General features: G+C 43.9%; 2 protein-coding genes across 4 annotated transcripts; both read right to left on the bottom strand.

Annotated features, from left to right (window-relative positions):
- Window positions 1-6,669: 6,669 nt before the first annotated feature.
- LOC123602738 (membrane-spanning 4-domains subfamily A member 8-like) lies at window positions 6,670-18,004 on the bottom strand. Its single transcript, XM_045487204.1, has 7 exons — window positions 17,914-18,004; window positions 16,491-16,713; window positions 14,453-14,575; window positions 10,697-10,756; window positions 9,107-9,244; window positions 7,310-7,420; window positions 6,670-7,126 (listed from the first exon to the last, which is right to left on the bottom strand). Exons 2-7 carry the CDS (start codon window positions 16,698-16,700, stop codon window positions 7,022-7,024), a joined length of 747 nt encoding a protein of 248 aa, XP_045343160.1. The 5' UTR covers window positions 16,701-16,713; window positions 17,914-18,004; the 3' UTR covers window positions 6,670-7,021.
- Window positions 18,005-34,270: 16,266 nt separating this feature from the next.
- LOC123601764 (B-lymphocyte antigen CD20-like) lies at window positions 34,271-67,485 on the bottom strand. 3 transcript variants are annotated; one of them, XR_006714251.1, is made up of 7 exons: window positions 67,124-67,485; window positions 62,703-62,830; window positions 60,198-60,341; window positions 56,824-56,880; window positions 48,890-49,009; window positions 45,257-45,377; window positions 34,271-34,473 (listed from the first exon to the last, which is right to left on the bottom strand). XR_006714251.1 is itself a non-coding variant. In XM_045485397.1 (7 exons), the coding sequence occupies exons 2-7, from the start codon at window positions 62,778-62,780 to the stop codon at window positions 34,466-34,468; spliced, it is 495 nt and encodes a 164-aa protein (XP_045341353.1). In that variant the 5' UTR covers window positions 62,781-62,830; window positions 67,124-67,484; the 3' UTR covers window positions 34,271-34,465. The 3 variants fall into 3 exon arrangements, 2 of the variants coding, with proteins under 2 accessions (XP_045341353.1, XP_045341352.1); XM_045485397.1 differs by having other exon boundaries at window positions 62,736-62,830; window positions 67,124-67,484; XM_045485396.1 differs by lacking the exon at window positions 45,257-45,377 and having other exon boundaries at window positions 62,736-62,830.
- Window positions 67,486-71,217: the final 3,732 nt, after the last annotated feature.

Here is a 71,217-nt window from a genome sequence, read left to right as displayed (position 1 = left end):
TGATGATGTGGATAAGACTGAAAGGGAAGGTGGAAGCAGGTGCCAGGGTGGGGGGGGGGGCTGGGACATTTTCTCTGTAATAAATGGAGGGAAGGCAGGCCATGGTTTCAGCGAGGGCTTTGGTCAGGGCTTGTAATTCTCTTCCGAAGGCATTCAGTTACTTGGTGGAAACGGGAAGCAAGCTCTTTAGGAGAGAAGTGGGGAGGAGGTCTTGGGGTTTGCAGAGAGAAGGTAAGATACAAGGTTGTCGTCTAGAGGTCGGGAGAGTACAGACCAGGGAAGGAAACAGAATAGCTAGACGGGTTTTCAGGCACCAGGGAGGCAGCCGGTTGGGCTGAACCAGGGTTGGGGTTTTGCAGAGCAAACTGGGGTGGGAGGGGCAAGGGACTTGGGAGCTGTTGTAATGGTTGAGCCATGGGGGAAGTCTGAGCTGAGCCACGGGGAGCACGGAGTGGAGATGGTGAGAGGGTGGGAGCCTGATGGGCTGCAGGCCCCGTGGGAGCAGGAACTACAGGGCTTGGTGGTGAGCTGGAAAGCTAGGAGGTGGAGGTCGGCAGTGACCGGGTTCAGGTGTGACCCTGAGAGTGAGTGACTGAGGCAGTGTGGAAGAAGCCATTACCAAGGGGAAGGAGGACTAGTTTCCATTTCTTTTCTGAGTAGGATTCGCACCCAGTGCGGAGCCCCATGTGGGGCTTGAACTCATGACCCCCAGATCAAGACCCGAGCTGAGATCAAGAGTCGGATGCGTAATGGACTGGGCCTCCCAGACACCCCATAGTTTCCTTGTACTCAGTGGAAAGGGAGGTTGCAGAGAGGCGAGTCTTGCAGACATATTTCTCTTCTCCTCCTCTGCCTTATTGGGTTTGCCCTCATTTGTGTGGGGCTGATGGTTGGTGGAGGAAATCCTCTTTATGGCCATCTGGCTTATTTCCTGCCTGGACGTATTTTGCTGACTAATATTCGCTGAAGCCAATCACACAGTCCCATTAGAGATTGGCGGATGCACCCTGCTGACATTTATTTACTCCACTCTTTTTATTGCCTCCCATCCCCGGGGGGGGGGGGGCCTCTGATTATCAAGGGCACAAGAGGATGGGTGGGTCAGAACTAATTCATTCCCACCGTGAGCGGGTAGCTGGGGACATCATGATTCTAGTACACAAAGGACAGTGACTGTTGTCTTCACCATCACCACATGCTTCTCTTCTGTTCCAGGGCCAGCACTGCGGACATGGCAGGATGAGGTGGCCAAAGACCAACGTCTTTGTAGGCAGGGGACATGGATTCAAATCCACCTCCCCCAGTTACTAGTGGTGTGGGCGTGGGCAAACGACCCTTCCTGAGGTCCAGATTTTCAGATTTCTTGTTCTTAAAACATAGTGCCCCTCTGTATCGTTTGTGAAATGAGATAATGCAGGCGAAAGGGCATGGAGCAGAACAGTTTAGTAGATAGTAAGGACTCGACATCAATTCCTTCTTTTTCAGAAGACTGAGTCTATCCGTAGATATTGTTGGGCACCTACATCCCTGTGCCGTGTTCAGTAGTAGTGGGTGAGGGATACTCTTTGATGGTAAAAGACTTCTGGCAGCCTTTGGACTGGCCCTACGGGGAGTCCTTTATGGAGTTTTATCGGTGTCTTACCTGGGCAAAGTCTAAACTTGTTCCTGCCTTCGTTGCCCTTCCATCTGTCTAGGCTCTCCCTATTGACCCCTGGTTGCTGATTTAGCTTTATGAGACATAAAAAAGGGTACTTGGCAGTGGCCTCACCTGGGCAGGAAGTGGGGAGAAGAGGAGGCCAGAGGGAAGGTGAGGGACTTGGGTGTTCTGGAAGCTTTGGTGGGAAATAGAGGGTCTGGGACTGAGTCTTATCCAGCACTCCGGTTGCTCAACTCCAAAGGGGAGAGTTATCCTTCTATCTTCCAGGTGATAACTCGGGGAGTGTCTTACTTGATTTTAGACATAGTTTATTCTTTGGCAAAGCTTCTCAGTGGAGTTGTCTAAGGATGGTATGGGCTGCCTTCGGAGGCACCAGCATGATATATGCCACCATATAAGGGGCTCAAAATCAGAAGGAGCAGTCATTTGAGAAGATGCTATTGGGCAAAGGGTCTCAAACCTGAGTGAGCGTTGGGATCATCTGGCAGGCTTGCGGAAGCACAGACTGCTGGGCCCCATCCTCAGAATTCCTAAGTAAGCATGTCTGGGGTAGGGCCAACAGGCTCCCAGGTGATGCTGATATTATACATATGGGGACAATGACAGAGGATATTCAAGCATCAAATGGAGATTATCTTTAAGTTCTTGGTCACCTCTGGAATGCTATGTGCCTATGAGCTTTTGAGGGGAATATTACTGAAATTTGGGTTTTTTCCTGAAACTTTTTCCAGCCTTCCCCATTTCAGTAAGTGGCTCTTCACCCAGTTACCTGAGACAGAAACCTTGGCATTGCTCCCAATTTCCCCCTCTGATTCCACTCACCACCCCCCCCCCCAGTCCATGAGCCCTAGAGATCTCCCCTCCAAGCCATGTCCCAAATCTACCTCTTTGTCTCCACTGTCACTACCTAGCTCAGGCATTCAGTGGATTGTTAACGGGCACCTGTGTCCCCAGGCACTTCCCGGAACTGTGGTTGTGTGCCTACAGCTTCCGTCTGAATTGATTTCACCAGAACAGTCTGATTACCAAGGGCAACAGAAGCTGAGTGGGTCACAGCTAATCCTTTCTCACCATGAGAATAGCTTGGAACATAATGATTCTGGTACACAAAGGACGATCCTCCTCCTCCTCCTCCTCCTCCTCCTCCTCCTCCTCCTCATCGTCATTATCTATCTCCAGGGTGGGCACATGTTTCTGCAAAGGGTCCAATAGTAAATATTTTAGGCTTTGCAGGTTGTATGGTCTCTGTTGTAGCACGGAAGCAGCCAGTCAACCAATGGGCCTGGCTGGTGTCCCAATAAAACTTTATTTACAAAAACATTTGGTGGGCCAGATCTGGCCTTCCCACAGGCCTTACTTTGCCAGCCCCTGTACTGGACTATCACTAAATCTCCTCCCAGGTCCACCTGCCTCCTTCCTTCACCTCCTCCTATCCTTTCCCTACAAATCAGGCAGGGTGGTCTTTCAAACTGTAAACCAAATTACATCACTCTCTTGCATAAACCACCCCATGGCTTTTAGCCCTAGAATAAAATCCAAAGCCCTCTGTGGCCCCTGCCAGCATTTCCAGCCCCTTCTCGAGACATTCTCCATCTTCTTCACTAGGTTCCAGCTGCACTGGCTTTCTTTCCAGTCCCCTGGATACTCCAAGCTCTTTTCCGCAGGAGTGGCTTCACACAGCTTCCTCTTCCTGCCTGGAATGGTCTTTACTGCCTTCTCTGTGTGGCTAGTTATTCTTAGCCTTCACGTCTCCTCTTTGGAGAGGCCTTCCATGCAGAAATTCTGCCCTCTTCTCCATTTCCAGTAATGCCTATACAAGCACTCTGTTTCCCCATGACTGTCGGCACTCAACTGATCACGTGACTTGCCAGTCCAGCGCTGGGGGGGGGGGGGGGTGCTCTCCAGGAGGGCGGGAACTATCTCTGCTCCATCCAGCACGCGGCATACAATAGGTACTTTGTGTCACTGAATGACTGAGGGAGTGGGTAGTAAGGGATTCTTTCCTGGAAGCAAGAGGATACTCTTCATTCTAGGGAGTGTCTGGTGATAGCTGCTGTGTCCCATGTCTTATCGTGAGCCTGGCAAGACAGCAGGGAGCTGTCGAAGATGTTGGGTCTGCACCCAGGAAGACATCTATGTGAATGCTATAAACTGTGGGCAGCACGAGTCCTGGGAGGGAAACAAACGTCAGGGAAGTATGGGCTGTCTCACGACACAGGGGCTGGGGTCCTGGGAAACAGGTGCCTTTCCTTGACACCCACACAGATACTGACACTGTAATGCACCTTCCAAAGAGTGAGCCTGCTTTCCCAGTGGAAGGTTGCAAAGTTCTTAGGGAGGTCGAGAGGGGCTATAAATGTCGCAAGTGTGAATTAGCTACTGTGACACATAGCCACAGTCATATTTTTTCAACTGCAACACAAAAATCAGGCTTTTTTTTTTTCCCAGTTAAGATAAAAACAAAACAAAACAAAACAAAACAAACCAACAGCCCTCGAAGTTAAGCCCTGGACGTCATCACTGCCAGGTCACATTGCGCACCTCTCCGCTGCTCCCACTCTAGATGTCTGCTTTTCCTTTGGAGGCTTCAGGCTTTAGGAACCTGACAGCTTCCCTGGGGAAGTAGCACTTGAACTTACCAGTGGAGGAGATGGGGGCAGGCATATCAACTAGGAAACAGAATGATCTCTTCCATAAGAAATCCCACTTTGGGGGATGATGAGCCCTCAATTCAAGACCTGGCTGGAAAGCAGTGTAAACACTTTATAGAGCTTTTGTGCAGTGATGAGCACATTTGAATCCCAGTCTCACTCGAGAGCTGGATCTCAAGTTCCCAGGAGACAGGCTTGAGTACCTGGGCTGGGAAAAGGGGCCAAGGGCAGTGCCTTATTGGAGAGCAATGCTGGAGGCCCAAGAGGAGAGAGAGGAGCTCACGCAGGAGAATGAGGAGGGCATTTGGAGAAGCTGGAGTGGAGCTAGCCTAGTGTTTTAAGGAGTGGGCGGTTTGCTGGGTCAAATCCTACAGAGGTCAAGTAAGATAAGGACAGGAACAAAGCCCCTGGAGGGCATTGGTGACTTTGGGGATAGCAAAATTGTCACTGGATGGGGAGTTGGGGGAGAAAGCCAGTTGGGGGGAGGTGCCAGCTGAGGAGGCAGAGACGGTGTCTCTGACTGTCATCGCTTTGTTTTCCTATGATGTGTCCCTGTTTCAGCAGGGAGCCCTGGACTGGAGTCTGGGTTCCAGTCCTGTCTGGGCTCCTGGCTGCTCTGATGATGCTAGATGGCCAAGGTCTCTTCCATTTTCTATGCTCCGTTGTTCTAGGGAGGCTGGGAGTGAATGGCATTGTGCAGACGGACCACTTATGACGTGGTGCAGAGCAAGGATAAACATTTGTTGCCCACAGGAAGCTGTGAGCTGTCACTTCAGGTGGAAGGCCATCTGGGATGAGGGGTCTAGCTCCCAGCACATTATCAGGGCAGGTGGTGGGATGGGAAAAGGGCTCTGCTCCGACAAGCTCCATAATGGTTTCAGCACGCGGCAGGTGGCAGGTGCTACGTATCCTGAGATGCAGCAGGTGCTCGAGAAGATTCCATCTCCAAGATGACCCCCACTGTAGGAGGTGAGGCTTGTCAGGAGTGTCTAAGTTAACTCACAGGTCGGACAAGTCAGGAAAGAAACTCTGAGGACCGAGTGGGAGATCAAGGTTGAGGGTTTGAGGTCTGTGGAGGGAGCAGGTGTGGGATGAGATAGGGCAGTGAGAGGCAGCAGTAAGGAAGAGGGCAGAAAGAAGGCCAGACTTGCTCTGCTCACCCAGACCTCGAAGAGTAGTCTAACTGGGCCAGTCCCTTTTGGGGAGCCCAGTGTACTAACATTTCAGCTTACAGAACAGATGAGTGAAGGGCTGGTCTAGAAGCAGGATATTACATGCCCCGTATTACATTTTGATTGTCCATGATTTCCTGAGACCTGGTCAGTTCTAGCAAATGACAACCCACCGCAGCCTTGGAACCTGACTAGCCGATGGGCATCCCAAGGATCCCTGTCAGAGAAGATGCAGAAGAATTCTGAACAAGCCACTGAGAAGAAACTTTTTAGATAAAGCCAGAGGCTAAATATATTTACAAGAGGAAAATCATGTTCTAACCTTTTCGAAGCCAACTGCCATCATGTATATTTAAATAAATATTTAAATCACTGTGTGTAAACCTAGAAGTTCTAGACATAGCCAGTTCTCTTTGGATTATTCTCTTTGCCTTTATAAATAAAGGTGTGTGAGCCTCATAATTTTGGAAGATACCTTAGCATTGCCTGAAGACAATGTTTATTCATGAGTACTGTTGCATCCGGGGTAATAGCATATAAAAGGAGTGATCATTTTGTGAGCTTTCTTTCCAAGCTTTTGTGAGTTTTTTTTCCCATGGCTCACTTTCTTCCAAGGTCTTCCCAATGGTGTGGCTCCTTATTGCACTGAAAACCCCTGCTCTCTCCTTTAATGCCCCCCTCAAATTTGCTTCCTCGACCAGGCTTGTTCTTTGCTTTCCCCATCACTGCCAGAATAAATCATATCCCTCTCAGGGTGCCTGGGTGACTCAGTCGGTCTAGTGTCTGACTCTTGGTTTCACTCAGGTCATGATCTCATGGTATGTGAGTTCGAGCCCCACTATCAGTGTGGAGCCTGCCTGGGATTCTCTCTCCCCCCCCCCCCCCGCCCCTCCCCCACTCGGTCTCTCTGTCTCTCTCTCAAAATAAATAAATAAACTTAAAAAAAAGACGCTCTCTCCTTCTCCCTCTGCCCCTCTCCCCCTGTTCATGTGTGCTCTCTCTAAAATAAAATAAAATAAAATAAAATAAAATAAATCATATCCCTCCGTTGTATCTCTGTGTGTCCCCACGTTCTGTCCCGTGTTAGGGAAAATTGCTTGCACGTTGTCCTCTCCGTGAGGCCAGAAGTTCCCTGAGGTCACGGACTTTGCTGTGTTCACCAATGTTAAACTTCCTTGAACATACCAAATGCTCAGGACATATTTAATCACCAAATGAATGATTGAAAGAATGAATATTGTGTTGTCTAGACATTTGCTTTTCCAACCATGAGCTCACACAGGTAAGCACACAAGGCCCCAGGTGTAGACACCCCGGGGAAGGATCTCTTTGTTAAAATCCACTTTCAATTTCTGTCTCCTTTTTAATAGAGTCATTGCACGATTTACCAGGCCGAATGGAACAAAGTCACGATGCACGCCCGTTAGAGAGACATTTCCCTAACATTGTCAGGGAAGGAGGATCCTGGGTTTCAGAAGCCCAGAACGGGGAGGTCTTCTTTTGGTCTCAGCGAAAGATGCTTCTAGAAGCTGTGGCTTTGCTTATCTGGAGCCCTGGGCCTCGTTGGGATAAGTCGGTGGCAAGTTCACCGGTTCTGGGACGACCACTGGGTTTGCCATATAGACATTCGGGAGGACCACGCCCACCTGGAAAACACAGGCGCACAGGAGGGGCGCTGGGAGGGGTGCAAGAGGGACCAGGCAGGTGCGGAGGCCTTGAGGCCCTGGGAGACTTCTCTGCTCCTGGGCCGGAACCGGAAGCATGGTGACCCTGTAGTCTCCGCCCCCTTCCGGGCGTCTTCCCTCCCACCCAGGAACCTCGGGACTCACGTTGTGCTGACAGCAGACCAGTTGGCAGCCCAGGTGGGAAAATGCACAGGCAATGCCGAACTCGAGGAGACAGAAAATGAGCAGCACGCCCGAAATCGCCACTCCGGGGGTCTGGAACCAGAGCGGGTAGAGGTCAGGAGTGTTGGCCGGGGTGTTCCAAATGGGGCTCTGCCGTGGACTGTCCATGTGGCTTGGAGGAAGGCCCCTAACCTCGTCTCAGCCTTATGGGGACAACGTCTCACCAGGCTCGTGTGAGGGTCAAGGGTGTGTGGAGGAGACCTGGTCCTTTGACACTCGCTGCCAAGGCTCCTCTAGAGGGAAGGGTGGTCATCCCTCGGGAAATCACCTGGATCACGTGAGCGGGGAGGGAGAGGAGGGGCGGCTGCGCAGACGCAGAGACAGCGTCTACGCGGACCCCTCTGTAGCTGCAGTCAGTCACCAATCCGGCAGCCACGAGCCCTGTAGCCGCGAGTCCCGTGTGGCTGCTGAGCACTTGGGATGTGGCTGTGCTCTAAGTGCAGAATACACCCAGGATTTCAAAGACCGAGTAGCCCAAATGCAAAATAGCAAATTTATATATATATATATATATATATATATATATATATATATATATTCATTTTGCACGGATTACATGTTGAAATGACATTTGGGATATATTGGGTTAAATAAAACATATTATTAAGATATTTTCACTTGTTTCGTTTTCTTCTTCTTTTTTCTTTTTTGTTTTTTTTTTTTTTAATTTTTTTTAACATTTATTTATTTTTGAGACAGAGAGAGACAGAGCATGAACAGGGAAGGAGCAGAGAGAGAGGGAGACACAGAATCGGAAACAAGCTCCAGGCTCTGAGCTGTCAGCACAGGGGCCCGATGCGGGGCTCGAACTCATGGACCGTGAGATCATGACCTAAGCCGAAGTCGGACGATTAACCGACCGAGCCACCCAGGCACCACCTTCTTCTTTTTTCTTAAGGTGGCAACTAGAAAATTTAAAATCACACACACAGCTCACATTATATTTCTACCGGGCAGCCCTGTTCCATAGCACAGGTTGGTCCATGGGCCAAATTACCATCCATGGGCCAACTCCTGGCAGCTGCCTACTTTTGTAGGTAAAGTTTTATCGGAACACAGCCATGCTCACTGCTTATGGATTTTCTGTGGCTGCTTTCCCACTACAGGGCAGGGCTGAGCAGCTGCCGTGGAAACCAAATGGCTGGGACGCCTGGGTGGCTCAGTCGGTTAAGCATCTGACTGTCGATTTTGGCTCAGGTCATGATCTCATGGTCGTGAGATCGAGCCCCACGTTGGGCCCTGTGCTGACAGCTGGAGCCTGCTTGGGTCTCCCTCTCTCAACAAACAAACAAACATTAAAAAAAAAAAAAAGAAAGAAAGAAACCAGATGGCCTGAAAAGCCTTAAGTATTTATTGTCTGGCCCTTCACAGAAAACCTTTGCTGACCCCTTATCCATTGTCATGGGCAGCAAGGCGAGAACGTGAGCAAGGATTCAGGGAGAGGCACGTGTGTGTTATCGTCACATTTAATTCTCCTCATAATGGCATAAGGTAGATTACTCTGTTGTAAAGGCAGAAACTAAGACTGAGAAAAGTCACGTGCTTAAAGTAACACAGCACTAAAGCGACATGTTGGGGACTTTAAACATTCTTCTGATTCTTGATGGTACTTCTGCTGTAGTGCTGTGTGAAGAAGCTTGGTGTTTGGGCCTTCTAACAATTTTCTAAATGTAGCTGAGTCTGAGCCTGTGGGGGATGTTGGCTCAGAGGGGTACTCACCACACCCCAGGTGTCATAGTAGGGATAAGAGTCAGGGCGGGCATAGATGGGAGGGAGACTCATATCCATGATGAAGAGTGTGATTCCAACCACGGAACAGATTGCGCTGACAACGTTCAAGCCCAAACTGCCATTCCGCTGAAGAAGACACAGAGGGTCAGGGTGGGAGAGGAAAATCATTGTAGCTGGAATGAACAGAGACTCGAGCTTCTTTTTATAAATTTTTTTTTTCAACGTTTATTTATCTTTGGGACAGAGAGAGACAGAGCATGAACGGGGGAGGGGCAGAGAGAGAGGGAGACACAGAATCGGAAACAGGCTCCAGGCTCTGAGCCATCAGCCCAGAGCCCGACGCGGGGCTCGAACCCACGGACCGCGAGATCGTGACCTGGCTGAAGTCGGACGCTTAACCGACTGCGCCACCCAGGCGCCCCTGAGACTCGAGCTTCTTAACGTGAATCCCTGGAACCTCAGTTCTGTAGCAAGTAAAGTGATGTTCTGTGCAAAAAAGTGTGGGCGTAAGTTAGCTTTGAGAAAAGCTGGGCTGAACAAAGTGAAACAGGCCTTTGCTGTAGGACTTCTCAGAGCCTTTAACAAGGATCACGGATCTTGCGGAGAGGGGACTACTCAATCACGGTTTCCCCGAGTTTACCTACCCATCTTCGACTTGCTTATCCCACTGGGGATAGGTAGGAAGCTCCGCCCAGTGTCTTGGGATGCGACAGGCTCTGATGTCCCATGATTCTGGGCCATGTGCAGAAAGACATGCCCAGATCTCATGAGGCACAGGGACCTGGCCATCCTGAGGCCCCTCACCCTAGACAACCTGCCGCGAGGGGAACGAAGGCGCTTTCTCGGCCCGTTGTTAGGGGACCTCAGAGTCTTGTTCATGGGATTGGCAGAGACCGCTTGGCCGGATTCCTGAGGGAAGCAGGTGGTTGGGCCTCCCCTGGCTTCCCTGCAGAGATGGCCGGAGGCCCGCTCTGTGAGCCACGGCCACTGGCAGTGCCCGCTCTGTTGCAGGGGAGCGTGGGCCCCCGGGACTTTTGTGCCCCCTCCGGCACGAGCCTCTGAGGGACGGATGCTGTTCTGTCTCTGCCTCCACACCCTGATGCCTTCACTCAGGGCTGTGTTGTCCTTCCTTCCCTTGAACCCTCTGGACTCCTTCCTGCCATGACTCTGGCCAAGTTCACGTGCTCCTGTGTGTGAGTATGAGTGAACACATGTGACAGCGTCTGTGTCTGGTTAGAAGTAAGCGCAAGGAGGGGCGTCTGGGTGGCTCAGGCGGTTGAGTGTCTGACGTTTGGTTTCGGCTCAGGTCATGACCTCACAGATGGAGCCCCACGTCGGGCTCTGGGCTGGCAGTGTGGAGCCTGCTTGGGATTCTCTCTCTCTCTCCCTCTCTCTCTGCCCCTCCTCCCCGCACACACTCTCTCTCTCAAGCTATGTAAATAAACTTAAAAAAAAAAAAAAAAGCCTTATGAAAGGAAGTAAGTGCAAGGATGAGGGGGGATTGTGCGCTAACCTTTCCCCACCGTGTGTGTCTCCCATAGGTCCCGCTGGGAGAGCCCGGGTCAGAAGGTGACTTACCAGGTAAGAGGATTTTGGCTGATTTTCGGCTGACACTGAGAGGGATCCTGAAACGATGAACTGGCACAGAACAGTGGGGGTTTAGAAAGAGGTCAGAGGTTAGGGCCCCATCTCCAGGTTTCCACGACTCTGGCCACACGTATTCTCTCATGCACACGAGGTTCCTCTGCTGGGACCTCCATGGGGGAGGTCAACATGGGGGAGGTCAACATGACTCAACATGGGGGAAAGGAAGGAAGGATGGAAGGAAGGGCGGAAGGAAGGGAAGAAGGAGGGAAGGAAGGAAAGGAAGTAGAAGGAAGGGAAGAAAGAGGGAGGGAGGGAGGAAGAGGAAGAAAGAAAGAAAGAGAAAGAAAGAAAGAAAGAAAAAAAGGAAACAGAAAAGGAAAGGAAACGAAAGGAAGGGAAGGGAAAGGAAAGAAGAGAAAGAGGGGAGGGAGGGAGAGAGACAGGGAGGGTAAAAGGAAGGAAGAACAAGCCCTCTTGTACCATGTGACAAGGCAGCAAAGTGAGATAAATACAGATTCTAGGACTGAGCTGACCTGGTTTTTCAGTTCTGGCTTGAAACTCATGTGACGTGGGTAAGTGATTAATTTCTTGAGGTCTTTATTTCCTCACACGAACAGCGGGAAAAACTCCCTGTCCTCCTAAGGGTGACCGCCAGGAGCTGATCCATGCCTTGAGTGGGTCATTTGGCGTTCATTATCTTACACGCAGTCGAGCTCGCACATAGGAGATGTGCAGCAAGTATTATTTCTTTCCTTGTCTTTTATTTGCCCACAGGCACATCTTGTTGGTTTGCCATCCTTCCCTTGGGATTCGTTAGGCACGGGGGCTTTGGAGGGAAGGAGGAAGGTCACCAGCATCTTCACTGCTTTGAGCTAGAAGCCCAACGTCACCTGGGTGAGGACTCGAAAGGTAGCGTCGCACCTCTAAGATGCTCCACCCCAAATATGAAGACAGGGAGGTGGATTGTGTGCCTTTATTTCGACACTGGTATTCTGCAGGTGCAGTAGATGGTGGGCTTACTCACTGTCATGAGCCCAGTGTGGTGGCAACGGTGGTCTGAGAGGGCATCGGCTGTGGTCGAACAACAGCTTCGCCGAGCACTCACTGTGTGGGGTGCTTTTCAAACCTTGCCTTATTTAACTGCACGGTGGCCCATCCAGAACTATTATTATTCTCCTTTTTGCAGGCTGAGGCTTGTGGAGTTTAAATAACTGACCCGAGACCATCCAGCAGATGGCTGGTCCAGATAGTTGAATCCAGACCCCATGTTCTTCGCCTTTACCACACAGACCCTCCCACCACTCAGGGTAGATGCGTGTACCTTGGGGTGGAAATGGTTTTACAATGAAAAGTTACTCTAGCTTCCTACGCCTTTTAAACGGAGTGTGATTTTTCCTATACGTGGAAAAATAAATCTCAGTCTTATAACCTTCTGTTATGGAGACTTGATGGGAAGGGAAGAGACCAAGAGGCTGACCTTCTGGGGGCCTTGCTGGTCCTTTTAAGGTGCCAAAGGAAATGGGCCTTTGTTACGGGAGAGGACATTAGTGATCTTTAGGAAATACATAGTCCTGGACAAGGTAACCAAGAACAAAACTGCTTTGCAGATAAACAGAGGGGGGCAGTCAAGAGAGTTTAGCAACCTGGCAGAAGGGGAGATGCCAGGGCAATTGCCAGGCACTTAAGATTATTCAATAGCTTTTTTTTTTCTCCTCCCCTCCCCCATGGTCTTCTGTTAAGTTTCTCAAGATCCACATGAGATTGAAAACATATGGTATCTGTCTTTCTCTGTATGACTTCACTTAGCATAACACTCCAGTTCCATCCACGTTGCTACAAAGGGCCAGATTTCATTCTTTCTCATTGCCAAGTAGTATTCCATTGTGTATATAAACCACAATTTCTTTATCCATTCATCAGTTGATGGACATTTAGGCTCTTTCCACAATTTGGCTACTGTTGAAAGTGCTGCTATAAACATTGGGGTACCAGTGCCCCTATGCATCAGCACTCCTGTATCCCTTGGCTGAAGTTAGAGAGGGAGAGAGCCAAACCATAAGAGAGTCTTAAAAACTGAGAATAAACTGGGGGTTGATGGGGAGTGGGAGGGAGGGGAGGGTGGGTGGTGGGCATTGAGGAGGGCACCTGTTGGGATGAGCACTGGGTGTTGTATGGAAACCAATTTGACAATAAATTTCATATATAAAAAAAAAGATTATTCAATAACATCCAATGCTTAAGAGCAAGCCATTCTTTGTGATGTCAGTCTCTCCATTGCCCCAAACTCCATTAAAATTGGTTGCGCAGACACAGGGCTTAGGGGGGAGGAACAGGGGCTGAGTTCCAAGTCTGGGTCCATGCAAAGCAGCGAGAGGACTTCAGCCTCAAGAAATGAGACCCAGATGGAAATAAAAGAGAGCAGGTGCTCACAGAAAGATGCTCCCGAGGACATAAGCCCTACCATGTTGCAGGTGTTGTAGGGGCATTATGGTGGATGATAACACTAGGCTATTTTATTTAAATCTCATGGGATAAGAAGGACTTTGGTTAATTATCTAAGGTTACTTGGGAATTCTGCTATTTATGAGAAAAGTTGCATCTGAATCATAGATAGGTGTGTGAGTCCAGAGACGGCAGGCTGTGTAACAGCAGAGAGAAAAAGGAGGTGGGAGGGAGGACGGGGAGAAGGGAGGTGTGTGTGTGTGTGTGTGTGTGTGTGTAGCTAAGAGGACACTAGAGAGAATGCAAAAGAATCAAAAAGGCAGTAAAGTGGAGAAGATAAAGGACTTGTAGTTCTTAACTTTTATGGAGTCATAGATCACCCTGAGAATCTGATGAAAGCTATAGACCTTTCCAGGAAAAAAAAAGTACACACTCGCATATCAAATATTTTGCCACCACGGGGACTCTGAAGCCCATCCATGCACCTAGGTTGCGTCCCCATTGCTTAATGACTGTTCTGTGGCTGGGTAGCCACTCTCAAACATGGGTGGAAATGTCTTTTCTCTTGGAGCTCAGGCTGGGGGCCTAAATTGAGCAACACTCGAGGGCTATGACCAATACATTTTTTACACATGGGCATTGTTGTGTGAATTGGAAAAAGGTGCCAGCCCTGGGTTGATGAATAAGAAGAAAATTCGCTGACCCATGGCGTGAGCCAATTAGAAAAGGTGCCCACTCCAGGTGAACAGCGTCCTGTAGGGCTGTCACTTGGTGTTATGGCTGAATCGTGTCCCCTTAAAATTCACCTATTGAAGTCCTAACCCCCCCCCAGTACCGCAGAATGTGACTATCTTTGGAGAGGGGACCTTTAAAGAGGTGACTAAGTTTCAGTGAGATCACTAGGGTGGCCCTAATCCAATGTGACTGGTGTTCTTATGTGAGGAGGGGATTAGGGCACAGACACACTGAGGCTGCGTGAAGACACGGGGAGAAGGCGGCCATCTGCACGCCAAGGAGAGAGGCCTCAGAACAACCCTGCAGACATCTCGATCTTGGCCTTCCAGCCTCCAGAACTGTGAGGTAACGCATTTCTGTTGTGGAAGCCACCTGGTCTGTGCCCATTGGTCACAGCAACCCGACCAACCGACATGCTTGGTAGGCGCGGCCTGAGCCAGATTCGCGCCCTGCTGGCTCCCTTGGCTGGGAAGCTGCTGCAGAGTGTAAGCCACACAGCTTGACAAGGTGGCCCCGGGTGTGCTGGCACTTTCCGGGAGCTCGTTTGTGGGGTGACCTCACGTTACTTACCCAGACGCCTCCCCAGAAGGGAAAGCCTCCGTAGAACGAGATCGCTGTGTAGTGCCCTGAGAGGACGGTGGCCATGATAGAGCCAAGGCCCACGTGGATCAGGCCAATCAGGATCTGGATGGCCTGTCAGGAGAGCCACAAGCTGAAGCCCTGGTTTCTGAGGCTGGATCCTGCCTTCCCTTTGTGCCTCCTTTTTATTTTCATAAATCGTTTGTTTTCCTGGTCTAACAAGTAATATGAAAAGTAGAAAAATGAAATGAAAACTTCCCACAATTACCCTCCGCTCAGGGGAAACACCCCACTTACGTTTTGGTATCTAGCCTCCCGTGATTCTTTTCAAATATATATTCCGAGAACACAAGATGGCTCTGTACATTTAACATCTTATCGTGAACACAGCCCCATGGCAGTAAGTGTTCTTCAAACATATTTTTTAAAAGGCTGCCTGATTCCATCTTGGGATGTTTTGGGGAGTAGTTGGAACAGAGATACTGAACAGGTAAGATTGTTCCTCCTTTTTCCCTGTTATAAATAATACTATTATGAACATTCTTGTAGATAAGTCTTTGTGTTCATCTCTTATTTCTTTAGGATGTTTTTAGGGATTGAATTGTGTCCATCTCTCCCTCACCAAATTAATATATTAGAATTCTAACCCCCAGGACCCGAGAATGTGACCTCATCTGGAATTAGGGTGGTTGTGGATGTAATTAGGTAATCCGATGTATACTGGAGTAGGGTGGGTGCCTGATCCTATGTGACTGGGGTCCTTTTCGAAAGACAGATATGAAGAGACACACAAGCACACAGAATTCCATGTGTGCCAAGATCGGCACCGTGCTTCCACAAGCCAAGGAACCACCAGAAGCTGGGAGAGAGGCTGGGAGAGACCTTCCCCTGGTGCCTTCACAGGGAGCATGGCCCTGGGGACAACTTGATCATGAACTTTTGGCTTCTGCAACCGTGAGACAACTTCTGTTGTTCAAAGCCACCCAGTTTGTGGTACTCTGTTATGGGAGCCCTAGGAAACTAATATAGATATACTCCTGCACAAGTGGTATTTGGACATATACATAGATATATTAGGTATGTATATGTCTCTGTGTATACACTACAAATATGGCGGCACACACAAATATATTATTTCCTCAAATTTGTACAAATGGTAACAGACTATACGCAGACTATTTTTTTCTTTCCTTCAAGGATGTATCCTGGGCTAGGTCCATCTCATTACGCAAAAGCCTTCCTTGTTCTTTTTTATAGCTGAAGTACGTTCCATTCTTTGAATAATACATCGATTTAACCGGTATATATTGATGGATATTTTGGCTGTTCCCATTCTGTTGTCCACACAAACCGTGCTGCAGTTAATAAGCTCATCCACATCGCAATTCTTGTGTGCATGGGCGTATCTGCAGGACAGTCTCAGAAATGGAATTATCGGGTATTTGGTAAATTTGGAGGATACACATTGCCCTCCACACAGGCTGTATCGACTGACCCTCGCATTAGGCCCTGAGCTCAGGCTGCCTGGGTCGGAATCTGTGGTTGTCATCTTTCAGCTGTGCAATGAAATGTGCCCCTGCTGGTCCTGCCCAGGATGGCCTTGCAGGGGGAAAATTGTTGTGAAGTGTTATTTTGTTGGCTGTCTAACCTGATTTTTCCTCCCCCAATGGCCAAAGATTCCATTCGAGAAAGCTGGGTTTAGGCTCCACCTAGTGGCTTGATACACCCACTTTCTTCCAGAGGCCACGTGGATCGACATGTACTCTTGCAACAGGACCAACATTCCAGTTTACCACTTTTTTGTTGCTTTGCTTCCTCTTTCTTAAAGTGCCTAAAACAGAAATTACAAGGCCCCACACTGAGACCCTGGTGATGTTGCACAGCTGAGATTTTTAGTAGATCTGGGTTTGGCAAGGCCGGATCAGCTCCTACCCCTCCTCCTGGATTTGAAGTTTCCGTATTTCCAAGCCTCCCCCTTTGTCCGACTCCAGCCAGGGACCCCCGGCCTGCAGAGTGAAATGTCACTTACCCCTAAGACTTTGCCCTCTCTCAAGGCTCTCTGGGCAGGTTGCTCAGTCACAGATGACTTCAAACCAGGGGGGTTCACAGGAATGAGGTGGACTTGGGGCTGGTTGCTGGGATACAGGGGCACCTGACACATGCCTCCTTGGATCTCAGGATACCCGTTGGGGGGTGCCACCACAAACATGGAATTGGTCATGGGTCCTGCTGAAGCCATCGGGTTCCTGCTGCTAAAGAAATGTGATAAATATAAATGTGATAGGGGCGCCCGGGTGGCTCAGTCGGTTAAGCGTCCGACTTTGGCTCAGGTCATGATCTCGTTTTGAGCTCCACATCTACCCCTGTGTTGGGATTCTCTCTCTCTCCCCCCTCTCTCTGTTCCTCCCCCATTTGTGCATGCGCGTGCTCTCTCTCTCTCAAAATAATAAACTTAAAAAAAAAAGAATACATGTGATGGACTCATCTTTTTAAAAATTAAAAAAGATGTTTATTTATTTTTGAGAGAGAGAGAGAGAGAGACAGAGTGCAAGTGGAGGAGAGGCAGAGAGAGAGGGAGACACACAGAAGCCGAAGCAGGCTCCAGGCTCTGAGCTGTCAGCACAGAGCCTGTTGCAGGGTGTGGGGGCTCAAACCCCGGAACCATGAGATCATGACCTGAGCCGAAGTCGGAGGCTTACCCGACTGGGCCACCCTGGCGCCCCTAGACTCATCTTTCACGTAAGCACTAATGTTTGCATTAAAAAAGGACTTTTGCCTCCAGTAGCTCATTTGAGCATCTTAACCACTGATGAATGTATTAATCCTGCTTTAAAGATAATATCAGGTACCAGTTACGGGGCCAGGCAGTCAGCACTTTCCAAACACATTTCCTTTAATCCTTAAAACACCAGACCAGCTTTATAGGTGAGAAAACTAAGGCTCGAAGGAGCTAAACGCTGCCAGAAGGCGAGAGCTGTGTCTTTCTCGTTTTCGAATCTCCTATAAAGCTTGGCATGGAGTAATACCGTCTGATTACAAAACTTTAGAGGTGGAAAGTCTCTTGGGGAACACTGAGTCCAATTCTCTCAATTTCTGGAAAGGGATACTGAGGCTGGGAGAGTGGACATGAATCCCCCAAGGTCCCAGTCACATAAATATTGGTTAAATGGAGAGCATACTCTTCAGAGGAAGCCCTGTTAGTGTGGTGTCTATTCAATGCATGTCCCACGCTGCTCAGTTTTCTGGGCCACTTACAAGTTCTGGTCTGGTTTTTAAAATTTCTTTAATTTTTTCGGAGCAGACACCCCCCCCCCCCCCCCACCAAATGTTTGTGCAATAAACCCTGCTGCATGCTCTACCCCACACCCAGATTCGTCGTGTCTTGTTTGGCAGAAAGATCTTATCACCATCCCTCCATTAGCCATAAAAACCATTGGACGACACATACTCACTTTGCTCTGCTGGCGGCTAAGTCTCTCTTGCTCCTGTTCCCAACTCTTGGCTGTAGGCAACCTGATTTCCCGAGAGAATGAACACACGAGGCTCGGTTGAGTGATAATGTTTAGAAAGATCTAAAGTCCCTTTCAATTTTCTCCCAGGTGCAGGCCAGGTTACCAGCTGCTTAGAGCTCAGCCCCCTGCCCCCGGTGTTTGCTTCCGGTTTCGGTCAAGGAGCCAATTAAATGCAATTCAACCGGCCAAGTGTTTAAATGGTATCTGTGCGGAGAAGAAAGGGTTGTTTTTGGTGCTCTGGGAAACACAGAGCGAGCTGGGCACTCAGGGATCATGTACATGGCTGTACCACAAGACAGAATGACATAGATGCTACAGTTAATTACAGTTGGAGAAACAAGAGTCCCCAAAGGAGAACAGAGGAGAAACTCATGTACTGGACTTGAAAACAGGGAAGACTCCAAACAGAAGGTGGAATTTTGAAATCGATAAATGGCATGAGAGAAGGGGAGTCACAGCATGTGAAATGAGGATTGCAATGAACTTCAGTCTATTTTCATCTAAGCCAGAGCCTACAGGAAATCAGAAAACACCTGGGGTATATCCATGATGCACATCGTGTGACTTGCATGAAATGTGAATGTACAAGAACTGCTGTACTAGGCAACGAGTATCTTGATGGAATAGTTAGTGCATCGTGTTCACCTTTGTCTTCCTACTGGCGTATAATAGGGACTCAGCAGATGCTTATTGAATGAACAAACGAACAAATGAGGTCGACGAGATGGCTGGAACTTTGTAAAATGGTCAACAGAAAGGCCGCTATTGCAGACAGGGAGCATGGAGGGCAAAGGCATGGAAGAGAGGGGTGGAGGACAGATTCTGGGGGTGGCTGGGAGTGGCAGAAACATTTTGTGGGAGAAAGGACATTGAAAGTCGTGCGGATGAAAAGGTAGACAGAGCGAAACTTCATGTCTTTACCCATTTTTCTATCAGATTTCTGGACCCTTGTCCTTCTGTGTTTAAGAGTCCTTTATAGGGGCACCTGGGTGGCTCAGTCAGTTGAGCATCTGACTTCGGCGTGGGTTGTGATCTCACGGTTCGTGAGCTCGAGCCCCATATTGGGCCTGCGGCTGTCATTGCAGAGCCTGCTTCGGATCCTCTGTCCCCCTCTCATTGCCCCTCCCCTGCTTGAGCTTTGTTCAAAAATAAATAAAACATTAAAAAAAAGAGTCCTTTATATATTTCAGGATATTAACACTTCATCTGGGATATCTTTACTCCAAATTTGACTACTATCTTTTGATTTTTATGGTGGCTTTTAATTATGTACACTTAAAAAATTTCCGTAGCGGCACATGAAAAAATGCTCAACGTCGCTCCTCATCAGGGAAATACAAATCAAAACCACACTGAAATATCACCTCACGCCAGTCAGAGTGGCTAAAATGAACAAATCAGGAGACTCTAGATGCTGGCGAGGATGTGGAGAAACGGGAACCCTCTTGCACTGTTGGTGGGAATGCAAACTGGTGCAGCCGCTCTGGAAAACAGTGTGGAGGTTCCTCAAAAAATTAAGAATAGATCTACCCTATGACCCAGCAATAGCACTGCTAGGAATTTACCCGAGGGATACAGGAGTGCTGATGCATAGGGGCACTTGTACCCCAACGTTTATAGCAGCACTTTCAACAATAGCCAAATTATGGAAAAAGCCCAAATGTCCATCAACTGACGAATGGATAAAGAAATTGTGGTTTATATACACAATGGAATACTACGTGGCAATGAGAAAGAATGAAATCTGGTCCTTTGTAGCAACGTGGATGGAGCAAAGTGTGATGCTAAGTGAAATAAGTCATACTGAGAAAGACAGATACCATATGGTTTCACTCTTATGTGGATCCTGAGAAACTTAACAGAAGACCATGGGAGAGGGGAAGGAAAAGAAAACTTAGAGAGGGAGGGAGCTAAACCATAAGAGACTCTTAAAAACTGAAAATAAACTGAGGGTTGATGGGGAGTGGGAGGGACGGGGTGTGGGTGATGGGTATTGAGGAGGGCACCTGTTGGGATGAGCACTGGGTGTTGTATGGAAATCAATTTGACAATAAATTTCATATTAAATAAAAAAAAATTCTGTAGTGGCACACCTGGGTGGCTCAGTTGGTTAAGCATCCGACTTTGGCTCAGGTCATGATCTCATGGTTCTTGAGTTTGGGCCCCGCATCGGGCTGTGGGTTGAAAGGGCAGAACCTGCTTCAGGTCCTCTGTTTCCCAGTCTCTGCCCCTCCCCAGCTGACACTCTCTCTCCCTCTCTCAAAATAAATAAACATTAAAAACAACTTAAAAAATTTCTGTAGTAAAATTTATCAATCTTTTGCTACTGCTATAGACTGTTTGTATCCCCACTCAGCCCTGCAATTCGTATGTTGAAATATAATTCCTCATGCAATGGTGTTTGGAGAGGGGGCCTTTGAGGATGATTGGGGAGGAGCCCTCATGAATGGGATTAGTACTTCCTGTCCTTGTCATGTATGGGATTAGTACCTTTATAATCTCAGAGAGCTCACTAGCCCTTTCTGCCATGTGAAGACATAGTGAGATGACCATCTGTGAACCAGGAAGTGGGTTCTCCCAAACACGAAATCTACAGATGCCTTAATCTTGGACTTTCCAGGCTCCAGAACCATGAGAAATAAATGTTTACTGTTTAAGCCACCCAGTCTATGGTATTTTTGTTACAGCATCCCAAACAGAACAAGACAACTACCTATGGAGTTTAAGTCTTTGTTAGAAAGCCTTTCTTGGGGCTCCTGGGTGGCTCAGTTGGCTAGGCATCTGACTCTTGGTGTTGGTTCTTGTCACGATCTCACTTTTTGTGGGTTTGAGCCCCATGTTGGGCTCTGTGTTAACAGTGAGGAGACTGCTTGGGATTCTCTCTCTTTCTCTCTCTCTCTCTCTCTCCCTCTGCCCCTCCCCCGCTTGCACTCACACACTCTCTCTCAAAATGGATAAACTTAAAAAAAAAAAAAGAAAGAAAGCCTTCCCAAGACTAAGATTAAATAGGAATGCACTTGTATTTTCTTCTAGAACTGGTATGGTTTAATTGAAAACAACAACAACAACAACAATTCATAAATAATCCAAATAGGCTTTTATTTTCCCCTCAGACAGTTTAGTATTTGGTGTCAATGTGCCTTTTTCCCACCATAGTGCTTCCTTCCCCCAAACTATTAGTTTTTTTTTTTTTATGAATAATGCAGTATGTGATTTAGCTTTTTACATTTTCATTCCTAATACATGTAAAGTTTTGCTTCTGTGTAGTGTGAGGTACGGATGTGATTTTATATTTTCCCAAAAGGCTACCTTGTTGTCCCAATACCATTTATTAGACAGTCTATCTTTACTCTGGGGATGTGAAATGCCATCCTTGTCACATGTTAAATTTCTGTATGTATTTGGACCTAATTCTGGCCTTTCTCTTCTATTCCACTGGTCCGTTTATCTATACATGTGTTAGTTCAAGCATTGTTTTAATTATAAGCTTCATAGTAGGTTTTAATATCTGACCGGGCTAGTTTCCCCCCATAGTATTTTCTTTCTCATTATTTTTCTGGATATTTTCTATGGTTTGTATTTTTTTTTTCATGTGAACTTTAGTACTAATTTGTGTACTTCCATAAAATAGCTTGACAGCTTTTTGTAAAGATGTATGACACGAACCAATCCATATTGAACGAAGTGCTAAGAGGCATCTGAATAGGAACATGTCAGTGACTAAGCCTGTCTTTGGGGACCAGGCTTAACCAGGCACTGGAGAAGACAGAATTGCCCACCTTTTTATTGAGTTTGTAGAAATAGCACCAACTTCCTGGAAGGAACTGGAGACATACAGGAGAGAGGATTGTTGTTCAAACCTATGGCAGCAAATGCTACTGATGTCCCATCCATATCCCATTCTGGATATGGCCCATTCTGGAAGTCATCTTCAGACTGTTCCCATACCAACAGGTAATTCCTGCATCTCTTCCTGAGGATGCTTGAGAGGGAAGGCTGAAGGTGCTGGGACGTTAACGACCCAGGACTTTTTCTTAACAAAGGAAAAGTGGGTATTGATGGATAATTACTCTGGCTTTTTGACCCCCAGAGGGAAAATCCTGAAATGTGTTTCATTTGTCTTTTACAGAGTCCTCAGAAAGACTGATCCCCTACTTCCCTGTACCAGTAACCCACTCTGAATGCATACTTCCCTGACTTCTCTCTCTTCCTATATCATTCTTCCATTATCTCACAGTAAGTCCTGAGATCACCTCCTGAATAAACTGCTAGCATCCAAATCCTTATGTCAGAGTCTGCTTTGGGGGAAACCAAAATAAGACACCCCCTGCTTGATTTTTGAAATAACTGCAAGAATAAGAGAATATGAGACTCTAAAGAGACTAACGTTGATTATGGAGGCTGGATGTCTAGTTTAATCCTCCCCATCCCCCAAATGATGCTCACCTGAAGGCAGTGGGTAAGGAAAGGTAGTGAATGAATCACCTCCCCCTATTGACCTAGAGAGAACAGCATATCCTTAAAAGATTGTCCCTTTAGGCCAGCATTACCCTGACACCAAAACCAGATAAAGATACTACAGAAAATAAGTAAAAAAAAAACAAACAAAAAAACTGATAAACAAAAACAAAACAACAACAACAACAAACAAAACAAGAGAACTTCAGGCCAATATCTCTGATGAATGTAGATTCAAAAATCCTCAACAAAATATTAGCAAACTGGATCCAACAATACATTAAAAAAGTCATTCCCGCCATCAAATGGGATTTATTCCTAGGATGCAAGGGTAGTTCAACATTTGCAAATCAATCAGTGTGACACATCACATCAAAATAAAAGATAAGGTCTGTATGATTATTTCAATGGAGCAGAAAAAGCATTTGACAAAGTACAATGTCCACTCATGATAAAAATCCTCAATGAAGTAGGTTCAGAGGGAATCATAATAAGAGCCATATAGGAAAAACTCACAGCTAACATCATATTCGATGGTGAAAAACTGAGAGATTTCCCCCTAAGGCCAGGAACAAGACAAGGATGTCTATTCTCACCACTTCTATTCAACATAGAGCTGCAAGTCCTAGCCACAGCAATCAGAAAAAAAAAAAAAAAAAAAAAAAAAAAGAATGAAAGACATCTAAATTGGTAAAGAAGAAGTAAAACTGCCACTATTTGCAGAAAACTATATATAGAAAACCCTAGAACTGATTGATGAATTCAGTAAATTCACAGGATACAAAATCAATATACAAAAATCTGTTGTATCTCTATATACTAATAATGACGTAACAGAAAGAGAAATTAAGAAAACAATTCCATTTACAATTGCACCAAAAATAATAACAAATCTAGAAATGAACTTAACCAAGGAGGTGAAAGACCTGTGCTCTGAAAACTATGACCTACTTATGAAAGAAATGGAAGAAAACCCAAACACATGGAAACATATCCCATGTTCATGGATTGGGAAAACAAATATTGTTAAAATGTCTACACTACCCAAAGCGATCTGCAGATTTAATTCAATCCCTGTCAAAAAATCAACAGTATTTTTCATGGAACTAGAACAAATCATCTGAAAACTGGAGGTATCACAATCCAAGATTTCTAGATATACTGCAAAGCTGTAGTAATCAACTCAGTATGGTGCTGGCACAAAAACAGACACATAGATCAATGGAAGAGAATAGACAGCCCAGAAATAAACCCGAGTTTATATAGCTAATAAATCTTCGACAAAGAAGGCAAGAACATGCAATGGGAAAAGGACAGTTTCTTCAACAAATAGCATTGGGAAAACTGGACGGCTACATGCAAAAGAACAAATCTAGACTATCTCTTAACACCATATACAAAAACAAATTTACAATGGATTAGAGACCTAAGTGTGAGAACTGAAACCATAAAAATCCTAGAAGAGAACACAGTAACTTCTCTGACATCGTTTGTAGTGACATCTTTCTAAATATATATCTCTTAAGGCAAGGGAAATAAAAGCAAAGATAAACTATTGGGATGACATCAAAACAAAACCTTCTGCACAACAAAGGAAACTATCAACAAAACTAAAAGACAACCTACTGAATGGGAGAAGATATTTGCAATGACATATCTAATAATGGGTTAGTATCCAAAATATATAAAGAACTTGCACAACTCAACACCCAAACCACAAATAATCCGATTAAAAAACGGGCAGAAGACATAGGCGCTTCTCCAAAGATGACATCCAGATAGCCACCAGACATAGGAAAAGGTGCTCAACATCACTAATCATTAGGGAAAGACAAATCAAAATCACAATGAGGTATCAGCTCACACCTGTCAAAATGACTAAAATAAAAAAACACAAGAAACAGTAAGTGTTGGTGAGGATGTGGACAAAAAGGACCCCTTGTGCACTGTTGGTGGACACGCAAACTGGTGCAGCCACTGGGGGGGGGGGTTCCTCAAAAAATTAAAAATACGATTAGCATATCATGCCGTAATTCCTCTACTGGGTATTTACCTAAAGAATATGAGGGGCGCCTGGGAGGCTCAGTTGGTTAAGCATCCAACTTCGGCTCAGGTCATGATCTCATGGTTGGTGAGTTCGAGCCCTGTGTTGGGCTCTGTGCTGACAATCTGTGCTTCAGATTCTGTCTCTGTCTCTCTGCCTCTCCCCTGCTTGTGCTCTGTCTCTGTCTCAAAAAAAAAAAAAAAAAAAAAAAAAAAAAAAAAAAAGAATATGAAAACACTGGGGAGCCTGGCTGGCTCAGTTAGAAGAGTATACAATTCCTGGTGTCAGGAACGTGAGTTCAAGCCTCAGGTTGAGTGTGGAGATTACTTAAATAAATAAACTTAAAAAAGAATACAAAAATGTTAATTCAAAAAGATATGTGCACCCTATGTATATCGTAGCATTATTAATAATAGCCGAAATATGGAAACAACCCAAGTATCCATCCATAGATGAATGGGTGAAGAAGATACACACACACACACACACACACACACACACACACACACACTGGAATATTACTCAGCCATAGAAAAGAATGGAATCTTGCCATTTGTAACAATATGGATGGAACTAGAGGGTATAATGCTAAGTGAAATCAGTCAGTCAGAGGAAGACAACTACCATATGATTTCACTTATATGTGGAATTTAAGAAACAAAACAAATGAACAAAGAAAAGAGACAAACATACTCTTAAATATAGACAACAAACTTATGGATGCCAGTAGGGAGGTGGCCTGAAGGTGGGGATGGGTGAAATAGGTGAAGGGTAAGTTGGTTAAGCGGCCCATTTCAGCTCAGGTCATGATCTCGCGTTCCGTGTGTTGGAGCCCCGCGTCGGGCTCTGGGCTGACAGCTCAGAGCCTGGAGCCTGCTTGGGATTCTGTATCTCCCTTGCTCTCTGCCCCTCCCGCACTCGTGCTCTGTCTCTCTCGCTCTCAAAAATAATAAATAAACATAAAAAATTAAAAAAAAAATAAGTTTTAGTCTTTTTACACTGATCCCATCCATTCCAGGTATGCTGATGGCTTTTGCATATCTTTGTGCATTTTTCTGTGCATTGTTGTATTATATGGGGTCCCAAAAGAAAACAGAATACAGCTTTTTTTAAGTTTATTTTATTTGAGAGAGACAGTGTGAGCAGAAGAGGGGCAGAGAAAAAGAGAGAGAGAGAGAGAGAAAGAGAGAGAGAGAGAGAGAGAGAGAGAGAGAGAGAGAGAGAGAATCCCCAGCAGTCTCCACACTGTCAGCTGGATGTGGGGCCCGAACTCATGAACCCGTGAGATCATGACCTGAGCCAAAATCAAGAGACGGACGCTCAATCGAATGAGCCACCCAAGGCACCCCAAGAATGCAGTCTTAAGTGTTTCATTGTAGGGGCACCTGGGTGGCTCAGTTGGTTGAGCGTCTGACTCTTGATTTCGGCTCCGATCACGATCTCACAGTTTGTGAGTTCAAGCCCTGCACTGTCAGTGCAGAGCCTTCGTGGGATTCTCTCTCTCCCTCTCTCTCTCTCTCTGCCACTCCTCTGCTCACATTCTGTCTCTGTCTCTCTCTCTCAAACATAAACATTTAAAAAAGTGTTTCATTGTAGATTAATGAAGGAACTATTTACAGAAGTGTGGGCGGGGTCATGAGAACCACGTTGGCACACACTGGGAAGCTGTTACAGGGAAGCTGTTACTTCTCCTAAGCCCTTAAGGGGCAAGAGGCAATAACTGTCACTGTAGTAACAAGAGTTGTAGCCAATTCAGCTGCCTATTCCGCACAACTACTGCCGAAACTGAGCAGAAAAGGGGAGAGTGAACTTGGACTTCTCCTTCCTCCTGACTTCCAATTTCATTGGCTGAACACCACCAGAAGGACAAGAATAGGGGAGTGCAGATGACGCAGTCCACATTGGTCACCTTCCCGGGGTACAGAGCAGGGCAGAGGTCCTGCTGGCTATGTCTCACCTGCCCCTCCAGATCTCCTCTCCACACTTCTCTATTCTCTTGTGTCCCTGGAGACTAGTCTTTTTATGGATTTCATCAACAGGCTCCCTAGCTCTCTGGCTTCTGATGGGTCTCCAACAACAGGACACCCTGTTAGGAAACTGGAGAGGAAAAAAGGGCAAATGATTTATTGCCTCAGTTTCCTCCCTGTGCTTTCGCCAAGGGCCGGTGGGTCCCTTGACCATGGGTCACAACTGTCCAAGTGGCCCTCTCCATGCAACTCTCTTCTTCTGGGTCTGGGGCGCCACTCTTTTCACTTGCCTATGCAGGCTTCTAGGGTTACGATTTAACAGCTTTGGGACATTATTCTGTCACTTGTGGTTTCTCTACACCCTGTCCACATTTTGTAGAAAACCGCTGTATTAAATGTCCCTCAAATCTTACCCCTTGTCTCCTCTTGGAGAAGGCCTGGGTCATGGAAAGCTCAGGGCAACTATGTGAATATGACTTTTAAAGTAATTTAATGGACACATTTTTTCAACCTTCTCTTTGGATAAAAATTCATGCATATGGATTTCTCACTCATCCAAGAATTAAAAATTGTTTTCTCGTCATTTGAGCAAATTCTTTTCCCTCTAGTGAAAGCCCTTATGAATTGAGAGCTGGGAGTAGGGAAATCCAGGAAGATGCTAGAATACCAGTGGGGGCTTCAGTCTTTTTGGTTCAAAGGCATCATATCTGCAGGACCTATGTATTTTCCAAGAAAAGAACATTGGAGAGAGTCAAAGTGTACAGAGGTGAATCGGTGTGTAGATTTCTAGAATTCTCAAATTTAAAGAAAGGCTTAGATTCTACTGCCCAATCCCTCCCCCCGCCCCCCAGTAAATGTAAGAGTTTCAAATGCTGAAGCCATATAGTTGTAAAAGCTCCCTGTTCTTCAAGATTAAGTTAGATTTATGAAGGATAATGAAGGAAACATCTCCTTTAGGTTTCCTTTGAATTGGGTTGATGCACCATCCTTGGAGGGCATTATGGGATACAGGTTGTAAAGTCTCCCAAGACACTGGAGCTCCATTTCAATCGGTTTCAAGAAATTGGCTAGCCCTTCTATGCAAAAGAAGGTAAAAGATTTAAAAAAACACTCTAAGGGGCGCCTGGGTGGCTCAGTCGGTTGAGCACCGACTTCGGCTCAGGTCACGATCTCGCGGTCCGTGAGTTCGAGCCCCGCATCGGGCCCCTGTGCTGACAGCTCAGAGCCCGGAGCCTGTTTCAGATTCTGTGTCTCCCTCTCTCTGACCCTCCCCCGTTCATGCTCTGTCTCTCTCTGTCTCAAAAATAAATAAATGTTAAAAAAAAAAATTAAAAAAAAAAAAACACTCTAAGAAGTGCTTGCTTCGGCAGCACCTATACTAAAAAACCTCTAAGAAGTAGAAGAAAAAAATAGTTAAGAAAATATCTCCAGGCTGCGACAAAATTAAAATATACACTTTGTAGTCATTGTATACAAAGAGAGCCAAATAGTGAATTACAATCCATTATTTGTACAAATATGCTAAATATTGTTGTCAGACAACGGAGTCTTATAATGATTTTCTAATTAGAAAAAAAAAAAACTTCCTAAGTGAAAAACTAAATAATAATAAATCTGTGGTTTGAAAGTAAAGATTACACTTGGAAACTGTAAAACAAAATAATGTACAACTATCGCATGGAATAAAAGTTTAAATAGGATTCAGTTTTTTAAAGCATTAACCCTTCTTTGCCTAAAAAGAACCCATTAATTTTTTTTAATGTTTATTTATTTATTTATTTATTTATTTTCAACGTTTATTTATTTTTGGGACAGAGAGAGACACAGCATGAACGGGGGAGGGGCAGAGAGAGAGGGAGACGCAGAATCGGAAACAGGCTCCAGGCTCCAGGCTCTGAGCCATCAGCCCAGAGCCTGATGCGGGGCTCGAACTCACGGACTGCGAGATCGTGACCTGGCTGAAGTCGGACGCTTAACCGACTGCGCCACCCAGGCGCCCCAATGTTTATTTATTTTTGAGAGAGGGAGACGGGGCGCGAGTTGGGGAGGGACAGAGAGAGAGAGAGAGGGAGACATAGAATCTGAAGCAGGCGCCAGGCTCCGAGCTGTTAGCACAGAGCCTGACGTGGAGCTGGAATTATGAACCAAGAGCTCATGACCTGAGCTGAAGTTGGACGCTTAACTGACTGAGCCACTGGGGCACCCCCCCCCATTTTGTTTTTTAATGAGAAAAAGAAACAATCTAGTACATGAAGACCTCATGTTCTCTGCCTAATTGACAACAGGCTGACACTCTGTACTCATAAAAATAATTATATTTAATTATACTTAGTTTAATTATATATAACTATTCTTATACAGGTGACTGTAGCATATTCTTTTTTTTTAGTTATTGAATATGGTTTTATTGCATGAATTCAATCTCAAATATTGAGATATAAAGCTAAGTCAATTTTTCATGTTCTAGAACACAAGGATGGGTTTTCTCCTGCCCTGTTAATTCCCAAAGATGTGCTTAATTTAGAGTGTTTCCCTTCCCGAAGGTCAATTCCTTCTTCGTATATATGTACAAGAAATGTCGACTATTAGATGCTCCATGGTCTCTGGGGAGTCCAGATGTTCCTGTGGCTTCTAATACCTCAATCTATATTGAATTCTTCATAAGCAAACATTTCTTGAATGATTCACCCACAGCCAGGAAACAGAGTGTTTGTATTAAGGAGAGGGAAATTACGGCATAACCAATATGACAAACAACCCTTCTTTGAAGGTCAGGGACTGCTCACCAGTACCGTGTATTAAGAACACTGTATTAGCAAACAGGCTTAGATGAGACCACAGAAGAGGTGCCTGGGTGGCTGAGTCAGTTGGGTATCTGACTTTGGCTCAGGTCATGATCTCGTGGTTCGTGGGTTCAAGCCCCACGTCGGGCTCTGTGCTGACAGCCCAGAGCCTGGAGCCTGCTTGGTATTCTGTGTTCCCCTCTCTCTCTACCCCTCCCCCACTCATTTCTCTCTCTCTCAAAAAAAAAAAAAAAAAAAAAAAAAAAAAAAGACAAGGCCATAGAAAAGCAAGTACTGTAGACAAAACTTATAAAAATAATTCCTAAAAAGGTCGAAAGAATAGCATGGGTTTAGAAGTAAAGTCCTTTATCCACCATGTTCTCTTATATGAAATTTTGAGTGATACATTTGGGAGAAAACCTAGAAAGTCTCTGGTCTGGCTCTCTTATTTCACACGTGATGTAACTGACACGCAGAGAAAGGCAGTGACTTGCTTACCAGGACACAACCAGTTAGTGGCAAAACCAGGCTTGTCCTATCTTCCAGCCCAGTGTAAGACCTTCACTGTAATATAAGGTACAAAAAAAATTATAATAGGGGCGCCTGGGTGGCTCAGTCAGTTAAGCGTCCTACTTCGGCTCAGGTCATGATCTCGCGGTCCGTGAGTTCGAGCCCCGCGTCGGGCTCTGTGCTGACCGCTCAGAGCCTGGAGCCTGTTTCAGATGCTGTGTCTCCCTCTCTCTCTGGCCCTCCCCCGTTCATGCTGTCTCTCTCTGTCTCAAAAATAAAAAATAAAAGTTAAAAAAAATTTTTTTTAATTATAATAAAATATCTATTTCATCGTATAAAATTTCAAGGCTGAATATATTAGAAGACGTAATAGATGCCTGAACATTTTTATAATCATAAGTTTATATTTAAGAGAGGTAAGAAAATCAGAAGCCATCTGTATAAGAAATGCAAAAAAAAACAAACAAACCCAAAAATGAAAAAAACAAAAGGAACAGAGGTGGGAGCAAAATTATTGCAGTAAGAGATAAAGAACAGAATTAAAAAAGAAAAAAAAGAACAGAATTCTTAGTAAGATAGCAGAAAGAAGGATAAATGTTAACCCATGTGGGCAGACCGGCCCAAGGGCAATTTCAGAGTGCTGAAGCTAGCATCCGAGTATGACTGAAAAACAACGGGGAAAAACCCAGATGTGTAACTTCGATATGGGATGTTGAGGAGAGAGTTTTTACCATGTGTTATAAAATATTAAAATATGCATGTAGGGTGATGTATTAGGGTTCTCCAGAAAAATAGAACATATGTATATCTTTCTTTATATTTCAGACATCTATATAAAGAGATTTATTATAAGGTATTGGCTCACATGACTGTGGAGGCCCAGAAGTCCTGTCACCTGCCCTCTGCCAGCTGGAGCCCCAGGGAAGCTGGCGGTGTGGTTTGAAAGCCTCAGAGTCAGAGGCAGATGGTGTAGATGCCAGTCTGAAGGCCTGAGAAAGGCGGAAGTATGATGTCCCTGCTCAATCAGTCAGGCAGAGAGCAAATTCAGTCTTCCTCTGCCTTCTCATTTGATGCAAGCCCTCAGTGGATCGGACGGTGCCCACCCACACTGGTCCGCTTACTCAGTACACCAACTCCAATGCCATTGTCTTCCGGAAACACCCAGCCATGATGCTTAACCAGGTAAGCATCATTTGGCATCCTGCCGGCCCCTCGAGCTGACACACAAAATCAGCCACCACAGTTGGCAATAATACGCACCATGTTTAGAACAGCCACCTGGGTGGCTCAGTTGGTTAAGAGTCAGACTTTGGCTCAGGTCATGATCTCACAGTTTTATGAGTTCGAGCCTGGCGTTGAGCTCTCTGCTCTCAGCACAGAGCCTGCTTCAGTGTCTGCCTCTTTCTGTGTCCTCCCCACTCCTCAAAAATAAGCATTAAAACAATAATAAAAATCAAATGAGCTCCCTGTATTTCTTTTTTTTTTTTTTCCCAATTTGGTAATTCATTTTACCTTAAAGCTGTCTTAGATCTCTTCTGTTACATGTTTGCATGAGACAGTTACAAATGCAGGCTGATACAGTGTGTTGTATGGGTAACTTACATCCCACGGGTAGCATGACCTTTTCTCCTATTATTTTATGTGGTTAATCCCTCTTGGGGAAATCCCAAGTGAAAAACAAAGTACACCGCGGCTACCTTCCTGGGAACTTGGATATAGGATAATTCCCGAAAGTTATTAAGTTCTGATCTTAGATAATCATAAATAAGTTCATCTTCCTCATGAATGGCTGGTGGGACACTCAAAAGTCCCAAGAGACAATTCATCATCGTCTGGGACTGTCCTGAGCATTGCAGAAAGTTCTAGCATTCCTGACTCTCTTTCTCTAAAGGCTTCTATTGGCGTGTCACCTGCTTCGCTCACCGCTACAAACAACAACGTGCTCATAATTTCCCCAGAAATCCCACGATGGGGTGGTCCTTCCTTTGCCCGAGAGTTGCTGCGGTGTGCTTTTTCAGGATGAGTGGAAGCACGCCCACGTGCAAGAACTGACATCATGACAGGCCGCAGAGTACTTCTGAAAGTCTGTCCTAGGTTTGGGCTAGGTTTGAATAGAGAGCGGGGCACACGTTTTATGGGAAGATGCTAAAGGAAGTTTGTAAAACCACAGACTCATGAATGCATTTGACTGTGCACATCGTCTGAGATCAATGGGGGCGGTAAAGCATGCAAACGGAGTTAAAAAAAATTAGGCAGAATTTGAGCAGCATGTGAGCTAAACCGCCTAGAGGCTCTGCCCCCCACTCTCTTAAGAACTTGAGATCTGTGGTAAACACGACACTCGAACTCTGGCCGCCTGAAATGTTCATGAGCCCGCCCGTGGGACTGCTGATGCCCCTCTGGCAGCTGCCACTGGCAGGAATTCATGTGTTAGCAGATGTTGTGTTAGAGATCACAGAGTATTAGTTACGTGTGCCAGTGGATTCCACATTTTAGGAATACGTGATCATGGGAGAGAACTCACAAAAGGGCTGACGGTCGTGACCCTGCGGGGTAGCGTGTCCGCCCTGGGGGCGCTCAGGTTCCTGCAATGGAACTGACGCTGTTTTCTCGTAGTGAGTGCAGGTGAGTGGATGGTCCTTCCAGTCCTGATGATTGAAACATCCTGTTTAAGCTCTCAAGGCTCAGAGTTGACGATCTTAAGCCTTCCATTTCACATCTGAATCCAAGTGTTGCCCCCCGCCCCCTAACAAAGAAGGGTGGGCCGGTCTTTTGGCTCCAGTGGCTTGTAGGATGGTTCGTGGGAGGGCTGGGGACCGCTCCCACCCCCACCTGATTCCTTTACTTGCAATGCGGGCACCCAGGAGACACCTGAACTGTGACTGCTCGTGGAGAGGTGACCGTCTTCCTCACTCACTACACGCCTTATTCCCTGTGCATATAACCCCATGTCAGGATACGGTCCTCTTTCTGTAGATTCTACCTTCACTCTAGGTGGGTATGTGGAGGCTTCCACTGTCTACAATATCAAGTGGATAGTTCTGAGCAGTTTTTTCAGGTGGCGGTGGCCTCTTTTGTAACCTGGCGTCATCTTCCGGCTGACATCAGCAGCAGCATTTTGCAGAAGTGCCTTGCTGCGTGTTCTATCAAATACGTATCCCCCATGCCGTGGGACGTTGGGGTGTGAGGATCCCCCCTCTATAAACCTAACCCTCTCTAAGGAGGGGGGATGCAGTGCTCATTACAGTGAAAAGCCACCTGTGGTAGTTTTCTAGGCTACCGTAACAAAGTATCACAAACGGGGTGGTTTAGAACAATAGAAATTTATTGTCTCACTGTTCCGGAGGCCTGACGTCCAAGATCCAAGATCAGGGTGTTGACAGGGTCATGCCCCCTCTGAAACCTTTAGGAAAAGATCCTTCCTTGCTTCTTCCTCGTTTTTGGTGATTTCCCAGCAATCTGGTGTTTCTTGGCTGGTAGATAGATGTATCCCTCCCATCCTCTGTCTTCACGTTTTCTCTGAGTCTTTACATACTCTTTCGTGTGTGTGTGTGTGTGTGTGTGTGCCTCTGTGTCCACTTTCCCCTTTCCATGAGGCCACCGGTCATTAATATGGGGGCCCACCCTAATGGTCTCATCTTTATTGTAATTTCCTCTATAAAGACCCTATTCCCAAAAAGGTCACATTCTGAGGTACTGGGGGACTGGGACCCCAACATATCTTTTTGGGGGGACACAATTTGAACACAACAGCAGCCCCCCCCCCCCCCCCGCCCCAGCAAGCTCTCCAGTGGTTTTTATGGACTTAGAATGGTGAGCACATCTGCTTTCAGAGGGGGACTCTGGTCACTAATTCTTTTTTTTTTTTTTTAATTTTTTTTTTTCAACGTTTATTCATTTTTGGGACAGAGAGAGACAGAGCATGAATGGGGGAGGGGCAGAGAGAGAGGGAGACACAGAATCGGAAACAGGCTCCAGGCTCTGAGCCATCATCAGCCCAGAGCCTGATGCGGGGCTCGAACTCACGGACCGCGAGATCGTGACCTGGCTGAAGTCGGACGCCTAACCGACTGCACCACCCAGGCGCCCCTCTGGTCACTAATTCTTGGAAAATAACAATTCCACCTAGCCTCCTATATCCTCGTCCTACAGCTATAATGAGAAGAGCTCATAAATGATAATCAATAATTTATTGAGGGATTAGCATAAACCAGAAGCTCTTCTAAGTCCTTTAATGATGTATTATAATTTAATATTTGCATCTACTCCGTGGGCTAGGAACTATGATTTCTGTGTTACAGGTGACGAAATGAAAGCACAGTAAAATCAGAAGTCTTGCCATCGCCACCTTGACATTATGCCTGCCTTCAAAGTCAGAGTAGTTCCCGTTCTCAGATGACGGCGTCCCTTCGCTCAGACCGATCTCCTCCAGCCTAAGATAAAGTAGCCATTCACCTTTACTTTCCTATAGCCCCTGGACCGGCTGTATCTGTCTGTGCTCACTCAGATCGTTTTTTAAAAAGGGTAGAGTCGACTTGTGATCAGATTGCATCCTTTACTGAAGGAGTAGGGAGAAGGCGCGCTGGGAAGGACTTCAGTAGCCTGTATTTTCCGTGAGGCCTCTTGAGAACAATCGCGGAGTTCTTCCCCAGTTCACGATTAATCTTTCGTTCTTGGTGGGAGTCACACTGGTTCTTTGTGAGTTGTGTGGAGACACTGCACTGCGACAGCTATGGACCTGGGGGAGTGGGTGATAGCAGATTGATCACCGTGACACCAGAAGATACGAGCTTAGTCCCGAGCCACTGAATCAAAACAAGACAAAAGACAACAAAACAAAACAAAACAAAAACAAAACAAAACAAAAACCCCAGCAATGACAAACACACACATATGCAAACCTAAAATGTGACCAGTTGAAACCACACTGAGAAGATAACACCCACTCTGTCTGGGGGGAGAGGTAAAAATGCAACAGACCTGTGGCCCGTCAGAAACCAGAGGTTTCATTGAATTACAACCATCACATTCAACTAAAATATAAGTCTTCAGAAAATGACTTTAACCTTCGGCTGGCCTGTGGTGGGTGCTAAGAATCCTCTGGGGTGCTCTACTTCATATTCTAGGTCACAAGGAGAAACAACCAATGGAGGGGGGAGCTGTCTGGCTTAGACTACAGGATTTGGGGGGGGCGGGATCACCGCAGAAGGCATTCTGATGGGGAGAGCCCACGAGATGGTGATGGGATGAGCGATGTGGGCTGGTGAGGTAGCCTTAGGCTTCTGACCATCTGTCAGGAGGATCGCCCACTTCTGGCAGTGGTGGACTGAGGGTAATTGAAACCCTGGAAAGTGAAACCGCCGATAGGAGGGACTACTGTATATAACCGCAAAGTTTGATCGAGAAACCCTCCCTGCTGCTAGAAAGGCTTCAATAGCATCCTGGTACTTACAGGCTAAATTCCAAATTCTTTTCTAGGGGTGGCTGGATTCTATTAGGATCTGGCCTCAATTTGCCTCTCCAGCTTCATTTTCTATCACTTTCCTCTAAATACTAGCCTACAGGAATCCCTCGAATGTGCCATGCTGGCTCCAGGCAGAGTTTTAGGCTGATTTACCAATATGTAGGTTTGGGTGGGAGGGATTTAATGACCTATCTTGAAAGAATTTAGACAAACTCTGTAGGTAAGGAGATAAGATTATCAGCCATTACAACCTATTTCCCCTCTATCACAATTTACTGATTGTTTCTATCCTTTATTCTATTAATGGCGTGTATTATATTGGCTCTTTCCAATTTAAAATAAATTATGTGTTAAAATACACATAACAGTTATTATCATAACCATTTTTAAATGCACAGTTTTAAATGCACAGTGGCATTAAATACATATATGATGTTGTTGCAAACATCACCACCATCCATCTTCATAAGTTCTTTACTTCCTGTAAAACTGAAACTCTACCTCCATTAAACAGTAACTCTGCACTCCCAGCCCTTGGCAACCCTCATTCTCCTTTCTGTCTCTACAATTGTGACCACTCTATCTCCTATGGAGTAGAATCACACAGCATCTGCCTTTTTGTGACTGCTTTATTTCACTCCACATAATGTCCTCAAGGCTTATCCATGATGTAGCACACGTCAGAATTTTCTTCCTTTTGAAGGCTGAATAGTATTCTGTTACAGTTGTTTACCACATTTTGCTTATCCATTCATCTGTTGATGGAAACTTGGGGTTGCCACATTGTAGCCATTGTGAATAATGCTTCTCTAAACATGGGTGAACACATAAATACCTCTCGGAGACCCTGCTTTCAATTCTTCGGGGTATATATGCAGAAATGGAATTTCTGGATCCTATGATAATCCTATTTTTAAATTTTCAAGGAACAATCATATTGTTTTCCACAGCAGCTGTACCGTTTTATGTTCCCACCAAAAGTGCACAAGTGTTCTGTTTTTTTTCACATTCTAGCCAACACTAGTTATTTTCGGTTTTTTCTGTCTTTTATTTTTTTGATAATAGCCATCTTTATGGGTATACAGTAATACCTCATTGTGGTTTTGATTTGTATTTCCCTAATGGTCAGTGATGTTGAGCATTTTTCCATGTGCTTATTGGCCATTTGTAGACTTTATCTGAAGAAATCTCGATTCGAGTCCTTTGCCCATTTTTGAATTGTTTATTTTTGTTGTTATGTTTGAGGTGTTCTCTATATATTCTTCATATTAACCCCTCATTATATACGTGATTTGCAAATGTTTATCTTATTCATTGTGTTGCTTTTTTACTCTCTCTTTTTTTTAAATGTTTATTTATTTTTGAGAGAGAGAGTGCATGGGAACGATCAAGCAGGAGAGGAACAGAGAGAGAGGGAGACACAGAATCTGAAGCAGGCTCCAGGCTCTGAGCTGTCAGCACAGAGCCTGATGTGGGGCTCAAACTCATGAACTGCGAGATCATGACCTGAGCGGAAGCCGGTGCTTAACCCAGGCGCCACCCAGGCGCCCCTTTTACTCTGTCTTTTGAGGCACAGCATTTTTAATTTTCATGAAGTCCAATTTATCTGTTTTTTTCTTTCATTGCCTATGCTTTTGGTGTCATATCCAAAAACATCACTGCCAAATCAAATGTCATGAAGCTTTGGACTCATGTTTTCTTCTAAGAGTTTTATTTTTGGTCTTACATTTAAGTCTTTGATCCGTTTTGTGTTAATTTTTGTACATGGTGTTAGGTAAGTCCAAATTCATTCTTTTGCAGGTGGGTAACCAGTTTCCCCAGTACTGTTTGTTGAAAAGACTGTGCTTAACGTGGTTTTGATGATTGTATCTCTGTAGTAAGTTTTGAAATCAGGAAGTGTGAGTCTTTCAGCTTTGTTCTTCTTTTTCAAAGTTGTTTTTGCTATTTGGGATCCCTTGAGATTCCATATAAATTTCAGGATGGGTGTTTCTGTTTCTTCATAAATGGCATTTAGATTTTGATAGGGATTGCATTGAATCTGTAGACTGCTTCGAGCAGTATGGACATATTAACAACATTGATTCTTCCTATTGTGAACTTGGGATGTGTTTCCGTTTACTTACATCTTCTTTAATTTTTTTCAGTAGTGTTTTGTAGTTTTCAGTGTGTAAGTCTTTCAGCTACTTGGTTAATTCCTAAGTATTTTATTATTTTTGACGCTATTATAAATGGAATTGTTTTTGTGATTTCCTTTTCAGATTTATTCAGGATTTATTTCTGGACTCTTGATTCTACTGCACTAATTTTTATGTGCAGTAAAAATTACGATTTATCCTTATGCCAGTAGCACAATGTCTTGGTTAACTATAGTTTTGTGCTTCCTTTTGAAACTGGGAAGCGTGAGCCCTCCAACTTTGTTTTTCTTTCTTTTATTTTTAAAAGACTTTATGTATTTATTATCATTAAATAAATATTATTATTAAAATAAATATTATTAAAGGTATTATTTATTTATTAAATATAATTTTTAAATTTTTAAAAATATAATTTATTGTCAAGTTGGCTAACATACAGTGTGCAAAGTGCGCTCTTGGTTTTTGGGATAGATTCCTGTGGTTCACTGTTTACATACAACACCCAGTGTTCATCCCAATAAGTGCCCTCCTCCATGCCCATCACACATTTTCCCCTCTCCCCCACCTCCCTTTGTTTACTTATTTTTTAGAGCAGTTTTACGTTTGCAACAAAATTGAGAAACAGGCACAGAGAGTTCCCATATATCCCTTGTCCCCACACATACATAGCCTCCTCATCATTGACATCACTCCCCAGAATGGTACATTTGTTACCAAGGATTAACCACCACTGACATACCATAATCACCCGAAGTCCATAGTTTACCTTAGAGTTAACTCTTGGTGTTGTATATTCTGCAGGGCTTGGGAAAATGTATAATGACATCCATCATTATATATGTATACATCCATGTATAATATCCATCATTAGATAATATCATACAGAATATTTTCACTGCGCTAAAAATCTTTGTGCTCTGCCTATTTATGCCCCACCCCTCGCCTTGGCAACCACTGATTTTTTACTCCACAAAAAGTAAACGTACCCATAGTTTTGCCTTTTCCAGATGTCATATAGTTGGAATCATACAGTGTGTGTACTTTTCAGATTGGCTTCTTTCAGTTGGTAATACGCATTTGAGGTTTCTCCATGTCTTTTTCCTGGCTTGATAGCTGATTTATTTTTAGCACTGAATGATATTTCATTGGATGGGTGGACCACAGTTTATTTGTTCATTCATTCACTGATGGGCATCTAGGCTGCTTCCAAGTTTTGGCAACTATGAATAAGGTTGCTATAAAAGCCCGTGTGCTGGTTTCTGTGAGAGCATGAGGTTGCAGCTCCTTTGGGTAAACACCAAGGGACTGATGGCTAGATTGTATGGTAGTATGTTTAGTGTTGCAAGAAATCCTCAAAGCCACTGCTTTCCCAAGTGCAATGTTGCTCTCTATTCTCACCAGCATTTGGTGAAATCAGTGTTCAGATTTTGGCCTTTGTAATATGTGTGTAATGGTTTGTTTTCTTTTTTAAAGATCGGTTTGGCTATTTTGGGTCCATTCCATTTTCATATGAATAGTAAGATAAGCTTGTATAAAAATCAGTGGAGATTTTGGTAGGGCTTGGGTTGAATTATAGATTAATTTGGGGACTATTACCATCTTAATATTAAATCTTCTGATCCATGGACATGAATTTTTTCCATTTATTTAAATCTTCTTTAATTTCTTTCAATAATGCTTTCTAATTTGTGGTAGACAAGTCTTACACTAAGCTTGTTAATTTTTTTCCTGAATATAAATTACATAAACATTTAATTTTTGGTGTTATTGTAATTGTGTTCTCATGTATAGAAATAACAACTGATTTTTTGAAAAATATGTTGATCTTATGCCCTTCCAACTTGTTGAACTTACTTGTACTAGATTTTTGTGTGTGGATTTCTTGGAATTTTATAGCCACAAGATCTTATCAGCTACAAAGAGAGTTCGTGTTACTTCTTCCTTGACCAACCAAACTGAGTATTTTTATTTCTTTTTATTGTCTAATTTTCCTGGCTAGAACCTCCAGTACAATGTGGAAAATAAGTGGCAAAAGCAGACATCCTTGTCTTGTTCCAGATCTTAGAGCAAAAGGATTCAGTATCTCTCCATCAAGTATAATGTTAATTGCAGATTTTTTCCCCACACCTAACTGCCGCTTTTCAGGTTGAGGAAATTCCTTTCTACTCCTAGTTTGTTGAATGTTTTTTTTTTTTTTTAAATCACGAAAGGGTGTTAGATTTTGTTAAATTGTTTTTTCTATGTATATTGAGATAGTCATGTATTTTTTGTTTTTATGTTATCAGCATGGTTATTACACTGATTGATTTTAATGTTAAACCAGCTCTGAATTCCTACGATAAATCTTAATTGGTCATGATGTCTGATACTTTTGGTATGTTGCTGGATTGTATTTGAAACATTTTTTTCCTTTGAGGTTTAAAAATTTATATTCATAACGGATAATGGTCTATAGTTTCCTTTTGTTTGATATATTTGTCTGGTTTTGGTATCAGGGTAATACTAACTTCATAGAATGAGTCAGGAAGTATTTTCTCCTCTTCATTTTTAGAACGATTTGTTAAAGACTGGTGTTAATTCTTTAAATGTTTAGGAGTATTTGCAGTGTAACCACCTGGGACTGGGGTTTCTTTACAAAAAATTTTCGATTATTATTTCAGTCTCTTAACATGATGGATCTATTTAGATTTTTATTACTCCTTGACACAGTTTCAATAGTTTGTATATTTCTAAGAATTTGTCCATTTTATGTAGGTGAACTAAATTTTTGGCATATCATTATTCATAGTATCCCCTTTTAGTCTCTCTCTCTCTCTCTCTCTTTTTATTTTAGTAGGCTTCATACCCACACGGAGCCCAAAGCAAGGCTTAAGCCCTGAGGTCAGTACCTGAGTTGAGATTAAGAGTCAGATGCTTAACTGACTGAGCCACCCAGGTGTCCCCTACTCTTTTATGTCTGTTTTTCTATTCTCTATTTCATTTTTTCCACCGTAGTCTTGATTATCTACATTCTTCTTCTGACTTTGGGTTTAGTTTTCTCTTCTAGTTTATGTTCTTAATATTTATTAAGTTTTTAACTTTAATTCCAGTAGAGTTAACAAACAGAACATACAGTGTTATAGCAGTTTCAGGTGTGCAATATCGTGATTCAACAATTCGGTACGTTACTCGGTGCTCATCATGATAGGTGTGCTCTTAATCCCCTTCACCTGTTTCTCCCAGCCCCCCCCCCCCCCCCGCATTCCCATTCTAGTTTCTAAAGGTGGAAAGTTAGGTTTCTGATTTGAGACTTTTTCTTTTTTTAAAAATATAGTATTTATAGCTATGAATTTCCCTCTAAGCACTACTTTAGCTGCATCAAATAAACCGTGGTATGTGGTTTGTTTTATTCATCTCAAAATGTGTTCTATTCTTCTTTTTGATTTCTTCTTTGACTTTTTGGTAATTTAGGAATGTATTGTTTCATTTGCACATATTGGTGATAGTTTAAAATGTCCTTCTTTTACTAGTTTCTTTTTTTTTAATGTTTGTTTATTTTTGAGAGAGAGAGCAAGCGAGCGAGCACACAAGCACGCAAGCAGAGGAGAGGAAGAGAGAGAGGGAGACACGGAATCTGAAGCAGATTCCAGGCTTTGAGCTCTCAGCACAGAGCCTGACGTGGGGCTCGAACTCATGAACTGTGAGATCATGATCTGAGCCAAAGTCAGATACTTAACTGACTGAGCCACCCAGGCACCTGCTTCTTTTACTGATTTCTAATTTAATTCCATTATAATCAGAGAAAATACTTGGTATGAATTCCATCCTTCTAACTTATTGAAACTTGTTTTATAGCCTAAAATATGGTCTGTCCCAGAGAATATTCTACATGCACCTGAAAAGAACGTGTACTTTGAGTTGTTGGGTGGAGTGTTGTATAGATGTCTGTTAGGTCTAGGCAGTTGGTTAATAATGCTGTTCAATTCTCCTATTGCCTTTTCTCTTCTGCAGAGTTTTCCTATACATTGTTGAATATGGGGTATTGAAGTTTCCAACTGTTGTTTTTTAAACTTTGTGTTTTTCCTGCCCAATCTGCCAGTTTTTGTTTCATGTGTTTTCGGGACTCTGTTGTTGGTGCATATGTGCTTACAATTGCTATGAGTTCCTGACAGATTTAACTTAAAAAATAATTATAAATATGTCCTTCTTCATGTCTACTAACAATTTTTTTTTCTTAATGTCTATTTTGTCTGACATTATTTTTATAGCTGCTCTAGCTCTCTTTTGGTTTCTGTTTATATGGCATATATTTTCCATACTTATATTGGACATATTTGTGTCTTTTTTTTTTCCTTTGTAGAATTCTTGGCATCCTCCCATCTATTCTGACCATAGAGGTTTAGAAACTAGAGTTCAGTGAAATTGAGCGTCTTGCCCAATGCCAGTATCTCTTTAGGTCAAGGTCGGATAAGTCTTTCTCAACCATATTTCCCAATATGTGTCTTTGAATCTAAGGTGTGTCTCCTGTATATATCATTTAATTGGAGTTCATTTTAAAAATCCATTTTGCCAGTCTCTGCCTTGTGATTAGAGTGTTCAATACATTTACATTTAATGTAGTTACAGATAAGATATGGGTTTATGTCTGCTATTTCATGGTCAGTTTTCTATATTGTATGTCTTTGTTCTTCTGTCTGTCCTTCTATCTGACTGCTCTCTTTTATGTTAAATAAATGTTTTCTTTCATACCATTTTATTTTTTCTTCTATGCCACTTTATTACATTTTTATTTTTTATTATTTTTGAATTATTTTTAGTTTGTCATCAATATTATTTTAGTATTAATAATGTTGTAGTATTTATTATATCTAATTCTTGATTGACAGTGTTTTTCTTTCAGTGTTCTGAAGATGTCATACCACTCACTGTCTTTTGGCTTCCATAGTTTCTGATGAGGAATTTTATTAAAGATCCCCTTTACAGGATGAATTCTTGTCTTCTGCTGATTTCAAGATTTTCTCTTGGTCTTTGTCTATTCGCATCTTGGTTGTGACGTGTCCAGGTTTGGATCTTTTGTAATTTCTCCTTTTTGGAGTTTGTTGAGCTCCTTGGATATGTAGAGTAATGTTTTTCATCAAATTTTTAAGTTTTCATCCAATATATTTTCAAGACTTCTTTGTGTAGCTTTCTCTTTCACTATCTCCTCCCATTATGCCAACTTCCATTATGTACATTTTGGTATGACTGATGGCATTTCAAAGGTGTCTGAAGCTCTGTTCAATTTTCTTCGTTTGTTATCATTTTGTTCCACAGAGTAGACTATTTTAATTGACCTTTTAAAAATTTTTTAAAATGTTTATATATTTTTGAGATATAGAGACAGAGACAGAGTGTGAGAGAGGGAGGGGCAGAGAGAGAGGGAGGCACAGAATCCAAAGCAGGCTCCAGGCTCTGGGCTCTCAGCACAGAGCCTGTTGCGGGGCTCAAACTCAAAAACTGTGAGATCATGACCTGAGCTGAAGTCGGATGCTCAACCAACTGAGCCATCCAGGTGCCCCTTAATCGATCTATCTTTAAGTTGGTGGATTATTTCTTCTGTCAGATCACATATTCTGTTGAGCCCCTTGAATGATGTTTTCATTTTAGTTACATATTTTTCTGCTCTAGAATTTCTACTTGATTCTTTTCAATAGTTTCTGTCTTTATCGATATTCTTTATCATGAAACATTGCTTTCTTACTTTCTTTTAGACTTTTTAGACATGGTTTTTCAGTTCTTAGAGCATACTTATAATAGCTGATTTAAAGGGTTTTTTTTTTTTTTTCCCCTAGTAAGTCCAATATCTAGGCTTCCTCTGGTACAACTTCTATTGCTTTTCCCCCAGTGTTTAGGTCATAGTTTTCTGTTTCTTTGCATATCTTATAATTTCTTTTGTTAAAAATTGCATATTTAAGATAATATAATGTAGCAATGTTGGAAAGCAGATTCTCCCAGGGACTGGTTTTTGTTGTTGTTTTTGTTTTTATAGGGATGGCTTTCCTGAACTAATTGTGTGCAGTATTCATGTCCTGTATGGGCACTGATGCCTCTGTTAGCTTAGTGTCATTAGATGATTGGGCATAGATTTCCTTAACTGCTTTGAACCAAGAAATTTCCCAGGCTTTGTTGAGAAGCTGTGTGTGCGTGCGTGCGTGCGTGCGTGTGTGTGTGTTTGTGTTGGGGTAAGACTTTAAAGGCTTGGAAGACAGGTTGCAACTCTATATTAGCTATCACTTCCTGTTTGCAGACAGCTTCAGGTCAGCCAGAGGTGGGAGGTTAGCATATTGACAGGTCTTTCCTGGGCACACACACATCTCCGCATATGCACAAGGTCTTGATTTCCAAGTATTACCACCGTTTCAAGGTCCCCAGCGGACATCTTGTGCCCTAGTTTTTTTCTATTATCTTTTTTTTGGTAAGCCTCTTGTTTTACCCAACTCTTATCCCTGCTCTAGGCAAACACAGTGTTAAAGGCCACTAATTGTTCTGACAAACATCCCAGAAAACTTTTCACCGTGATTGAGCTCAGAGGTGAATAAAGAGCCTTGCCAGTGGGGATTTCCAGGGACCTGCCAGACAAATCAGAAACAACGCTCTGGGAATGTTTTGTTTTTGTTTTTGTTTTTTTGTTTTGTTTTGTTTTGATTTTTGGGCAACTCCAATCTCAGTTTTCCTCTGCTTGTGGTTGTTAGGCTGGTGTTTTTTTTTACAGGTGGTGTGGTCGCAAGGTTATTTTATTTAAAGGTTACTGTGGAGATGGGACAAGGGGGATGGGCACCGGGCAAATGATAACCACAAAACTCAACTGTTCTTACTAAGGTTTAGCCATGGTTTCTTGCATAAGTGTTCCCTGGATTGTCACAAGTCTTTGATTAATTCCCAGTGGTAAGAAATGTTAATTATGACAACTTTTCCCAGTGTTCTCATTTATTTTATGGAGGAATCGATTTTTAGAGAGCCTCATTCTTCTATTCCAGAAGTAGTCTCTTCAGCGTCCTCTAAAATCCTCTAAATTTTCTGAAGGGACAGGAAGATCTCAAACTTTGGCAACAAAAGTTTATAACTAAATTTGAATTTCACAGTCTAGAACATTCAGTGTCCCCATATTGCTTTTCAGTCTATGTAAAATCTTTTCCTCTAGTAATCTTCTAGGTGATGCAAGTCTAAAAGACCTCAGGGTGCATGTATCCCTTCTAATCAGATTTTTGTATCCTTTGGGTAAATACCTAGTAGTCCAATTGCTAGATCATAGGGTAGTTGTATTTTTAGCTTTTTGAAGAACCTCCATACTGTTTTCCAGAGTGGGAGCACCAGTTTGCATTCCCGCCAACAGCGTAAGAGGGCTCCCTTTTCTTCATATCCTCACCAACACCTGTTGTTTCCTGGGCTATTAATTTCAGCCATTCTGACTGGTGTGATGTGATAACTCACTGTAATTGTGATTTTGATTTCCCTGATGATGAGTGATGTTGAGCATCTTTTCATGTGTCTGTTGGCCAGCTGGATGTCTTCTTTGGAAAAGAAAATGTCTACACATGTCTTTTTCCCATTTCTTAAAAACTGGATCATTTGTTTTTTTGGGTGCTGAGTTCTTTAGATGTTTTGGACACTAACCCTTAAACAAATACATCCTTTGCAAACATCTCCCATTCTGACGGTTGCCTCTTAGTTTTGTTGATTGTTCCCTTTGCAGTGCAGAAGCTTTTTATCTTGATGAGGTCCCAATAGTCCATTTTTGCTTTTATTCCCCTTGCCTCCCGAGGCACCTCTGGTAAGAAGTTGCTATGGCTGATGGCAAAGAGGTTACAGCCTGTGTTCTCCCCTAGGATTTGGATGGTTTCCCTGCAGATCCTTAACAGAAGCTGTTTTCTCCTGACTGACCAGCCAGAAACAAAATTACTCACTTATCTCACTGCATTCTACAGGACGCATTGCTGCTTCAATCCACTTGACAGTCATGTATGCACAGATCACTTCCACGATCGTGGTGAAGAGTACATATTGTAAAAGCATACTACCAGCTATCTGAAATAGAAAGAAAAGAAACATTCCTCATATCAATTAGCCATTTAAAAATTATACAAGAACAACACTTCACAAGCAGGGAATAAAGATCATTCATCCTATCAGTCTCACACAACTATGAGGATTTTTGTGTATTTTTCCTAAGAACAAAATATGTTTTCAATTAATCAAGTACTCTTATATGCACCTTGCATTATGTCAAGTCCTACTTCTAGTAATGACTGTACAAGTTGGATACTTTTATTTCTCTTCTACATGTGACCAGACTGGAAAGCAGAGAGATTACCTTAGTACCATGGGCTGGGTGAAATTCTTCAGGGTTTGGCACTGAGTGCCCATCTTTTCTCTCTTCATACTTTCTCTTTTGGTAAGACTCATTGCATGCTTTGTGTTTCGTGCTTTTCCATTTAATGCACATATAATTTGCATGTTCTATTTTCTCTTAACCTATGTACCATAAACATTATTACATGTAGTAGGTGGAACCATTCTCTCTCCCTTTCCACATTTCTACCATGGCCCATAGTAGGACTTTCTGCTCTAGGAGTGGCTTCTAGTGTTTCTTAACGCTCCTCATTTACAATTCCCCATTTGAGAAGCAGAGATTTATCTAACCCATGATTTCACAAGAAGGAACCCAGCCCCTTCTGGGTTGTTTCCCTTTTTTTTTTTTTTTCAAAATCGTTTTGTCTTTATGACCCCAAGTTCTCCTCAACCTCTGATACCCGCCTGGTCCCAGCACAAGGAGACCTGTCGTCTACCTGTATCTAGGTAGATAAGTTTAATTCATGGAGAGAGGTTGCAGCAAGTTCATTTGGTCAAAGATTTAAAACGTGTTCTCCAACTATAATAATCATCATAAAGCTGATAGTTTTTATTTACATCTGCTTGATTGTCTTATTTTATCTCAGTTGGTTCAGAATGTGCGAGAAGAAAAGTTGATGGCTATTTACTGGCCTGCTATACTAGTGTCCCAGGGGCCCTGTAATAAAGTATCACAGCTGGGTGGCTTAACACAACTGAAATTTATTGTCTCACCGTTCTGGAGGGTCAAAGTCCAAAAAGCATGTATTGGCAACAGAATGCTCATTCCAAAGTCTTTAGGAGAGGATTCTTCCTTACCTCTTTCAGCTTCTGGTAGCCCCAAGGGTTCCTTGGCTTGTATCAGTATAACTACAACCTCTGCCTTCATGTATACATGGCCATCTTCTTTCCATGTCTGTGTCCAAATTTCTTTCTTCTTATAAGGACACGAGTTCTATTGGATTAATGGCTCACTCTATTGGCGTATGACCTCATCTCAACTAATTACATCCGCAAGACTTTGTTCTCAACATCACATCCTGAGGTACTGTGGGTTAGGACACATCTTTTTGGGGGACACATTTCAACCCATAATAGTTTGTCTCTGCTCTGTCTGTCCCTCCCATGTACCAAATCTATTTGCCTCATCCCAATATCTCCAAAAGTTTTGACCCATTTTAACATCAACTCCAAGTCCAAAATCTGACCTAAATATCATTAGATCAGAAAGCCTCAAATCCTATCATCTAAATTATCTAAATCATCTAAATCAGTTATGGATGAGACTCCTAGAATGGTCCATATTGGGGTAAAATTCCTCTCCATCTGTGGACCTGTGCAATCAGAAAACCAGTTATCTAAGACATAATGGTGGGACAGGCATAGGATAGATATTGCCATTCCAAAAGGGAGATATAAGAAAGAAAATAGGGCTGGGGCGCCTGGGTGGCTCAGTTGGTTAGGCATCTGACTTTGGCTCAGGTCATGATCTCGCAGTTTGTGAGTTCAAGCCCCGCGTTGGGCTCTGTGCTGACAGCTTGGAGTCTGGAACCTGCTTCAGATTCTGTGTCTCCTCCTCTCTCTGCCCCTCCCATGCTCATGCTCTGTCTCTCTCTGTCTCTCAATAATAAATAAATGTTAAAAAAAAATAAAAAAAAATAAGGAAAATGGGGTAATGGGCCCCAAGCAAGCCCAAAACCCAATAGGGCAATTCTTTAGATGTCGAGGCTTGAGAATAATCCTGTGTGGCTCCATGCTCAGTCCACAGGGCTGCTGAGGAGGTGGCCCTGCTTCTTCAGCTCACCATGGTGGTAGCCCCACCCCTGCAGCCTACTGGTTGGTGGGGAGTCCCACTCCTTGGGTTATTGCTGTCTCAGCCTGTAGCATATCAAAGACGTAAATATTTGTGACGTGAAATGTGTTTCTTTTTCCCCATTCTTGGTTTTCTCATTTGCTTTTGTAACAGATGTACTAATTCCATACTTTATGCCATTTTTCAATGGCTTTTAGGCTTGTTTATTCATTTCTTTCTTTTATTTCTTTTTCATTGCTCATTCATTGAATCTGTGATTTCTTTTTACACACTGCCAAGTAGAGCCCATTACTATTTTCTTGGAAATGGAGAGCTTATTGATTGAATATTATTTTATTAAACTTCACTTTTTCCATATTGACTGGTAAAGTGATCTCCCATAAAATAATGTTTTTGCCTATATTAGGATTTATTTCTCAACTCTCTGTTCTTTGATTAATTTTTCTTTTTGTGTGTAAATACTATACCATTTTTATTATACTGCATCATCTCTTGATGTAACAAGTTGCCTGGCCCTCCCCAATCATTATGTGGCTTCTAGAATTTCTTGGCACTTTTCACACAATCTTTTTTTCCATCCATACACATTTTGGAGCAATTTTATTTCATTCTCCCCAAAACATTTTTGGGATTCTAAATGGAATGACCTCACATCTATGTATTAATTTATGGAATCTTGTAATTCTATGACATTGCGAATTTGCATTCAAGAATGTAGTTTCTCGGGGCACCTGGGTGACTCAGTCGGTTACATGTCTGACTTTGGCTCAGGTCATGATCTCACAGTTTGTGAGTTCCAGCCCCATGTCTGGCTCTGTGCTGACAGCTCAGAGCCTGAAGCCTGCTTTGGATTCTATGTCTCCCTCTCTCTGCCCCTCCTTCACTCATGCTCTGTCTCTCTCTCAAAAGTTAATAAATGTTAAAATAAAAAAGAATGTAGTTTCTCAAAGTATTCAGTTCTTATATTACAACCCTCATGTTTTTATTATTTTTGTTGTTATTTTGATTGGGTTATTCATTTTTTCTACTTCAATATTTAAGTGGTAATTTCTAGTGTAAAGACAATGTATTGTCTACATTTTTCTTTACTAAATCATTTTTTTTTAGTTGAGTCTTTGGGGTTTTCTGGGGATCCTATCACTTTATCTTCACATAATGACAATTTTGATCTCTCTCTTAAGTTTCTAGTGTTTCCTTAGTTGGACTGAAATTGATTTGTTAATATTCCCATGGCAAAAATTTGGAGGAGATACAGTTTGTTTTTATATTTCTGCGCCAAAGACATCAAATTTGGTTGTCATTTCCATACTTTACCATTGCAACACACATCATTTACTATAGTTTTTCCATTTATATGTACAATTTTAATCCAGTTGTTATTAAACTTGGTACTTACATGTGACCACAGGTATTCATTGGTGTCTGGATAATACGTTAAACTTGCAATACTTAATATCATTATACCAAGTACAGAAAAACAGGCACTTAGGATGTTCATAACCATGCTAGCAATCAGCTGTAACAGACATACAAAGAAAACTGGTCATGTTCAGCATAAGCAGGTTTTGATGAAGCAATCAGTCAGTCTGCTGTCCTTCCTAGAACATTCAAGTTGGAAATTTTTTATCTGACTCTCTGGAATCTTACTGTGGTTGATATCAAGACTCTGCCTCAAATTTGTCTGGAACCCAGCAGGATAAAAAAAAATTTTTTTTTCAGAGGAAGTATTTATTTAGTCGACAAATTATTAAACAGGGCCTGCAACATGCTGAACACTGTGTTAGGGATAAACGCAGGCTTCTACTTGAAAGTCTTACAAACTAATGGGGGAGGCAAAATTACAAACCCTATATTTCATTTGACAAAATTTCATAAACATCATGCTATGAATAAGCCTCAGGTCCAGGATTTGCCAGTGTCATTCGTACCCCAGTAAGGTCACCTTACTACTACTTAATGCCTTTCCATAGTTCCCAGCTTCCCTCAAGAAGCTCTCTCTCTTTTTTTAAATTTTTTAAAAAGTTTATTTATTTTTGAGAGAGAGAGAGAGAGAGAGAGAGAGCATGAGCAGGGGAGGAGCAGAGAGAGAGAGAGAGACACACACACACACAGAATCCAAAGCAGGTTCCAGGCTCTAAGCTGTCAGCCCAGCGTGCAACGTGGGGCTCAAACTCACGAACCATGAGATCACGTCCTGGGCTGAAGTCACTGTTTAACCGACTGAGCCACCAGGCGCCCCAGTATCTGCTCTCTTTTGAATGGCACTGTGAGCCTTGCATGACCGTGAAGAGAAACTCTGCCCCTTTGAGAAGGGACTCCATGGATTTTTTTTTTTTTAATGTGTAAGGGATCGTTACATTTTAAAGAGGATTTTTTTTTTTTTTTAATAATGGGAAGAAGGAGGTGATTTGATACTGATCAACCAAAGAAAGAACTTAAGTGGGCATATTAAATTTTGATTGTTCAGCAGGCAGCCGCCCTTTCATTCTGGGAGCTCTCACTTGTTAAGTCTTTATGAAAGAAGTTTATCAAACTTTGCTATGACTTCAATCTGTAGGAGGCAGAGCCAGGGCATTGCCAATGCAGTCCTCTTCCCGTGGATTGTGAATCTTGAGCAAGTAACTTAAGGATGAACAGAAGACTGGAATTCATACCTAGAATGGGCAGCTCAGATGTTATACGGTGGGGATGGTGGGGCACTGGGGTGCTAGAGAGAAGCTGTGATCTCTAGTGATGGTAACAACCTGGCCACATTCTCCTTGCTAAAAGATAGCTTGCACTGCTGGGTTTTCTGTTTCTGGCTTCTGGAACTTTCTCAGATCCTATGTTTTTTCTTTCTTTGTTTCTTTGTTTCTTTCTTTCTTTTTCTTTTAGCGTTTATTTTATTTTTGAGAGAGAGAGAACAAGCAGGGGAGGGGCAGAGAGAGGGGGGACAGAGGATCCGAAACAGGCTCCAGGCTCTGCACTGACAGCGGAGAGCCCGATGAGGGGCTTGAACCCATGAACCGTAAGATCATGACCTGAGCCGAAGTCAGACACTCAACTGAGACACTCAGGTGCCCCTCAGATCCTGTGTATTTTCTAAGTTTGGTTCTTCACTTCCCAGATGCTAGGACCCTGGCTTCTTCCCAGTAGGGCCTGTCTTTCCTTGCTATAGCCAGGTTTCAGTTCACAGTGGTGGACAAACTGAGTGGTGGACAAAATTGAGAAAATGTCTTACGGAAGAGAGAAGGTGTATACAAAATTTCAGACGCATGGGAAAGAAGGTCTGCAGGAAAATGAATCGTTTGGTGTGGCTGGAACGTGGGGCACGAAGGGAAGTTGGATACAACGTGGGTGAAGTGGGCAGGGCTGGATTATGAGGAATCTGGCAGGCTGTGCTAAGGATTCCAATTCATCTTTTCGAAATGTAGAGCTATACTCAGGGCGTGTCAGCTAGAAAGACCCTTCCTTAGTACAAAGCCAGGTTGTGGTATGCTCCAGAAAACGCACACTTACAATGCTTCTGCACACTTACCCTGTGTCCACGTATGAGGTCAGAAAGGCTTATGAGCCAGGATCACCTATAGAGAGATATTTATGTTCCAGGGGCGCCTGGGTGGCTCCGTCGGTTAAGCGCCCAACTCTTGATTTCAGCTCAGGTCATGATCTCATGGTTCATGAGTTCGAGTCCCACAGCACAGATGCCTGCTTGGGATTCTCTCTCTTTCTCCCTCTCTCTCTACCCCTCCCCTGCTCATGCTGTCTCTGAAAATAAATAAATTTAATTGAAAAATTAAATATTTATGTTCCCCCCAAATCCTGATCAAACATTTGATTTAAATATACCACATTATTATTTTTGAAGCATTCCACTTCCAGCATGAGAGTGTGAGGGACTCCACGGATCAACTCCTCAGCCAGATTTGTGAAAATTACTAAGAACCCCAACATTTAAAATCTCTGGAGTCCTAAGGGCCTACAACAAATGACGAAACGGTCAGTCAAGAAAATCTACTAGGGGCGCCTGGGTGGCTCTGTTGGTTAAGCATCCGACTCTTGGTTTCAGCTCAGGTCCTGATCTCACGCTTTCACGAGCTCGAGCCCTGCATCAGGCTCTGTGCTGGAAGTGTGCAATCTGCTTGGGATTCTCTTTCTCTCTCTCTCTTTCTGCTCCTTCTCCACTCACATGGTCTCTGTCTCTCTCAAATAAATAAACTTTAAAAAATTTTTAAAAAACCTACTAAAAGTCAAAAACTGTAGGAGTCTGCCGTATCTGAACCAAGAGCCACACCCACTCACCCCCTTCCGGGTTCCACAAGAACACTCTGGGTTGGTGCAGGTCCCTTTTTCCCCAAATCCCAGAGTGCTAGCTAGCGCTCTCTCCCCCCCCCACCCCCCCACCCCCAGGAGCAGATCATCTGCTTAGCATTTCTAATCATGCTCCCAGCTATTTGCTACTGAGGCTAAGTCCGAGTACAGCCAGGAGAGGTGGACTCTCTCCTTTTGCCTAGCCCCTACTTGTGGGATGAGGGCCTTCTCTTGGTGGCAGTGCCAGTGGGTACCAGGTCCTGATCACTCTTGCCTTCACTTATGGGGTAGGGGTTCCACATCATGAGAGGCAAGCTGTCCCCCTCCAGCAAGCCCTCAGCTCTTACAGTGGGGGTGTCACTCAGAGAGAAGCCCTCCATTGTCCCTCTGCAAGCCCCCCCCCCCCCCTGCCAATCCTAGGAGCAGAGCTTTGGCTCAGAGATTTTGCCTGGTGGAGAAGTGGGCTACAAAATAGAGAACAGCATCCTAGGGCGACTGTGGATATACCTAAAGCTGCACTCACCCCTGAGGAGCAATTTAACACAGAGAGGGAGAAATAGACTGCAGGAAATTATTTCAGCCAGCCCTTAAAACAAAACAAAACACATCAAATAACAATCATAAGCCCTTGGGCTGGGAACTCTGAGTTCTGAGTGCCCAGAGTTGCTACAATGTATTTGCCCAGTTTCCGGAGCATCTGTGGCTCAGTCAGTTGTGTCTGACTCCTGATTTCGGTTCAGGTCATGATCTTAACGGTTTGTGAGATTGAGCCGTGTATCGGGTTTTGTGCTGACAGCATGGAGCCTGCTTGGGATTCTCCTTTTCTCTCTCTCTGTCCCTCCCTGGTGCATGCTCTCTCTCAAAATAAATAAATAAACATAAAAAAATGCCCAGTTTCCAACAACAAGAAATTTATGAGACGGGCAGAGAAACAGAAGTGTATATACACCTGTGCACTTTGACCTACACATCAGAAAAAAAGAAAAAAAAGCAGGTAACAGAAACTGTCTGTGAGAGTGGCCAGATGTAGCCTTCATTAGCCAAAGACTTCAAAATAGTCATAAAGACGGTCAGAGAACTAAAGTAAATGATTAAGCAAGTAAAGCAAGATTTGCTGATGACATTGAGTATGGACAATTATATGGCAAGAAATTATATAACCTATAGGAAATGGACAAATTCCTTGCAATGTACAAACTATTGAAACGGACTCAAGAAGAAACAGAAAATCCGAACAAAGCTATAACAAATCTGACATAATAAAAATCTTCCATGAAGAAAAAGCCAGTTCCAGATGACTTCAATGGTGACTGACTTCTACCATGGTATATGTTTACCTAGGCAGCTAAAGATTTTTCCAGGTTAACATGAAAATAAGTTGGTATGCTTTTAGAAAATAACAGTTGTTGAACTCAAATATCTATACCCAACTAAGGGGCAGCCTAATGGGTTTTATTTTTAAAAAATAATTTTTAAAATTTTAGGGCAGAAGACATATGCCCTACATTCATTTTCAGCTTTAATTTGAAGGGATACACATGAATAAAATATAAGTAACATTGTACTCTTTAGGAAATGACAGTAAACTAAGAAACTTTTCAACTAAAAATATTATTTTCCCCCTCTTCTTCCTAGTCGTCATCTTGGAGCACCCTAGGGCTCAGCTTTCTCTTTTCTTCTTTGCTTTTCCCTTCCATTGGAGGTCTTGGCAAGTCTCATTGCTTTCAATATTATTTCATATCTTGAGATTCCCAATTCAATCCTTTCAATTAATTGCTCAAGACAAAAACTTTGCTTTAGTTCCTGGTTTCTGTTTCTCACACCCTATACCCATCGGGAAATCCTGTTGGCATCACCTTCAAATATATCCAGTAGCCAAACACTTATCATTTCCTCCGCTTCATCTATTCTGTTCAAACTACTGCCATATTTTCCCTGGCTGACAGTAGCCCTGTAACTGGCCTCCCTGCCTCTAACCTGGCACCTCTTGCATGTAATCATCAAGCGAATTTCTGTCAGAATGATCCTTTTAAGGCACACCCTCATCAAGTCTCTCCTCAGAATACTCCGGTCTCTCCCTATTTTCCTTAGGGCAAGAGCTCATCAAAGAGGCCCTGCAGGATCTGGCTCCCATAACCTAAGCTACTTGGCTGCAGCCACACTGGCCTGCTTGCCAGAAGGTGCCAGATATGCTTTCACTCTGTGGGTCTTCCAATGGCTGATCCCTTTGCTGGGGATGCTATCCTGTCTGCCATCAGAGTGGCTAACTTTCTCCCTCAAGCTCTGCCCCATTGCCACCTACTTAATAAGACTAATTTGGAGATGCGGTACACACACACACACACACACACACAGGAATATTACTTGGCAATCAAAAAGAATGAAATCTTGCCATTTGCAACAGCATGGATGGAACTACAGTGTGTTATGCTAAGTGAAATAAGTTAGGGAAAGACAAATATCATATGATTTCCCTCATATGTGGAATTTAAGAAACAAAACAGATGAACATAGGGGAAGGGAAGGAAAAATGAGATAAAAACAGAGAGGGAGACAAACCGTAAGAGATTTTTAAAGACAGGGAACAGACTGAGGGTTGTTGGAGGGGCGGTGGGTGGAGGGGATGGGCTAAATGGGTGATGGGCATTAAGGGGGGCACTTGTTGAGATGAGCACTGGGTGTTTAATGGAAGTGATGAATCACTAAATTCTACTCCTGAAACCAATACTCCACTGTATGGTAACTAACTTGGATTTAAATAATAAAAAAAAAAAGACTTAACTTGGATAATCTTACTTCAACAGCCCCCAGTGACAGCCCCTATCATGTCTCTTTTTTTTTCCATGGCAGCTATCACCTTCTAGCACACTGTATTGTTTCCTTACTTGTCATGTTTATTGTCTTTATTCTGCTATTAGGGTCTCAGCTCCATGGAGGCAATCAATCTTTGTTTGCTCATTGATACATGCTACATACACAGAACAGGCCTGAAACTCAGTAACTATTTTTGATTGAATATTGGAATTTGAGCACACGTGCATGATGGTACCTAAGTATAACAGAATATTGTGCTGCCATTAGGATAATGGCATTTGTTCATGACCTGATAAATCATTATTTGATTTCTTCTTATGAAGTTGAGCCACATTAGTCTGGGAAACTCCTGGGCAAGTGTCCCTGAGGTAGAAGAGTGTCTGCACTTCTGTGAGGAGTGATGTTAAGTGTTTCCAGAGAAGGAAATAGAGTTACTCTGCGTGAGTCTCGAAGAAGAGTCTATTTTTGCTTCTTGAGGTGGAGTGAAGAGAGGGAAAGGGAGAGCGGAAAACAGCGAGGCTGGAGGTTGGGGGGAGAGTTACAGGGGGAGCTGGATCATGGCGAGACCTTGAGAAACTAGAGTCATGATCTTCCCCCACCATCCCTCAAGGAAAAAACAAAAACAAAACAAAACAAAAAAAACTTTTTGTTAGTTTTTGTGAAAACCGAGCAAGAGGCCAAGTTTAGCCAAGTTCATTCATGCCTGGGTTTGTTTTTTCTGTGGGTTATTTTGTTTTTTGATGTTGTGAAGCAAAATTGGAGCAGTATACAGGGCGCCTGGGTGGCTCAGTCAGTTAAGCATCTGCCTTCAGCTCAGGTCATGATCTCGCGGCTCGTGAGTTCGAGCCCCACGTCGGGCTCTGTGCCGACAGCTCAAAGCCTGGAGCCTGCTTCAGATTCTATGTCTCCCCTTCTCTCTTTGCCCCTCCCCCGTTTGAACTCTGTCTCAAAAATAAACATTAAAAAATTAAAAAAAAAAAATTGGGACTGTATGCTCAAACAGAGAAACCGAAGCATGAGAGTGTCAGTTTCAGGGATCTGCAAAATCTCATCGGGCCTTCCTGGGCTTTGAGGTCCACTGTACTTATATCCCCGGGGAAAAGCAATGCCAGGTAACACCTGGGTCACATGTACACTCTGGAAATCCACGGCAAAGCTTAGAAAAAGGGCTACGATAGAAAACTATGTTAATAGTGGTAGAAGTTAAAAAACGATCTAAAAACTTAATGCCCATGTTATAGCCACTAAGTGGCTGCTGAGCCAAAGAGCCTCCTGTGTCTCTTTGGCCCTATCCTTTTGGGGCAAAACCCGCTAAAAGGGCAGGCAGACCTTTCCCTGAATGATGAAACAAGAGTTTTCAGTTTCTTCTTTCACCAGTCCCTGAAAGCACCTTGTTTCCTCAGTAGGTTCTGATTTGCAGAGCTAATAAGCATTGGCTACACGCCAAGGACCGTTGCTCACTTACTCACTTTTAACCCTCAAAACAATCCTCTGAGGCAGGTGGTATTAGTGGCCATATGTTTTTTCAGATGAGGAGTGTGAGCACAGAGTAACTTGCCCACACAGTCAGTGGTAAGGTAGTCAGAACCTGAATTCAGGCAGGCGACCTCCAGAACGGTGATCCTAACCGCCATGGGGGGGAAGAAGTTCTCAAGGCGAATGTGACTCCTTTAAGTATATTTTAATGATGCCTGATCTGTACTCCACTGATAGTGTCTGGACCCGGGTTCGCCGAAGGCAATTCTCTTTTCACACGTTGTTCTGTCTTATGTCCTTCCCTAATGAAACACTGATCTCCTGAGCTTGCCCGACCCACCTTGCCTCCCTTCCCAGGTCAGTTTTGTTTGGTTCTATCTACCCCTTCAGAGAGCTCGAAATGATTTATTCCATCCAAATCCTCACACCAGACGCCTTATAAAACCGGTTCCTCAACGCTACACCCTCCTTAACACCCATACTCAAAATACACACTGGAGGGCGTCCTTATAAAAATCAAATGACTTTTTTTCCTCTCCAAACGTTTGGAAAAGCCCCCCATCCCCCGCAAAAGCAAAACAAAACAAAACAAAAAAAACAAAAAAACAAAAACCACAAACAACAACAAAAGCAAAAAGCAAACAAACAATCAAAACCAAAAAAACACGTGGCTCAGAAGTAATCGCTTCTCTCCAGTTTGGGCCAGGTGACCTTTTTATCTTTGGCATTGCTCCAAGCATTTCGACATACCTTGGATTTTGTAGGATGCTTCTGTGCTTGTACGCTGATGGAGCCCGAGCTGATGAACTGGGGATAGAAACAGGCATTTGTAAACCCCCACTCCTGTTGACGGTCCCCCAAACTTTCCCAATCCCAGTGACATTCTCGAGATCTAACGTATCACTGAATTCTCAGACGAAAGCGTTTTTCACTCCTGCAGTCCTGGGATGACCACCAGCGGACGCTCTGAAAAATGAACGCCCCATTCCTCTGTCACAGGTGTCACAGAGACGAAAAGATATTTTAACGTCCCTGGCCATTAAGGGAATTTTGGGTTGGCGACGGGACTTAGCCACCTCACAATGATTTTATGAGGTTGATACTTCATTGGTTTGGAGTGTCATTTATTAAGCTCATGACCTGCATCATTAGAAAGTCATCCCTAGCAGCCAGTGGGGCGCCTCTCACTTGCAAGAACTCTCCCCCCATCACGCTGTGGAAGAAAGATGTCATCAACAGAAATAGCTTCAGAAAACATTTGATCTGAAGAGTGACAGGTTGTCTTCCACAAACATCATGTCCTGAGTGCTAACGTCACCTGCTGGCACCCGTTGAAAGATTTGTTGTGTCTGGTATATCAAGAATTTAATTATCTTCCCCAACGGTATTATAGCTTATACCCGCCTTCAACCTGCCCACAGCATTAACAAAAGTTTGACTCAGGGCTGGGGATCTCGCAGTCCTAGAAGATGAGATCCTGTCATGGAGGCCCGAGCATCTTGACCTGATGTTTAAAAAGTCTCTGACACTTTACTGCTGGGTCACTCTGTAGAAGTTTATGTACATTTTTTTCTAAGTCTCGGTTTCCTAATTTGTAAAATGGGGATCAAGAGTAGGGATCACGGAGCTGTTGGGGCAATTATACAAAACAGACCTGAACCGCTTTTGGATGGTGCCTGATACACGCTAGTATGAAATTGAATAATTACTATTTGTGGCTAATTTCTGCTGGTACAGCTTCTCTTCTGTGGCTTGGGCTTCGGATCCTTTCTACGTGATTCATGGTACTCTCTCAGTTTAAAGCATTTCTTTTTATGACATACAATTCTTTCCAGAAATCTCTGAGTGTTGGTAAATGCCCTCAACTTGGGGACTAGCACTGTAAGAAAGCCTCTAAGGAAATGTCTCCCTTCCAGACCACTTACTACTTGACCCTCCCCGTAGGTGAAATTGTTACAGTTGCATGTGTCAGAGGCCTTTTTGCAAAAAGTCATTACATTCAAATCTTCTCTCCCTTGAAGCCCAGTTTTTGCTTGAGGAGTGCAAAAGGGTGGATAAGGAACTAATAAGACCTTTTCTCCTCTAAGGGGAAATGTGGCCTTTGGTTAACTTTCTGGCTCTGCTCAGTGGGGCTCTTGATACAATTGGAATATCGGTTGTGTTATTAGATCACATTGCTTATGAATCCGATCACCCCGATTGGTCATTTGCTTCTGGATTAGATGTAACTGTGAACAAAAAATAACTTGTGCGAAGCCATGGCTTTGGGCTTCCCTGAGATTTGGGCATGTCTCTGGTGGGCACTTTAGCAACCGTGGCCTGTGGAAATATTACAATAGCCTTACTCGAAATACTCACTGTATTTATTTTATTTTATTTATTTTTTAAAGTTTACTTTAAAAAAGTTTTTAATCTTTATTTATTTTTGAAAGAGAGAGAGAGAGCGAGCAGGGGAGGAAGAAAGAGAGAGAGGGAGACCCAGAATCCAAAGCAGGCGCCAGACTCTGAGCTATCAGCACGGAGCCCGAGGCAGGGCTCCAACTCACAAACCGTGAGTTCCTCACTTGAGCCAAAGTCGGATGCTCAACTGACTGAGCCACCGAGGCACCCTTGAAAGACCCACTTTAGAAATCTCTGTTTTCCATAAGAGACTCTTAAATATAGAGAACAAACGGGGCGACTGGAGGGGTTGTGGTGGGGGGACGGGCTACATGGGCAAGGGGCATTGAGGCAGACACCTGTTGGGATGAGCACTGGGTGTTATACGGAGGAGATGAATCACCGGAATCTACTCCTGACATCATTATTACAGTAGATGCTAACTAACTTGGATGTCAATTAACAACTAAAAATAAAAATGCAAAAATAAATAAATATGTACTTATTGAATTCCTGAAAAAAATGAGGAGGATGAGGAAACAGAAATGGAACGATACTGTGTTGGCCCTGTACATAGATTCTCCTACTGGATCCTCAAAGCAATAATCTAGATGGTGACTATTAGCCTCCTTTAGCAGATGAGAGAACTAAGCTTCACAAATTAAGTGGCAGAACTGTCTGACTTGGACGCTTTGCTTTTGAAAAACAAGATCCGGGGGCGCCTGGGTGGCTCAGTCGGTTGAGCGTCCGACTTCAGCTCAGGTCATGATCTCACGGTCTGTGAGTTCGAGCCCCGTCGGGCTCTGTGCTGACAGCTCGGAGCCTGGAGCCTGCTTCTGATTCTGTGTGTCCCTCTCTCTCTGTCCCTCCCCTGCTCATGCTCTGTCTCTCTCTGTCTCAAAAATAAATAAAAACATTAAAAAAAAATGAAAACAACAGCAACAACAAAATCCGCCTTTCTCACTACAAGTTTCATGGATATTAGTAGATGTTAGTCAACAAAGGGATAGATAGTGAGTCAAATCGCAAGTGTTGTAAATGGCCACTTAAATACCTTTAGACAAGCTCCTCTCCTGCAATACCTCTCCAAGTCTTTAATATCAAAGTGGATACTATGACTCTGCAAACAGGGGTGTGATAGACTATATGACCTCAGAGCTCCTTCTGCGCAGACTATCTTGTGGTACTCGTGTTCTGTGGCACACATATTGGGGAATCCCATTCTATGGTATACTACCTTTCTAACTGATAAATAAATAAAAGTATGAATGAAAAACAGAAAAAGAAATCTCTGTTTTCATTTCCTCAAATTCTTGACGGCTCTCTCATGACCCTTTTCTTTCCGTATGTAACCTCCCTAAAAATCACTATAGCCCCAAACATTAAGCTCAGACCTTTGGATTTTCACTCTGCCTCTCTCCCCCCGCCATCCCCAAAAAAGCCTTATAGTTATCCAGATAGTCACTCTCTCTATTGTTCTTCGAGCATACTCCTTCAAAATATTTTCTGCCCACACACCCTCACCCTCGCAAGGAACTTGTCAAAATGCGCAACAAACATAAAAAGACTTTTCTTGAGTATCTACTCTCCACTCCTGCCCACCATTTTGTTTCCATAGTAAAATGAGCTCCTTAGAGTCAGACATTGACTGAGTCTTTAGCTCATTGCTTGATCTCTTGAGTAATTCCCTGGATACGTTAGAAAAAAGAAATAAGTTAAAATCAATAACACCACGTTTTACTCACAAATGTTGATGAACAAAATACGTAAGTTAGTGTAACAATGACAGGGATATAACCAGTAGCTTCTCTGTTCTCTTCTTCGACAAATAATGCAAAACAGAGAAAGCCCAACGCGCAGTAAAACAGGCCATTCATGATTTGCACGGCCTGTGAGAAGAGAGAGCCATTGTTATTACTCGAGTCAAATCTACCACAGATGATTACAATACAATGACTGAAAGGTCATGGCAATATCCAGCTTATCCTGGTATTTCTGAAGTTGCGATGAAAGAATTATGTGGCAGAGAACAAAAGGGCAGCCACGAATGGAGGGGGAGGTCTCACATTTATTTAAACCGAGAGTATTTGTTTTGGTTTCATAGAAATCTTCAGAGATATTTAATTTTCTAGTTGGTTCCTGTTAAATAAAGGGCAGAAATCTATTTGTCTGTTTGGTTCAGGAGGACACGTGACCAAAGGGAGGGCTGTTGGCCCTGGGGATCTCTCAGGCTCTGCCTCGACACCCCTCTCCTTCCTACCATTGGATCTGTGAGATCAACTCTAGCTCGCAGATGAGTTCTCACCCTCCACCACCAACCCAAAAAGGTACTTTTTGACCTTGCCCTCATTATTTCATCCTCGCTTGTTGCGGAATTAAGCTTCACTTACCTGTTGCTCTGCTCACTTTCATACTCTGTGCTGACTTTTGTACTTACGCTCTGGACCACAGCCCTTGGCTCTGTTCAGAAAAGCATGAAGGAAGCCTCTCCTGTGACCTCTGATTTTCTATAACTCTTAAGTATTCTCAGGGGCCATGCGTGGAGCCGGGCCTTATTCTCCAGATGGAGCAGGGCCACGTACACACACAGCAGTGACAAGGGCGCCTGCAACCCCTGAAGCAGGCAGGGAAGGTCAGCCTCTCATTCTAGCCAGGCCTTCCCCTGATTGCATGAGGCCCACCCACAGTATGGAAGGCAATCTGCCTTACTCAAAGTTCATTGATTTTAGAGGAGATTGTTAATCTCCTCTAAAAAAGCCACCTTCGCAGGAGGTGGTGGGGATGGGCAAAATGGGTAAGAGGGTGGGGGAGACACAGGCTTCCAGTTATGGAATGAATAAGTCAAGGGAATAAAAGGGACAGCACAGGGAATATAGTCAATGGTATTATAATGTTGCATGGTGAAAGATGCCAGCTACGTTTGCAGCAAGCAGAGCATTAGGTATAGACTTGTCCAATCACCATGTGGTACACCTGAGACTCATGTGACACTGTGCATCAACTATACTTGAAAATAATAAATAAATAAATAAATAATAAAAACACAGTCACAAAAACACCCAAAATAATGTGACCAAATACCTGGGCACCCTGTGACGCAGGTAAGTTGACACATAAAATTAACTGTCACAGAAAGACAAGAAGTGGCTATTGGGTGATGAGCCTCCTCTCCCTTGAAGTTTACATTGAGACAACACAAAACCACGCATTTACTGGTGACTCCTGCCTGGATCTGGCACATGGGGGATGGCAGTTTGGGACGGGATCCCATGGACTTGCCCACTATTGCCACACTCTTCTGAATCAACTCCTTTCTGGGCCATGAATCCACTGACTTACTCTTGAGTTCAGTGGGAGGCTCAGGAGGGTTTAGTAGGAGGCACTCAGTAGAGGATCCTAAACCCTTTATCTTCTTTCAGGTGGTGGATCTTACTGGTAGGTCAGTGGATGGCCAGTGACAGGCCTATACCTTCTCCCACATATTGCCATGACTGCCGTCCAGGCTAGATACAGAGACAAGGAGCAAGCAATCCAGCTGTAAGACACCATGGCAAGGGGGGGATGAGGTAGAGAAAACACCAGCAGCCCCTCCTTCCTGTCCCCCCATACACGAGGCTCTGCTACATTCAATTGTACCCTGCGTTCTGGCAGTGGGCCAAATCGCTTCCAGCCAGCTGGAGATAATCATAGACTTGTTATGTTGGGAATTTTCCTAGGCCATGCTTTAATTTTGCTGGCTTATCCTGAAATGTGTTTCGAGCCCCCACAGATATTAGCGCATGATACAAAAGGGTATAGCATTCTAAGCTTTAGGAGAGGTGAGAGGGAGAACACATACGCAATATGACCTCAGAGCTAAATATAAGGGGAGCATGTTTTGAGCCCAATGTTATCAAATGGCCACTGGCCGCAGAGCTCCAGTGTCTCCAGCCCCTTCTGGTTTTGGGTCCATTGCTTGAGTCCAACCACCTCATTTATGATCTATAAGTTTGTTTTGACCTGTTTACAAACAAAGGCAGAAAATGGACCTTCTCATTGCTTATGAGATTCATAACCCATCTCAGAGCATATTTGCTAAAATAGGTCGTGGCATGGTTGACCTATTCAGAAATGGTTTGTGGCTCCGTAATTTGTGTCCAATTAGCTATATAGCCTCAGAACACTTTAATCAACTTTCCTTCCTTTGGGGAGTTCATGGTGGATGTGGCCAATGTCTCTTCCCTTTTATGTTAGGAAGATGGAACACTCACCATTTATTAACCTAAGTAGCACTTAGTCCTTACCCCCAGTGCTCTGGTCTCCAATTTTAGGGTGTATCCTTCTGACATTTTAATGAAGATATGGTATAGAAATTGTAGAGAGTGAATGGACTCTTTTTCTGTAGAGAAATATAGAGAAAAAGCAAACTAATTATTTTTGAGAAAAGGCACTTCATAGTGCAGACTCTACTTTTACACTACGTTCCTTGAAAGAAGATTTGAATCAACCCACTTATATCACTCTTTGTTACGTACCTAGTAACTTCCTGTCAAAAACCAAGAGCTACTTCTCAGGTGTTATGCTTCCTTCCTGGTCTTTAAATGAGACTGAGTTGTTACCTTTTGGTGTCAGTGCCCCACTCCCATTATTTTCACCTTTTCTAGGAATTACCTGCTCCTACAAATCCCTAGGGTCACCCAAGTTAGGGTTTCCGGCTGCCATGTTTGGTCTTCACAAGAATGTCTCTCAATCTAGCCATAGTTGCTTGGATAAGATGTGGGCATCTTGGGGTGCCTGGATGGCTTGGTCAGTTAAGCATCCAACTTTGGCTCAGGTCATGATCTCGCAGTCCGTGAGTTCGAGCCCTGTGTCGGGCTCTGTGCTGACAGCTCAGAGCCTAGAGCCTGCCTCTGATTCTGTGTCTCCCTCTCTCTCTCACCCTCCCCCATTCATGCTCTGTCTCTCTCTGTCTCAAAAATAAATAAACATTAAAAAAAAAAAGATGTGGGCATCTTATTCTGAGTGAGCCAATCAGAGTTCTCTTTCCAGGAAGTTATGTTTAGCACCAAGGCAATATAGTCCCGTTCTGGGCTCGGAAAGAAGAGTAGAGAACACCCAGAGTAAAGAGATGGAGTGAGAGGACTCCCTAAAAATCTCTAATGGTTCTCACCTCCCTGATTCTAGTAGCTTTCTTAGACCTATCTACGAAACACACCTGCATCTTTAAGACAAATTCCTCTTTATTTTAGTTAAAACAAGTGTAATAGGATGAACATCAAGTGAGAATTTTCATAGTGTTCCAGAATAATGGCTAGGTATTAAAGCTTAAAACAAAAGGCAGTATTTTGCATCTTAAATTGACAAAATTGCCAGAGGCTCTGTCCAGTAGCCTTCTCCAAGGGCTTTTGGTGGGTAAGGTTGGCGGCTATGGTCAATTGAATTATTGTCTCCAATTGTTGTTTTCCCTTTGTTACAGAGTTATACACCTTCACATGTTGCCTTATGCCTTTCAGTGTCCACGGTCCACTCCATGGAAAGAATATATCTCTCTACCTCGCTGATATTGGATGTGACCTTGGAATGTGTTTTGACCGGTCCAAGGTGAAGGCCATGACACAAGCCAAGCCTGAGCCCAAACCTACCGAGGTATTGGAAGTTTCTATCATTTCCCTCTGTTGTGAGGACATCATTTCCCAGGATTGGCTGTATGTGAATGCGGATTCCAGAAGGAAGTCATACAGAGGCAGGCCCATAACTGACCTGCAGCATTGGACAAAACTCCCACAAGTGAAAAATAAATATTTGTCCTTACAAGCCTGAAATGTTGTGGCTACTGTATCTGATACCCTGGCACCAACCAATACCGCTGGGCGATATAAGAGGAGGGGGAGGGGAGAGAAGACAGAATTTTGGGAAATGACATGGCGGTAAAGCTATGGGAAGATACAGTAATCACACTCGGAGTATGAGTGTGCTTGTGAGACTAGCTTTAACGCACCTACTGGTGTCTGTTTTCCAGCAGATGTAGTGGCTTGCCCTTGTGTTGGTTAAACAAAGGAAGAGAGAACTGGAGAGAAATCACATGGAGGAAATGACTGTTTAAAAAGACAAGGCTGGGACCGAGCCAACCCTCTATGCTGCAGCTGCAGGCATAAGGTTTTGGGAGAAAGATCTGTCTGGTGGCCCTGGGCTGACAAACGTGACTGGGGCTACAGTTTTGCAGAGAATACTGTTAGTATGAGGGGGAAGGGCGGATGGCAAAGACAGCAAAAGAGGGACTCACTTCCGGGAAATATGGCTGGATTCCACAAATTCAGATGTAATCGATAGAGCAGAGAGTTTTGATAGTCAATAAAGTCTCAACCAAAAAGAATAAGTGTGAACCCAGACCGCTTCCGAAATAATTATCATTTCTAGCGTGGTTCCCAAAATGTGTCCAACAGAAATAGAGCTTTTGGTCACTGTGTACTCTCACGTGTAACCCTAGTGCTCATGCTTGGTTCTCCAGTTGTCTTTTCTTGCACAAGGAATCAGGAGGGTTGTTGCTGTAGAAAAACATCATGTGTCCGGACATCCTCTTCTTGAAAGAAAGCAAGGATGCTGTTGAGAATGTTAGAAACAGTGCCCAAAAGACAAAGAAACCAGGTTCATGGGCTCTCACGGGCTAAGTTGAGGCCATTTGAATACCGCCCCCCCAAAAAAGAATAAAAATCATCATCATTTCAAAGGACCTGTCTACAAAAGGCCACAAATTTATCATGATACACAAAAGAGAAAACTTAAAGTGTTACTAAAGATGATTAGGACACCTACGAGATGTGGACATGTTAGGATGCATTTCAATTTTCACTGATTTGAAGTGGTAGGAAAGTGAAAATGTGCATATATGTATTTCCTTTCTCCCTTTTAGTGGATATCCATTTTTAAAGCACAGATTAGTGTATAAAGACATAGATGTTTACATGAATACATATGAAAGATGTACTCAAATATAACGCATCAGCTCTATGGTCCACTGGTGGTTATTTCCAGTGTCAGGGGCATCAAACAGTTGTTTGTCACTGCAGGTTTCATTCATTTCCCAGGTAAAAAAAAAGAAGGGCAGAAATTAGCACTGAATGTTATTTCCAAACAATTGTGAGTTCAAGGATAGCTCCACGCTGCATTTCAAGACGATCAATTAGCCAAATGTCCCACAGAAGAGAATGAACACTCAGACTCAGCCTGCCATCACTTATTCAGTGTAAACCCTAGATGATTGTACATATTACAATGAAAGTTTAAGAGGGCATTCACACATTTCCAATTATTACAGTCGGTCACCTGTAACGGTGAGATAAAGGAGGGGTAGGAGGTGACGGCTAAGCAAAACTGAAAGCTTTTCTTATTCATGTGAGAGGCACGGAACTAAATGTCCTGTGCTGTAACAGAGACTCACTTTCCGAAGAGACTCAGTTTGATGACGGGTGCTCAAATATAAGTAACTTTGGGCTGCTGAACCAGATCCTATAACTCCACCAGCGATCCAGGATCTGACAACCCATATACTGTAACCTTGCTTGGACTGAGACACTTTATTTTTCTTTTGGGTCTGCTAAGATTATTTGCAACCCCAGTATGTTTAGAAACTATCGGGGGGCATCAGGCGGGCTCAGTCAGTAGAGCACGTGACTCTTGATCTCGGTTGTAAGCTTGAGCCCCATGTTGGAGGATGGGATTGCTTAAAATTAAATCTTAAAAAATAAAGACAGTATCTGTTAAAACTGCTGTTACCCTAGGAAATATAAAGAAAAAAGGAAGTTAAAAATGACTGAGTGCTCACCCTGCCGGGTACTTTTCTAAGTTCTATACATGTATTAACATACAGACTACTCAGTAACCCTGTGCATTAAGCACAGTAGAGGGCACATTTTAGGAGCTCAATGATTGTTGAATAACTGTATCATACAAACAAATGTCCGCGTGTTCTGCAAACATAACTGAATTGACTTTCATTTCATGGTATTTTAGGTGATAATTCTTAGTATATGGTATGTGGGCTTATACCATTCATGAAGTCAATATTAAAGGGAAAGAGGGGCGCCTGGGAGGCTCAGTCCATTAAGCATCCAACTTCGGCTCAGGTCATGATCTCATGGTTGGTGAGTTTGAGTCCCGCGACGGGCTCTGTGCTGACAGTTCAGAGCCTGGAGCCTGCTTCAGGTTCTGTGTCTCCCTGTCTCTCTCTGCCCCTCCCCTGCTCCTGCTCTGTCTGTCCCTCTCAGAAATAAATAAGCGTTAAAAAAAAAACTTTTTTTTAAAGAGAAGGAAATTAGAAAGGCGTTTGGCACGTAGTAAGTATAGAATATAGCCATGATTGTATTATTATTATTATTACTGCCCTAAAAAGCAAGCTCAAACTCGAGATAGCCTTTCGTCACATCTGGACGGCATGTCTGCCGCTGAGTGACTTCCATCTAAGCTATGGGGACATACACAATTCCCTTGGGGGACCCTGCAGACACCCCTCAAGGTGATGAAACACTGACCACACAAAACAGCTGAAGCCGAGACTCAAGAATCTCTCCTTATGGAGATGTGGAGCATTAGGATAAAAAGAGAAAGCAAACGGTTTCAAACAGGAACCCGAACTGGGTGGAGCCTGAGAACTGCAGGAGTCACAAGGTCAACTTTCCCTCCTGCCATTACTTACTTCCAGGGACCGAAGATTCTCCCAGGCAGAGGGTGGTAAGTCCCCCAGCCGTCCGAATGGGGGCGTAGGGAGAGCATGGATCTTCTCCGCTCAAGTAGTGTTACCCGTACAACATTCCCAGCGACGCGAGAACCCAGGACGAGGCAGTCCAGGGTCTGGCGACCTCCGTCAGGTTCAGCGTGACCGAGAGGCAACCCGGCCAAGGCTGCCTACACCGACGGCATGCCTTGAGCACAGGGCCAGAGGTGCGTGATCCTGCAGGTGGAACCCTCAATTCGGGGCCTCCCAGCCCGGGGAGCCGGGTGGGGCGCTGCTTCCTCGGTTGTGCCCCTTATCCCCCACCTCGCGCGGTTCTAACGCTGCGGTTGAGGTCAAGAGCGCGGTGTTGCGGGGGGGGGGGGGGTGGGGGGGGGGTGGGGGGCGTGCTGCGCGAGAAGCCCCGCGCGGACCCCTGCTGCGTGATGAGACCCAGCAGCTCCCCGGGTGACCTTGGGGTAGTGGGCGGACAGCGATGCCACCCTTCACTGGTCGTGTTTGTACCATGCTGTGTCCTTGGACCTGTGCACACCCATGGGAGGAAGCCCAGCTTGACTCTACCCTCCCACTGATAACTCTGCAGAGACATCCCTCTGGAGAAGGGACGTCATGGAAGTTCCCTGCCGCCGAGAATCTTCCACAGCCCTTCCTCCCTCGCCACTGGAATAGCAATCAGCTATTCCCAGGGTGTAGCACTATGTCTGGCACAGAGTAAGAATGAATGAACGAGGAGGGGTGCCTGGGTGACTCAGTCGGTTAAGGACTTGGGCTCAGGTCATGGCCTCACAGTTGAGGAGTTCCAGCCCTGCATGGGGCTCTGGGCTGACAGCTCAGAGCCCGGAGCCTGCTTCAGATCCTGTGTCTCCCTCTTTCTTGCTGCCCCTCCCCTGCTTGCGCTCTTTCTCTCTCTCAAAAATAAATAAACATTAAAAAAATTTAAAATATTACCCCACCAATATTATGCTTCCTCCCTGCCTCCATCTTGTTATGACCAAGCCTCCTTTGGAGATCTCGTCCCTATTTCCTTCCTGCCTCCCATCCTTCCTCCCTCCCTCCCTCCTTAGAGCCCATGTTCATATTCAGACAAGCCTCATTGCAATAATTCCTCCGTCTAAGCTGTAAGAACTGTGTTCCCTTACAGCTTATTTCTGGAAAACAGAGTACAGGGCTGCTAGCCCTAAGTTTTCATTCTGATGTGGTGTTTATAGCAACTACTGTGTGTGAGCCATGAGAACACTGATGTTGCCACCTTCTTTCCAGACTGGAGAAAGTCTTTTCAAGAGGATGCGGCTACATCAGGGCTTTTCCGCTCAGTCCATCTGGTCATGGGTGGGTGCGACAACTGGGACCGCCAGTGGGACTGTGAATCCTGAACACTCATTAAACAGATTCTGGAGTCTTCATCTGGGCAGCACAGCCCACATGAAGGAAATGTTTCTTTGGCCTCCCAGTTTGGAAAGAACTCATTGTTTCCTGTACTGATTTTCAAAACTATAATCAAGAGAATTACTACTCTTAAGATTCTCTTCCTATTTGGAGGTCAATGTGCCTTTACATTTTTTTCCCAAATGTTTATTTTTGAGAGACACAGCACAAGTGGGGGAGGGGCGGGGTGGGGGGGGAGAGAGAGAGAGAAAGAGAGAGAGAGAGAGAGAGAATCCAAAGCAGGCTCCAGGCTCTGATTTGATAGCACAGAGCCCAACGTGGGCCTCAAACCCACAAACTGTGAGATCATGACCCGAGCCAAAGTCAGATGCTTAACCACCTGAGCTACCCACGCACCCCCCAGTATAAGAATTTCCAAAGCTAAAGGCAGGGCCTCCTGGGTGGCTCAGTTGGTTAAGCATTGACTCTTGCTTTCCTTTCAGGTCATGATCTCATGGTTCAATGGGTTTGAGCCCCTGTTGGGCTCTGTGCTCACTGATAGCTCTGCTTGGGATTCTCTCTCTCTTTCTCTCTCTGCCCCTTCCCTGCTCAAGCTCCTCTCTCTCTCTCTCTCTCTCTCTCTCAAAATAAATAAATAAACTCTAAAAAAAAATACTGTACTGGAGGAATGACTCCAATTAGAAGTTTTTGTTCTTCCAAATGTTTATTTTCCTCCAAATTTATTGTGTTTCCTGTAATGTTGTGAAAAGTCTCCATTTCGTTTTTCCAAGTGTTGAGATTCAAAAAGCCAGCTCTCGACTATAGACCCGTCTTCGTTTCTTCAATGTCTTCTATGTCAATTTAGTTTCCTATGTATTTATATGAGTGTTCCTCAGATATACACGGTTTTTTATCCTCATCTTACCACTTGACAATACAGCTGTACGTACGTTTTACATAGCTGTGACTTGATCAAGGTTATCTCTTGGAGCGAGTGGATTTCTGAAGAGATCTTGTCTGGAGGGTGAAGGATCCATTGAAGGTTTCTCATCAGTTTTATAACCTGTATTCTGACCCATTAAACCTCAATCTGGGAATGGGAAGTCTGTGATGTCACCACCCGCCACAAGGACCACAGGAATCTTCATTGGTTGCGTTCCCATTTTCCTTAAAAAATTTTTTTTTAATGTTTATTTATTCTTGAGAGAGAGAGATAGAGCACAAATAGGGGAGGGGCAGGGAGAGAGAGGGAGACACAGAATCCGAGGCAGGCTCCAGGCTCTGAGCTGTCAGCACAGCCCGACATGGGGCTCAAACCCCCGAACTGTGAGATCATGACCTGAGCTCAAGTCAGATGCTTAACTGACTGAGCCACCCAGGCACCCCATTCCCATTTTTCTTTTAAAGAGCTTTATTAAGGAGCTGAGAAATCCCCCTTTCTGGTCTTACCTGGGGCTTTGATCGCTGGAAGATGTTTACTTTCTCTTTCTCCTTTTGGACAGAATCTGGTGGTGTCTTCTAAACACATCTCTTCCAAATAGGTCTGCTTCTTGCTTTGGGACTCTTGTTGGGGGAAGGACCCTTGTTAGGGGAAGGTACACCTTGGGCAGTGGCTCTGGGGCTTCTTGCTTTGGGACTCTTGTTGGGGGAAGGACCCTTGTTAGGGGAAGGTACACCTTGGGCAGTGGCTCTGGGGCTTCTTGCTTTGGGACTCTTGTTGGGGGAAGGACCCTTGTTGGGGGAAGGTACACCTTGGACAGTGGCCCTGGGGTTTTCTTGAGTAAAATAATTCTGTAACTCAAGACCCCTGGATCCAAACTGGGAGAACTTCGCACTCAACATCCCCCATACGGAAAATAGAACCAGAGTCGTTCATTTTAATTTTCATTTACAGAACCGGGAAAAAGACACATTGGGACAAACTTTACTAAAATGTGTTTCTAGAAAGCTGCTTGAACAAAATGGTGATATTCTTCCTTCATTCACCATTAAACTTTTTTATTCTGGCCTGAGGCCATGATGGTTCTTCTGTTCTTTAATGTGTAATAAAAGGACCCTCTTGTATCATGAACCTGAGATAAGTAGAGTGTTAAATTGATAATTAGTGCATTTTAAAAAGTGTCATTGAGGGGCGCCTGGGTGGCGCAGTCGGTTAAGCGTCCGACTTCAGCCAGGTCACGATCTCGCGGTCCGTGAGTTCGAGCCCCGCATCGGGCTCTGGGCTGACAGCTCAGAGTCCGGAGCCTGTTTCGGATTCTGTGTCTCCCTCTCTCTCTGACCCTCCCCTGTTCATGCTCTGTCTCTCTCTGTCCCAAAAAATAAATAAACTTTAAAAGTGTCATTGAATTTTTCTACTAAATGACTTTCCAAATTCATCCCAATTAAAGACCTACTCTGATTAGGTAGTTTGATTCAGAGACACAGCATGCAGGGACTCAGAGAAAGGACACAATCAGGTTGAAATAAACATTACTCATTTTGGCATATTCTCTGCTTTGTCAGGTTATTCTTGAATAAGAATATTAATTCTTGGACTCTGAGAGACACCTCTTGGTGAGTCATCTCTTCTCTGGGCAGACAAGACATTTCTGAAAAACTGATCAGAGAGGACTGTCTATGTCAGACCACAGGATTTTGAGTGGACATTTTGGAAGGGATGTTAATGGGAATATTCTCACCATTCAGGACCCTCC

The sequence above is a fragment of the Leopardus geoffroyi genome, chromosome D1 (genome assembly GCF_018350155.1).
Source record: "Leopardus geoffroyi isolate Oge1 chromosome D1, O.geoffroyi_Oge1_pat1.0, whole genome shotgun sequence".
Lineage (NCBI taxonomy): Eukaryota > Metazoa > Chordata > Mammalia > Carnivora > Felidae > Leopardus > Leopardus geoffroyi.
Note: the sequence above shows the minus strand (reverse complement) of the source record. Positions and strands in the feature narration are given on the sequence as shown.

Coding starts and splice junctions, on each gene's coding strand:
- LOC123602738 (XM_045487204.1), bottom strand. CDS start 16,700: ATGGCTTCAGCAGGACCCATGACCAATTCCATGTTTGTGGTGGCACCC. Junction 10,757..14,452: donor CCTTCTGGGGAGGCGTCTGG/GTAAGTAACGTG, acceptor GTTCTGTGCCAG/TTCATCGTTTCAGGATCCCT. Junction 9,245..10,696: donor AGCCAAAATCCTCTTACCTG/GTAAGTCACCTT, acceptor TGTCTTCTTCAG/CGGAATGGCAGTTTGGGCTT.
- LOC123601764 (XM_045485396.1), bottom strand. CDS start 62,780: ATGTCAGAAGGATACACCCTAAAATTGGAGACCAGAGCACTGGGG. Junction 60,342..62,735: donor TGGAGACCAGAGCACTGGGG/GTAAGGACTAAG, acceptor CTCTTCTCACAG/GCCGTGCAAATCATGAATGG. Junction 34,474..48,889: donor ATGAATACCTGTGGTCACAT/GTAAGTACCAAG, acceptor CCACTCCCCCAG/GTCCATAGCTGTCGCAGTGC.